General features: G+C 42.1%; 4 protein-coding genes across 4 annotated transcripts; 2 read left to right on the top strand and 2 right to left on the bottom strand.

Annotated features, from left to right (window-relative positions):
* Positions 1 to 3,082: 3,082 nt before the first annotated feature.
* Positions 3,083 to 4,021, top strand: LOC309825694 (olfactory receptor 56A1-like; the record flags this gene model as incomplete). The annotated part of the gene is given in 4 exon segments (XM_082659328.1): positions 3,083 to 3,239; positions 3,242 to 3,582; positions 3,586 to 3,635; positions 3,637 to 4,021. Coding segments are annotated over 4 exon segments (933 nt in total).
* Positions 4,022 to 16,497: 12,476 nt separating this feature from the next.
* LOC309825695 (olfactory receptor 52E5-like) lies at positions 16,498 to 17,437 on the bottom strand (the record flags this gene model as incomplete). Its single annotated transcript, XM_082659329.1, is given in 3 exon segments — positions 16,498 to 17,138; positions 17,141 to 17,275; positions 17,278 to 17,437. Coding segments are annotated over 3 exon segments (936 nt in total).
* Positions 17,438 to 21,555: 4,118 nt separating this feature from the next.
* LOC309825696 (tripartite motif-containing protein 6-like) lies at positions 21,556 to 28,926 on the bottom strand (the record flags this gene model as incomplete). Its single annotated transcript, XM_082659330.1, has 7 exons — positions 28,465 to 28,926; positions 27,873 to 27,968; positions 26,974 to 27,204; positions 24,437 to 24,459; positions 22,646 to 22,746; positions 22,334 to 22,360; positions 21,556 to 22,118 (listed from the first exon to the last, which is right to left on the bottom strand). Exons 1-7 carry the CDS (start codon positions 28,885 to 28,887, stop codon positions 21,556 to 21,558), a joined length of 1,464 nt encoding a protein of 487 aa, XP_082515456.1. The 5' UTR covers positions 28,888 to 28,926.
* Positions 28,927 to 45,713: 16,787 nt separating this feature from the next.
* Positions 45,714 to 47,738, top strand: UBQLN3 (ubiquilin 3; the record flags this gene model as incomplete). Its single annotated transcript, XM_082659323.1, has 1 exon — positions 45,714 to 47,738. Exon 1 carries the CDS (start codon positions 45,768 to 45,770, stop codon positions 47,736 to 47,738), a length of 1,971 nt encoding a protein of 656 aa, XP_082515449.1. The 5' UTR covers positions 45,714 to 45,767.
* Positions 47,739 to 60,948: the final 13,210 nt, after the last annotated feature.

The following is a 60,948-nucleotide window of genomic DNA, read 5'->3' as shown; positions in this document are numbered from 1 at the left end:
GGGAAGGAAGGAAAGAAAGAAAGAAAGAAGATAAAATTATTAAAATAAAAAATAATTATTAAGAAAAAAATTTTTTTAAAAAGAAAAAAGAAAACGGACGGATAGAACCCTAGGACAAATGGTGGAAGCAAAGCTATACAGACAAAATCTCACACAGAAGCATACACATACTCACAAAAAGAGGAAAAGGGGAAAAAATCATAAATCTTGCTCTCAAAGTCCACTCCTTCAATTTGGGATGATTCGGTGTCTATTCAGGTATTCCACAGATGCAGGGTACTGTGGAGCTTTAATCCGCTGTTGATTAATTGTGGAGCTTTAATCAAGTTGATTGTGGAGCTTTAATCCGCTGTTTCTGAGGCTGCTGGGAGAGATTTCCCTTTCTCTTCTTTGTTCTCACAGCTCCCGGGGCTCAGCTTTGGATTTGGCCCCGCCTCTGCGTGTAGGTCGCCGGAGGGCGTCTGTTCTTCGCTCAGACAGGACGGGGTTGAAGGAGCAGCTGCTTCGGGGACTCTGTCTCACTCAGGCCGGGGGGAGGGAGAGGTACGGAATGCGGGGCTAGCCTGCGGCGGCAGAGGCCGCGGGACGTTGCACCAGCCTGAGGCGCACCGTGCGTTCTCCCAGGGAAGTTGTCCCTGGGTCCCGGGACCCTTGCAGTGGCGGGCTGCACAGGCTCCCCGGAAGGGGGGTGTGGATAGTGACCTGTGCTCGCACACAGTCTTCTTGGTGGCGGCAGCAGCAGCCTTAGCGTCTCACGCCCGTCTCTGGGGTCCGCGCTTTTAGCCGCGGCTCGCACTCGTCTCTGGAGCTCCTTTAAGCAGCGCTCTTAATCCCCTCTCCTCGCGCACCAGGAAACAAAGAGGGAAGAAAAAGTCTCTTGCCTCTTCGGCAGGTCCAGACTTTTCCCCGGACTCCCTCCCGGCTAGCCGTGGCGCACTAGCCCCCTGCAGGCTGTGTTCACGCCGCCAACCCCAGTCCTCTCCCTGCGCTCCGACAGAAGCCCGAGCCTCAGCTCCCAGCCCCCGCCCGCCTCGGCGGGTGAGCAGACAAGCCTCTCGGGCTGGTGAGTGCCGGTCGGCACCGATCCTCTGTGCGGGAATCTCCCCGCTTTGCCCCCCGCACCCCTGTTCCTGCGCTCTCCTCCGTGGCTCCGAAGCTTTCCGCCTCCGCCACCCCCAGTCTCCGCCCGCGAAGGGGCTTCCTAGTGTGTGGATACCTTTCCTCCTTCACGGCTCCCTCCCACTGGTGCAGGTCCCGTCCCTATTCTTTTGTCTCTGTTTTTTCTTTTTTCTTTTGCCCTACCCAGGTACGTGGGGAGTTTCTTGCCTTTTGGGAGGTCTGAGGTCTTCTGCCAGCGTTCAGTAGGTGTTCTGTAGGAGTTGTTCCACGTGTAGATGTATTTCTGGTGTAACTGTGGGGAGTAAGGTGATCTCCGCGTCTTACTCTTCCGCCATCTTCCCCTCGTCTCCTGAGATTTTGTATGGATAAAGTTAGTAATAATTTAAACCGAAGGAATTCAAGAAAATTCTTACTAACATATTCGGAGCAATAGAGTGGTTCTGTGTTTGTTTTAGGGCAAGGGCAAAAGATTTATTAAGTCAGAGACCTAGCCCAAGGTTTTCCCACTCACCAAGGGACAGGCTATCGAGGAGCACCTGCAGACAGTGGCATGAATAAGCCTCCAAGTTCCAACATGCATTTTGTGTCATGCCCAGTCCATCCTCTGAAGTCCACCACACAGACCCTCAGTGACCAGTATTTGTAGTAGTTTTAAAAAATATTTATTAAAATATTTTAAATTAAAAAAATTTTATTTTATATTGGAGTATAGTTGATTAACAATGTGATAATTTCAGGTGTACAGCAAAGTGATTCAGTAATGCATATACATGTATCTATTATTTTTCAAATTCTTTTCCCATTCAGGTTGTTACATAATATTGAGCAGAGTTCCCTGTGCTATACAGTAGGTCCTTGTTGGTTATCCATTTAAAATATAGCCACCATTCGTAGTATTGATCAGAGCTTCTCCTTTCCCTTCCTCAGGATTCCCTTCAGCACTGCAACTCTGGTTAATTCTCCACTTTCACTTTCCTTCCTTGAAATTTCCCATCAGTGTAAACACCAAGGTCCAGGAACTAAAAAACCTTTTTCAGCAGGCTTTTGTTAAGTATCTATGAGGTGTTAGAGAATGTTGGTGTGTATAAATGAAAAGTGCATGTTATTTGACCTCAGATATTTGAGTCCGGTGGAGGGAGACAGAAGGGTACAAAATCTATGTGTAAAGGGCTACAAAGAAACTATAATAATAGTAGAAGTTGCATTCTCAATGAACTAACTACTTCATTTATCTTACTTTCCTTCTGAATTCATAATCTTTCCCCATTTCTGTCTTGCTCTTTTCTTTAATGACAAGCTTGAAACGAACCTTTTAGCTACATAGTCAGCCCTCCCTATTTACATTTCCTCACTTAAATCTTCAACTCCTTTCATTCTGGTTTCTGTTGCCACCAGTCCAATGAATTAGTCATGTTCAGATCACTAATGATACCCTTTTAAAAAAGCTTAGTGATGGGGCTTCCTGGGGCTTCCCTGGTGGCGCAGTGGTTGAGAGTCCGCTTGCCGATTCAGGGGACATGGGTTCGTGTCCCGGTCCGGGAAGATCCCACATGCCGCGGAGCGGCTGGGCCCGTAAGCCATGGCCGCTGAGCCTGTGCGTCCAGAGTCTGTGCTCTGCAACGGGAGAGGCCACAGCAGTGAGAGGCCCGTGTACTGCAAAAAAAAAAAAAAAAAAAAAAAAAAAAAGTTTAATGGCCATTCATATTCTCATGTTATTAAACTTCTGCTTAGCTGACAAGTTGGTCCCGTGCTTGTCAAAATTTTCATTGAGAAAGCAACTTCTACATTATGCTATTGTTTTGCTTTTCTTACACTGGTACCATACTGAATTAATTTGTTGAGCATTTTTAATATTGTAAGGTTACTACCTATTGTTATTCTTGAAGTCAATTAGATAAAATTACCTCTTGTATCTGCCCAAGAAAATAGTCAAGAAAAGACTTCTCAGCTCAAGATTCATTGGATGGCATCACCCAGCAACGACTCTACAGCTCCAGTCTCTGAATTCCTCCTCATCTGCTTCCCCAGCTACCAGAGTTGGCAGCACTGGCTGTCCCTGTCCCTCAGCCTCCTCTTCATTCTGGCCATGGGGGCCAGCGCCACCCTCCTGATCACCATCCAGCTGAGGCCTCTCTGCATGAGCCCATGTACTACCTGCTCAGCTTGCCCTCCCTCCTGGGCATGGTGCTCTGCCTCACTGCCATCCCCAAGGTCCTGGCCATCTTCTGGTTTGACCTCAAGTCCATCAGCTTCTCTGCCTGTTTCCTCCAGATGTTCATCATGAATAATTTCCTCGCCATGGAGTCCTGCACACTCATGGTCATGGCCTATGACCGCTATGTGGCCATCTGCCATCCACTGAGATACCCATCCATCATCACTAACCACTCTGTGGCCAAGGCTAGTGTCTTCGTTGTCATACGAAATGCCCTTCTCACTGTACCCATTCCCATTCTCTCTGCCTAGCTCCTCTACTGTGGGAAAAATGTCATTGTGAACTGCATCTGTGCCAACCTGTGTCCAGCTCTCCTGTGACAATTTCACCCTGAACAGAATCTACCAATCTGTAGCTGGTTGGACCTTACTAGGCTCAGATTTCATCCTCATCTTCATCTCCTACATCTTCATCCTAAGAGCTGTGCTCAAGTTCAAGGCTGAGGGGGCTGCAGTCAAGGCTCTGAGCATGTGTGGCTCCCACGCCATCCTCATCCTCTTCTTCAGCACCGTCCTGCTGGTTGTGGTGTTGACAGATGTGGCCAGAAAGAGCATCCCCGTGGACACCCTGATTCTGCTCAATGTTCTTCACCACTTCATATCCCTTGCCTTGAACCCTATTGTATATGGTGTTCAAACCAAAGAGATAAAACAAGGAATTCAGAAATTGCTGCGGAGAGGGATGTGAATATGTAAAATAGATTTCTAATTCTCTCTCCCCTTCCTTCTCAGTGATTTTGCCCAGACGTGAGCTAGAGAAAAGCCTGACCCAGGTTTCTTCCTTTATTCTTACCTATTTCAGGATGGGGTAGGCAAGAGGAAGAAACTCATTTTTCTTGAGTAATTGCTTTGAGCCTGGGCAATTATAGTGAAGTAAATTAATCTTCATAACATTCTTGTAGGTACTATTACTTCTATTTTACATAGCAGAAAAAATATAATTTTAAGAGAACAAACTGCTGGACATCATATATCTGGGAAGTGATAGAGCAGAGATTAAAATCTAGGCTCTACAGCCTGGTGTCTTTCTAGAGAAATGCCCCTTCTTGTGCAATTGAAGCTGGAGACCAGGCCTCTACCCTACTCTCCTTTGCCTGTGTTTTGTCCTTCTGGATGTCCATAGGTGTTTCCTGCTTGTACCTACTATTTTGAGAGCCAGGGGGTTCTCAGAGAAGGCAGAGTCCTATCTGACAAAGCATCTGCAGGACCAAAGGGAAAGAGCACTCATAATAATATAAAGCAATGCCAGCCTCCTACTATGTCCTACGCAGCCTCACAACCTTCAGGGAGTCAAGAGAATGAGGATACAGGTTGAGAGAGGGGTATGGAGGGGGGATATCAATGGGGTAAAAATTGGGAAATCAGGTCAGTGTGTTGACCACTTCTCCACGTGTTTAAGCTGCACGTGCAGTGAACTGAAAGTCAAGTCTTACTTGTTGACTCTTCCCAAGAGCTCTAGTTGAAGGTGGGAAGACATAGCACAGTGTCAGGTTTCTGAGTAACAGTGGGTCCAGTCAGGAGAAAATAAATCCCACTGGCTATTTTAATTTTTTAAAATTTATTTATTTTTTAGTTATTTATTTTTTTTGTGGTACGCGGGCCTCTCACTGTTGTGGCCTCTCCCTTTTGCAGAGCACAGGCTCCGGACGCGCAGGCTCAGCGGCCATGGCTCACGGGCCTAGCCACTCCGCGGCATGTGGGATCTTCCCGGACCGGGCCACTAACCCGTGTCCTCTGCATCGGCAGGCGGACTCTCAACCACTGTGCCACCAGGGAAGCCCCACCACTGGCTATTTTTACAGAATTTAAGGTAAGCACTTGATTAAATAAGTATTGCAGACTTGAAAACCAAAAAAAAAAAAACAAACAAACAAAAAAAAAATGGAGGGGGATGCTGAGGTAACACAGAGATAGTACCTGCAGGAAGAACCTTATACTTGGAATTCCTTGGTGGTCCAGTGGTTAGGACTCCACACTTCCACTGCAGGGGTCACAGGTTTGATCCCTGGTCAGGGAACTATGATCCCATATGCTGCATGATGTGGCCAAAAACAAAAAACACTGGTCATTAAAAAAAAAAAGAACCTTATACTTGGGAAGCATTTGGTCATTAGGAGACAACAGGTTGGTGGTGGGCTCGTTGAACTACTCTCACAACTCTGAGGACGAGTGCTGCCTCTGAATGCTACTAGTGTCACAGGACCTCCGAGGATGTGCCCTTACAGCCTGAACTGAGACCTCTGAGGTAGGACTCTATCCTGCTGGCGGTATCTCTTAGGGAGTTCAGTGAGGCTGATTTGATCCTGGAAGTTCTAAAGCCCAAACAAAACCCAAACCCAAACCCAAACAAAATCCAAAACCCAACCAACCAACCAACCAACCAATCCTGGAGGCTACAACCAATTCCACTGCCAGGAGGAAGAGTCATTGCTGAGGGAAACCGACGAGAGGAAGAGACAGGAGGGACCAAATATCCCCTCCTCTGCTTCAACCCTTCAGTCTTTCTCTGTTGCTCTCTGTAGGTGGAAACTAAGAGGGAGCCGGCTGACCAAGGGTCCTATAGTCTAAGTCCCAGCATCACAAGATGTTTAGCTGGGAGGGTCTAGGGCTGAGAGGCAAGAGTTAATTATTGGCACAGCTCCGATTGCTCGAGTCTGAAAACCTAGTACCACATGAAGGACAGCTATAGCAGAACTCTGCAGTACAGCATGCCTCCCAGTGAGACAGAAACAGAATCAAGTCCTCTGGTGCAGACAAAAAAGGAGACGCGACATAATGCTATAGGGGCAGCTTTCATAGTTAGGAAAGAATTTGGCATTAAGCCGGCAACAGGAATGGAGATCAACTGCCCCACCCTGTGGGGATTAAAGTAACTGCAACTCAATGCTGATGTGGGTTCCAGGGGCAGATTCTTCTAAAGCCACACTCAATAACAGTGGGAAAGAAAAATGACATCCATTTCCCTACAAGAAGGGGCTCTTAATGCCCTCAGACATGCTTCTTATTTACACAAGGCAGAGCCACAGGTATGATTCAGTATTTATCATTTTTTTAAAAAGAAATTCTTTAATAGGAATTCTCTCCATCTCATGGTTGCCGGAAGAATTTTATGCACCACCATCTCCTACTGTCCCTCAGAGGACAGAAGGGCCAACTTCAATACCACTTGCCTAATGATACTAATAATCTCAATGTCCTTATATATTGATAATAATTATAGTAATAATCATGAAATTAAAAGCTCAAATATTTTGAACACTTGCAATATACCAGTGTTTGTGCATGATAACATTTAATTTTCATAAGAGCCTTCTGTGGATGGTTATAAAAATGAGTTTTAAAAAAGATCTAACAGAAAGAATATAATTCATAGGAATATGGTACATATTGTCAAGGAATATTTTCAAACATCTGGTCTACTCTGTTGGTCTGTAGGAGTGCTTTCTCTACCTTTGTTATGCTTTCCCAGCTGCAAACCCAGAAAGAACTCAAATAAGAATCTGTTAGTTGGACAAAATTCGGGTCTTAATTCCTCAGCTAGGCTTCTCTAGATCAATGCAAACAGCTGACATAATTATGAGAAGCTTGACTCAAACTGGGAGCACACGGGGATAGATACTACCAACTTGTTGTAGGGATTTGTAAGGATGTAGGGACCAACACACCAGTTGTCATTCCTCACAGTAACTAGCACAATTTTTGCACATCCAGGGGCTCAGTGAACATCCCCTTATTTACGAGACTGAAGTGATAAGTCAAGAGTTGACAGTGTCTACAGTGCATCTCTAGTTTCATAGAAGCAGGGCACAAACAGATATGCCATGTACATAAGGGTGGCTCTCTGCTCTGGTTCTAAGGAGAAAAGTTAAGAGGACCACAGGTTCTCACAGAATTGTCAAGCCCAGTGCAGGTGGTTCAAGGAATGGGACACAGTCGTCCTAAGGTAGGGTTTGGGGTGAATCTACATGTAGAAAAAGGGGATGGAGGAACAGGATAGTCAAAGAGCCCAGTCTTGAACGGAAGACACAACTCTGCTGTGAAGTTCCCATAGCATTAAAAAAAGTGCTTAGTAGAGATCTCTGAACACTGTCTTGAGTGGATAGAATGAATTAGCATAAACTGAAGGCATTTTAAGTTGGTGGGGTATAAATGTACAAACTTCCAGTTATAAATAAGTATCAAAGATGCAATGTCCAGCATGATGACTCTAGTTAAGGTATATTTGAAAGTTGCTAAGAGAGTAGACCCTAAAAGTTCTCATCACAGGAAAAAAGCATTTTTCTTTTTCTTCTTTTTGGTACCTATATGAGATGTTGGATATTAACGAAACTCTTGTGGTAGTCATTTCACAACATATGTATAACTTAAACTTATAAGTGCTGTAGGTCAATTATATCTCAATAAAACTGAAAGAAAAAATAAAATAAATAAAATGGTGGGATACAGATATTTTCTCAGTTTAACTGAGATCTATGAAGAATCACGGTGCTACAATAGGCTGACTATCATCCAACTGTCCTGGAAGGGGTACACTAAGAACACGAGAAGGGGGGAGAAGTGACCTACTAAGGCCACTTACTTTACTCCCCGGGTTTGCAGGTTAGTCACATTTGCATGAGGAACACAGAGCCTTTTGAGAAAGAAGATCTGAAACCACTGAACACTGCTATTCAGGATCAGAGCAGATTTAAATAAAGATGCAGTGGCAAGAGAGAGCAACAAGTTCCCTGGAATTAAATTATCTGGAGGAAAAAGGGAGTCTATGCTGGTGACCAATGCCCATAACAAAGACCGAAGTATTGCTGAGAGAACAAAACTACGTTTTCCACAGTGGAGTTTGGGGACCTCTTAGTACATAGTCATCTGATACTCTACTGTGCTTTGGGATATATTCTAAGCATACGGGTGTGAAGGATGAGAGCTGTGACCTCAGAGGCAGACTGTGGAACCTCAAGGCTGTGCAGCCAGGGAGTCTAAACAGGATGGCGTTACTGCAAGGCGTAGAGAAACGCTTTGTTGCTGACATGTCAGTATTGCTGCCCTGTGGCTATAAGTAGGGATAGCAATACTTTAGTTCTCAACCTCTGCTTGTTTCTGAAAGGGGACTGACAACTCTGAAAAACTGGAGTTCCAACACTCAGGGGGAGTGGTAGTGAGTAGCTTCAAGAAGAAAATACTGTACTTCCTGCTCATAAGCACGTGGGGAGCTGAATGATTAATTTTAAAAATAAAAGGGATATAATTTATTCTCTGGTTTCCTTTTTTCTTTTTTCTTCTGGTTTCCTTTTTTTCAGTGACATTTAAAAACAATGTCAAATCAATAGCATGAATCAGGTATTCACAAGGGTATATTGTATTATTATATTTAATAAGATGTTATATTAGTAGTATTTTGCTAAGGACTGTATGTAATAACAACATTTATTTATTTCTTCATCTGCGCATCCAAAATTTAGTTATTGAGTGCTTCATGTGTGATGAGCACAGTAGTGATTAGCATAGATGTTACCAAGAGGTAAACTACTTTCAGAGAGATTATGGTCAAAATAGCCCATGAATTATCATTATTCCCAATTTTGCAGGCTAGGCAACTGAGTAAAAAGATAAAATTCTAATGGTCATTCAACTAACAGGGACAAGGATGAAGAGAGATAAATTAGGCATATTTGCTACTAAATCTACTTTTCCTATTGTCTAGGGATTGAGCTACACTTTTTGACTTCAATTAGATAGATTTGTAGTTTTCTGAAGTTTTTCATGTTCCAGATTATAGATATAGATAGTGGACATCAAAACCCGTCATGTATTGAATTAGTAAATACACGTAAAGTTAGTTACTACAATAAAGGTATCACAGGAACTTAGGATAGTATAAGTTTACTTCTCATCCACATCCTGATTTCAGTGCATGCGGGCTTTGCTTCATGTCAACATTTAGGGACCTATGCTTCTATCATATGTGGGTATTCCACATTAGCCTTTGAGACCTCCACAGGTCCTTTTGAATCTGACTGTCACACAGCGAAGGGAGAGAAAGTGCAGGATCTTGTGGGATGTTTCAGGGGCCAATCTGGGAGAGATTTACATCATTTTCTCTATCATTCCATTGACCAGAATCCTCACATAAATCTAGCTGCCTAGAGGAGAGGCCAGGTGACTAAATATTTATTTCTTAAGAGAAATGACAAAAGAGAGACTCTCACATGTAAAACGTTCATAACCTCTTCCCAAGTGAGACTACCCAAACTCTCATCTAGTCACTGTATGCAGCACAGAGTCCAAGATCTACAGGAGTGTGTGGTCATCTCCATCCTGATGTGGTTCCTCTTGGACCAATCATCCTCTTTCTCCCATTACATATTTTGCGTACCGCAAAAGAAAAAAAAAATAATGTTTTTATGTATGTACATAATTAAATTAAAAAGTCAGTGAAATAATTACTTTTATCAGTGTTTTAGACAATGAAACTGAAATATGGGGAGTTTAACTGCTCAATTCATACAGCTGGCAATAGCCCAGCCAGGATACTAAACCTGGCTTCCACACTTAAAATCCAAGCCTCTTTACACTGAAAGTGAGTGTCTGGAGGCTCTTTCCCAAGAGTATATGGCATATTGATCAATCTGTCACTCAGTGGAGAGTAGGAAGAATGAGGCATAATGATCATTATAGCATGTTTATTATTTGGTGAACTAAGCAATCCATTTGGCTAGGAAAAAAAGACTTTGCTGCAAAAGGAAAGTGAAGTGATGATACTAAGCAAGGTAGTATTTTCCCACAACAGGAAAAAAAATCTCAGAAATATCTTCTTGCTGATACTAGTTGGCTGGATAAATGTAGTACAGAACTTCTCAGACTCCTTTTAAGTCAGTAGTGTATCTGGGAAGTCAAGGAGACTGCTCTCACCTCAGCCGTGAGGAAGCAAGACCCATGGACCCATAAATACCCTCCTTGGGCTCAATCTACAGACAAATGAATATTTACTTTTTCCCAAGTATGTGTCTAAGAAAAGACTCAGCCTATTTCTCAAGCAGGACACAGTTCTTAATTCTATTATAAACATCCAAGTAAATGTAATAGATTCAGTGACTTTGTTGAGGAAATTCACCAAGGTCTGTTTGTCCCTAGAATATTGACTCCTCTAGTCTCCCTTCCCAATTATGTCCCAACAACAGTGCCTCCTGACAGACAACAAACTGCATAAACTCAAAGGCTGAGTAGAAAATCATTGCTTGTTTGAATCATATACGGGACTCCTGATGTCACCATGGCAGAATGGCAAGACAGGTCTCAGGAATACATTTAGATGGTCCTGGGCAGGGGACTGGGTCTGGGGAAGGATTCAAATCCCTGCATTCCATCCATTGAACTTCTATCCCTGAGATGCAGCTTACTGACGTTCCACCCAGTGCCTTCTCTTCCTTCCTACCACAGGTGATGGGGAATCACTGGAAAACATGGAAGTGATCTAAAAGTGTCCCTTTGCCTCTCTCTCTTATGAGTCTAAAATAAAAGATGGTGAATTATTTAATAAAACATCTGTAAGAGGCAAACGAGATGTAGATCAGTCTCTAGGGCAGACAGTGTCTCAGAGAGACCAGGAGAACCACAGAAACCTCCAGAGGTTCTCCTACCACTTCTCACCATTCTCACTCCACAAGTTGGATTGTAGCTTGGCAATCAATGTATATATATGATAGAGTCGAGGCTAATTTTTCCGAACAGAATTCTTTTTCCTCGTAAACACAAATAAATTTACATTTTCAGACATATCTACAATTGTGTGAGGCTATAAGACTAAGCCTGTCCAAGGGAATGGCATGCAGCTCTTCCAGGAATGGCTTTTACCACCTCCTTGATGCCCTCTGCACTCTATCCGCCTCCTCTGCTTAGTTGCAGATAATCCACTGGAAGACACGAACCCATGGAAAATGGTGGAACCACACAGTGGAGGAGGCTAGGACACTGAGTGACTGCAAGGAAGAGAGCTTTCCCCTTCCACATTGCATTGGACTGGATGTTATTAAAAAATATAAAATTGTTTTGTGTTAAAACACTGACAAATTGGAATTGATTTTTTGATAGCTGGAAGGTTATTCTAACTAAGGCTGCACACAATGAGAAAATTGACATCCAGTGCTAGAAAGATCACCTAACAAGTTGACCTGTCTACTAAATGGCAATTCTAGGGAAAAGGTTGAAAGAATTCAAAATAGTTATGTGTGTTTGAGATTGTTGATTTCACTTGACAAGTTATTATGAGAAATAAATGAGGTTAGCAGAAAGTTAGCTGGTTTTCAAGCAGAAATGAATCATAATACATAAAGGCCATAAATATAAAGCCTTGAAGAATTTTCCTAGTACTTGGGAAGTCAAAGGTTAAGAGAAAGATTTAGAATGCCTTTAAGTAACAGACTCACAGAAAGCATCCCTGAGAAGAGACTACGTTATGTGGATAGCTGTCCTACTAAAGTCTGATAGCCTTAGGTAGACACAATTATGTAGAAAAGCAGTGGCATGGCGAAAGCAAAAAGACATTAAAAAAAGGAAAAAAAAATAAATTTTACCTAAGAAAATCTTTGTTAAGTTTCGAGAGGGTTCATTGCCAAAGAAACATGAGCTAGGCTTTTAAAAATGCTTTTGATTAAAAATTAAAACAATTTTTAATATTTTACAGACATGAAGCAGTCTCCATATGTAGTATCTGCAAAAGAAGTCACATTCTCCAATGTCTGCTTCATATAAGGCAATGGGGGACATTGAAGAAGGTACAATCCCACATATGCAGAAAAAGGGACATAGAAAACAATGGCCAGGAGAGATTCTCCCAGAGTCATATCCAGGACCTAGTCAGGGAACTTATTCTACTGTCAGGAGATAAAAGTATTGCAAAGTATTGCAAAGTATTGCCCCCAAAGTATTCCAGAATTACCACTGACAAGTTCTTGTTAAATGTATTCCATGTTTCACTTCAACTGGGAATCTTTTTGACTGGTATTCAGTTTCTGCTCCACCATTAAACGTGTGGTAGGAGGAAGATGACTGGTCCAAGAGAAACCACATCAGGACCTGATGGAAATGACCACACACTCCTGGAGATCTTGGACTCTATGCTGCATATAGTGGCTAGATGAGAGTTCTCTTAGCCTCATTTGGGAAGAGGTTACGTATGTTTTACATGTGAGGGTCTCTCATATAATTTCTCTGGAGAAGTAAATATTTAGTCACCTGGTGTCTCCAGCTAGATTTATGTGAAGTTTCTGGCCAATGGAATGACAGAGAAAATGATGTAAATCTCTCCCAGATTGAGTCCCTACAACCTCCTACAAAATCTTGCACATTCTCTCCCTTCACTTGCCTGACAGATTCAGAAGAACCAGTGGCAGTCTGTAAGGGACAAGAACATGAAGAAGCCAACTAATGAAAGAAACATGGGTCTCTAAATGCTGATGTGAAACAAAGCCCACATTCATTGGAATGGTATGTGGATGAGAAGTAAACTTCTATTACATTGTTACTGTGATATCTTTGTGGTAGAAACTAACTTTACTTGCATTGACTAATTCAATATATGTTGGGATGCATAGGGCTCTGCCTTTGTTATTTACAATCTGGAGCCTGAAAAACTTTAGAAAACTACAAAACTATCCAGTTGAAGTCTAACTATGCAGCTCACTCCTCGAAAATGTAATAGGAAAAATAGATTTATGTAGCAAATGTGCCTAATGTCTCACTCTTGACTCTGGTCACTATTAATTAAATGATCATTAGTAATTTATCTTTTTGCTCAATTGCCTAATCTGCAAGATTGGGAATAATGATAATTCATGGGCTATTTTGAACATAATCTCTTTGAAAGTAGTTTACTTCTTGGTAACTACCTATGCTAACCACTACCGTGCTAATCACACATAAAGCACTCGATAACTAATTTTTGGTTGAAAAATGAAGAAGTGAATAAATGTTACTATTATATATAATTTGTCCTTAGTCAAACATTGCTAATGTAATATGTTATAAAATACTGAGATTAAAAAAAATACTGAGATATACTCTATCCTTATGAATACTTGACTCATGTCATGGATTTGATATTGACTCTTCAATGTCAATGGAGAAAAGAAAATCAGAGTATAAACTGTTATATATCTTTTATTTTTAAAATTAATCATTAAAATCCCCACGTGCCTTATGATCATGAAGTACACTATTTTCTTTTTTAAGCTATCCCCTGACCCTCCACTAGCATTGGAGATCCCAGGAGTTTTCTGATTTCAAAGTTGTCAGTTTCCTTTCAGACACCAAGCAGAAGTTAACTGGAATCACTTCAGTATTGCTATTCTGGTTAATAGCCACGAGGAGGCACTGTTGAGTTGCCAACAATGAAGCATTTATTTACTCCTGGCAGTAATGCTCTGCTGTTTAGACTCCCCGACTGCCAGTCTTGATGTCCCACACTAGGCCTCTGAGGTCACAGCTCCCATCATTAACACCCATATGCTTAGAATATATCTGAAGCATATCACATGACTATGTACCAAGAGGCTCCCAAACTCTACTTTATGATATGTGGAATACACAGTTTTATTTCCTCAACAATATTTAGGTCTTTGTTTTGAGCATTGGTCACCAGGATAGATTTCTTTTTCCTCTAGATATTTAATTCCCAGGTAACCTGTTGCTCTCTCTTGCTACTGGGTCTTGATTTAAATTTGCTCTGTTCCTGAATACTGTTCAATGGTTTCAGATCTTTTTTCTCAAAAGAATCTGTGTTGCTCATGCAAATTTCTCATGCAAATTCAACAAACCTGCAAACCAGGGAGTGAGGTGGTAGGTCCCACCCTCCCCTTCTCTTGTTCTTAATACACCTTCTTCCAGTACAGTTGGACCATAGTCAGACTATAATAGCAAAGTGACTCTTAACAGATTTTCTCAGTTAAATTGACAAAACATCTACAGTCTACTAATTTCAAATGCATTAATTAATACTAAATCTAAATAGGACGTTTTTGGGGTTATTTTGGCGGTACGCGGACCTCTCACTGTTGTGGCCTCTCCCGTTGCGGAGCACAGGCTCCGGACGCGCAGGCTCAGCGGCCATGGCTCGCGGGCCCAGCCGCTCCGCGGCACGTGGATCTTCCCGGACCGGGGCACGAACCCATGTCCCCTGCATTGGCAGGCGGACTCTCAACCACTGCGCCAGCAGGGAAGCCCTAGGACGTTTTTTAATACTGTTGGAACTTCATGGCAGAGTTGAATCTGCCTTCTAAGATCTGGCTCTTTGAGTAATCCTGCCCCCCACCCCCACCCTGTCTCCTTTATCTGTATGTAGACTCACCCCAAAGCCTGTCTTAGGCCTATTGTGTCCAGTTCCTTGAAGCACCTGCACTGGGCTTGACAATGCTGTGAGAACGTGTGGTCCTCTTTAGCCTCTCTCCTTAGAACCAGGGCAGGGAGCCGCCCTTCAGTATGTAGCTTGTCTGCTTAGAGTTAGGGCTTGACTTCTATGGAACTAGAAATCCACTGTAGACACTATCTGTCAACTCTACACTTAGGCACTTCAATACCATCAGTAAAGGAATGTTTACTGAGCCCCTTCATGTGCCAAAATTGTGCTAGTTATTGTGAGGAATAACAGCTGGTGTCCCTACATCCTTTACAAATCCCTATAACAAATTGGTAGCATCTATCCCTGTGTATACCCACTTTGAGTCAAGCTTCTGATAATTGTGTTGCCATTTGCAATGATTTAGAGAATCTGTATTTTCTCTATTTTCTGATTTTGTCATCAGGATAATGTTAATTTTCTAAATAATTTTGAAAGCTTTGCAAGTGTTTTAGTATTGCAAAACAGTTAATATAGTATAAGAAACATATGAAAAGTTATCATGGTCTACCATCTTACTTGGAAGAAAATCTGCAATGACTTATTTTGTCATCTTCCTTCATATTTTGATCTGTTTAGTTTTTTTCTAAATCTTGTTTGTGTCAATGTTGTAATTTCTATTTAGAAACTGATCATTCGGTCATTTTTCTTTATAAATTTACACAAAGTATCATTTTTTTCATTTCACTTCCTCTCTTAGTTTACATTACTATTACTTTAGCCCTATTTGTATATTCCTTGCTCATTCTACCTTAAATTTCAGCCAGGGTCCCATTTCCAATTAGAAGCCAACTTCATGTTTTTGCAGCTCCTAGAATACCCAAAGAAATCAATCAATATCCTATCTAGCTTCCATACTCAAATGAGAATGACTTTATATTATGTCAGCAGTCATTCTATTTCATTCTGCCCTGAAGCTCACCCTAACGAGAACCGCAGGGCATGAGGTTTCACTGAGTCCTCAAGCCCAGAGAAAGCCCTCTTAACTCTTCAGGCTTTATAGTTTTCTAAATGAAATGCTCTGACCAAGCTAAGGGCTGAGTCCCTAAAGACCCCCAAGCAATGGGATCATCTGGAGCTGGAGACCTCACTTCATATCAGTGACTGTATAGTAGGATTGGATTTAGTAAGTTAAATCTACAGGCACCAGAAGTAACAACCACACTAGAAATACATGTGTTTATTGGTTGTCAAACCTTTTTATGTTTCAGAAGCTGCAAAGATTTTCACAACAGTCTTTTTTTTTTTGAATTATTTTATTGGTAAGGATACCGAAGCTCAAAGAGGTCTAAGTGACATTCTCATGTACATCTTCCAGTCAAGGCCAGAGCCTGAATTTAAACCTGTATCTCATGACTCATTGTGCATTTCTCTTCCCACTATATCCTGCTTGGTTTTCATGAAATTCATCATTTTTATAGTCATGGACTTCAGCTTCTGACATGTGAATGAAGAGAATCCCCATGAGAAAGAAAAGTATTTAAGGTAGTTACTGGGGCCACTTTTTCAAACTTTTTTCTCACCTTAGGAATCTTGTAGTATCAGTGGGGTTTAAATGTGAGAATTTTTTGTTGTACTTTTCCTGTGGCAAAAAATAGAGTGATTATTTTGGAATCTTTGAGCTCTGCCTTCTAATGTGGTGTACATTATGACTAATAAGGAAAATGTAGTAGAGGATTACACGTAGAGGATTTTAACAAAAATATTCCAGTGTTTACTTCTGTTTTGATCTTATCATTCCACTGAATGATCATGGAAGATCCTCTTGGGGTTAAATATCAATAGCTTTTAGGGTTAAGCATCCTAAGTGCCCGCTCTCTTATCTGTTTTGTCCTGACCCCATAGATTCCAGGGTTAAGGGCAGGGGGAAAAACCACATATAGATTGGCCAGAAGTATGGGGATATAATGAGGGATGTTGTGGCCAAAGCAGTGTGTCATGAAGGAGAAGAGTGCTGGCAGGTAGAAAGCCAACATTAAGCAGACATGGGAGCCAAATGTCCTGAGTGCCTTGAGGCGGGCATCCCAGGACGGGAGGTAGAAGACTGCTCTGAGGATTTGGACATAGGAAAATCCAATCACAGAAAGGTCAATATATCCCATGGAAAAAGCAATCAAGCCATAGAAAGCACTGACCTTAATACTGGCACAAGCCAACTTTGCCAAACCCAGGGGTTCACCATAGGTGTGGGGGATGATCTGGGCATCACAGAAAGGAAGGCTTAGGATAAGGACTCTAAAAGGAGACACACACACCAAAGTCCGGACCATGATGACTATGCCCAGGATGGCTATCACCTTATTGGTGAGTATCATGCTGTATCTCAGGAGGTTGCAGACGGCAATGTATCGGTCTATGGCCACGACTGTCAGCACCGCAGACTCCAGGCCAGTGCATATATGGATTGTGTACATCTTGTGATGCAAGCACCAAACACAATCTCCCTGAGATTGAACCAGAAAACACCCAGCCTCTTGAATATGGTGGCTGTAGACAGGCCAAGGTCAGTGCAGGCCAACATGGCCAGGAAGTAAAACATAGGCTGGTGGAGGCTGCTTCAGTCTGGATCACAAACAGGATGGTGACATTTCCCATGAGGGTTATTAGATACACTGCAAAGAAGGGGGAGCCAATCCAGATGTTCACATTTGCCAACCTTGGAATCCCTATCAGAAGGAAGGAAGAAGGATGGAACTGTATATTGTTGGGGTGCAGCATATCTGTGGGAATTAGTTATAGACACATTTTTTGCAGGAGTTTTCTTGCTTCCAGCGAGAGAACATAACCTCTTTCAGAGCATGTTGCCTAGTTTCTGGAGGAATAGAAAATCTATTCTTTAATTCCATGATACAGCAGAGGAGACCTAGAGAGTGAATATGAGCCAGAGTTAAAAAGACACTCTCACTTCAAAGTATTTGCCTCATCTACACAGAAAACCATGTAGAAAATTTCCAAAAACAGCAATTCTGCACTTCACTTCTTATGGCTTTTTTCCCTTCAGTCTCTAAGGAAGAACCTACATATGGCTATAAAATAACAAATATTTATTAATTATATCTGTTAATCATGATGTAAAGCCTAAGCAAGATGGTGTGTGTGTGTGTGTGTATGTAAAATCACAGGACTTAGATTGAGGTGGAGGGTTTAGGGGAATGATACATTCTTGCAAAATAGTCCTGAAAATTAAGATGGTATGTGGATGAATAAACAACAAGTTCCTACTGTATAGCACAGAGGACTATATTTAATATCCTGTGATAAACCATAATGGAAAAGAATATGAAACAGAATATATATATGTGTAACTGAGTCACTTTGCTGTACAGCAGAAATTAACACAACATTGTAAATCAGCTATATGTCAATAAAATTTTAAGAAAAAGAACAAGGAATTGCTAAGTGAAAAACAAAAAAGGAGATGGTACATGGGAGGGAACCCAGTAAAGGTGGTGGATTGAATAGCTGGTGTTGGGATCTGAGCTAAGGAATGGAATTAAGAAATTTTGACATATTGGGAGACTATTCTATAATTCCAGTGGAACAACAGTCTCTCTCAGAACTATAAAGTCTTATTACTTTTCCCTTCTAGCACCCATCACCAAATATTTCTTAGCTCAGATTTAATGACATACTATCCAGAAAGCCTTCCCCAGTTGGCTTATTTCATGATTATTTATTCTTTTCATTATTTTCCAGAGGTCTGTTTATCTTGCTGTTACGTTAGTTATCATTGGGTATCAGTGGTTCTTTTTTTTTTTTTTTTTTTTGCGGTACGCGGGCCTCTTACTGTTGTGGCCTCTCCTGTTGCGGAGCACAGGCTCCGGATGCGCAGGCTCAGCGACCATGGCTCATGGGCCCAGCCGCTCCGCGGCATGTGGGGTCTTCCCGGACCGGGGCACGAACCTGTGTCCCCTGCATCAGTAGGCGGACTCTCAACCACTGTGCCACCAGGGAAGCCCATCAGTGGTTCTTAAAGTGTAGTCCCCGGGCCATGGGTATCAGCATTATCTGGTAATTTATTATAAATGCTAATTATTGGACACTACCCCAGACTCACTATATCAGAATCTTTGGGGCTGGGACATAGTAATATGCTATTGAACCCTCCAGGTGATTCTGATGCTCATTCTAGCTTAAAAAAAACACTGCTAAATTTTTACCACTAGGGTACAATCTCTTTGAGGTCAAAATCAGTCAGATTTATCTCCATGGTATACTTTATATAGTGATAGGCAGTGATCAGCAATAATTAGCAAATGAAAGTTAAAAGTTTACTGGAAACAATCTTTCCAGTTATTGTATACAAGGTCCTAGATAAATACAAACTGGGTTATAGAATAGCGTGTAGAAGGATTTTGGAGGAGATCTCTGAGGAATTATACTTGTAAAAAACTAGTAATGTATGATTGGGTCAAAGGAAAAGCTGACTCACCGTGAGGCTGCATCTGGGGCCTGCATGATACTATGGGAAGCTCCTGTGCTGGAATGGCCCTTCTGTGTTATCCCATAATGAGGCAAGGAAGCCAGTTATTTGTACTCCCATGGTATCCTGTCATTGGCGGAGGATTACCCTGTGTGATAGGACAAAACTTTGGATAAGGTAGTTCCTTGGGTCTGAGGACAATTCCAGGGAGGGGTGCAGATGTGAGCTCCCAGTATCTGATATTCCCAGCAGCTGGGAGATAGGTACACAGGTCCTGAAAAGCAGATCTGGGAGGTGTGTCATAGGGTATACTACAGATGGCATTGTGCTTCTACTCTCTCGGCGGTATCTTCTCCTTCAGTCTTGGGAAACTTACTTTCTTCTTACTCATTTGTCTGCATTTAAACCTCACACCTTACTTTGTCTTCTTTCTCTACCCGCAAATGTTTTCTTGTGTCAGAGGCAAAGTTTTAATTTGCTCCTAGATATGGCTTGGAATAAAATTCATGTTTACTCTTAGTTAAACAAAAAATTCTTCTTAGATATAATCCCCACTCCCAAGGCACACACACACATGCAGTCATGCACACACACACACACATTTTGATATACTGCAGAAAGGCTTAACAAATTTTGGTTCGTTCCAAGCAACTTGCCTTAGAATGCATGCTGTTTTTCCTTTTTCTGGACTTGAGACTGAATCCCATGCAGTCCTCACGACTCCATCTTTCCTGTCATCTGGAGACCAGAAATAACTAAAAATTTTTGCATGTGGCATGCAAACTGGAGAATAAGAAATCCCTCATTTATTAACATCCTTTTGATCTTCATAAAATGTTCTTGTCTCTCAGCTTACGCGGGCCTCTCACTGTTGTGGCCTCTCCCGCTGCGGAGCACAGGCTCCGGACGCGCAGACTCAGCAGCCATGGCTCACGGGCCCAGCCGCTCCGCGGCATGTGGGATCTTCCCGGACTGGGGCAGGAACCCGTGTCCCCTGCATTGGCAGGCAGACTCTCAACCACTGCGCCACCAGGGAAGCCCCTACATTATATTTTGAACTAAGTCTTCAAAATATGGTGTGTATTTTATGTGTACGGCACATCTCAATTCAGACTAGGCATGTCTGAATTGTTCAACAGCCACCGGAGCCTCTTGGCTATCATAGTGGACAGCCAGATCTTGATATTCAACTCCTTGATATTCATTCCATCCTTACAGCCCCCTCATCATAATTTCTTTTACAGTTAGCTCAAAAAGCATATAGCATCCCTCTCCCAAAGACAAAGTGCTCATGCACAAGCTGTTCATGTTTGACCATAAAGAAAAGGAGGTATGGAGAAGCTAGAAGAAATCATTCTCTTCCTAAAAGTGCTGCATATTGATTATTTTCTTTTTACATTTTCCTCCCATTCTGACAGAAGAATCTGTATTGGACTGAACATTTTCCTCTTCTCTCCTGTTTTTACTTCAGTGTGTTTAGATTTTTTTTTTTCAATCACTACCTTAGATTTTTTTTTTTTTTACTACCTTAGATTTTTAAGATCCATGAAGTTTGTAGTAAAAACTGAAGTTAGAATCTTTTTTTAAAATTGAATTTAAAGCCACCCAAATTAACATTATAATGGCTTTTAGCACTCAATCCTATATGTACTTACATTAAAAAAACAGCAATTTCTTTGCCCATGTATTGCATTTTATAAAACCTGACGACGTTACAAGAATGTAAAATTACAGGTCAATTTCTTTCATAAACAGAGATAAAAACAAAACCTAAACAACGTATGAGCAAAAACAAATCCAGTATTGCATATGAAGAATAACAGTGGTTTATTCCAGAAATCTGTGTTAGATTTAAAAATGGAAATAAATCAATGTATTCCAAGAACAGAATAAAAATGACGTGTGATTAAAAAAAAAAAATGACGTGTGATTATCTTAATAATTACAGTGACAATATATGTTCAAATTCAACTTTCCACTCAGTACAAAAACTGACATCAAATTAATAGAAGAGAATTTCCTAAATTTGATTCTATACATCAACAAAGAAGAATCTCCACCAAATGCCACGCTTAATGGTAAAATGTTGAGGGAACAGTTCTGAGCTTTCTGAGATGCTCTTCCCAGGTTATAATCTTCAAATTTGGCTCGAATAAAATTTTCCAATTCTTTCTTTTAAGAAAAAAAAAGGGGAAAAATGTTGACAGCTACCCCTCACCCATCTCAAGATCTGTAATTAATCTGTCAAGGATGTTCACTGTCACCGCTGGGTTACTGAGCTCTAGCACTGAGTAAATGTTCAACAGGAAAGGAGTGAGAACACAGGAAAATCGGAGGTAAGAAAGGAGAAACTGAGATGCAGAAGAGCCTTGGAGTAGAGGGTACGGCTCAGATGGTGGGAACAGCAGAAAGTTCAAGAGCTTGGGCGGCGCAGGGTCATCGGGACTACACAGTTGCAAGGATTAAAATATGGACATAGGGTGGTAGGAAAGTAATACTTAGAGAAGGTGTAGATGGGGAAGCCGTGGTTGGTGACATTGTAAAAGGAGACCGTGCCGGCCTCGTAGTCTAAGAACACCCCAATTCGGCGAGGGGGCACCATCATGGAGAGGAGCAAGGAGGTGGACGATTCCTCGTAGGCTCTGTATTCGTGCTTATGATGTAACCCAATCACCCAGTATCCACTTTGAGGCTGGTATCGGGAGTAAACATTCCGATTGTTCGCAAACTGGTTGAAAGAGAACGTAGGTCCCGTTGAATCACTGCACACCCCCAGGATCCAGTCAGTCTTCTTGGCCACGTCTACCTCCCAGTAATGCTTTCCTGAGGAGAAGTGCCGAGAGCCCAGGACACCACAGCCATAATGCTCTTCCAGATGAGACCCAGACAGCTGAGTGCCCACAAATCTCACCTGCCTCCGGTTCTTAGACAGGACGAGATTTAAATTAGCCGTGTGTGGATTCAGAGTCACATCCTCTGTGGGAGAAAGGTACAGCATCAGCAGATGAGAATGGGTATGTGGGTCTTATGACTCTGAGAAGAGGAAGCGAGGATATGGGTGGGAGGAATTGGAGCTAGGTGGTGGGGGGCTGGGTGGAAACAGCAACACCTCATACCTGAGAGTGTGTGTGTGGGTATGTTTGGCAAGGATAAGAACATGTCAGCTCAAAGAGGCCACAGTTTCTACTTACCCCAGTAGCTCTGGACATCTGTCAGCTCTGTAATGATAAAGAGTCAATCACATTATATAGAACCATCAGTCTCAGGTCTGCTGTCTCTCCCTTACCTGGCTGAGAGGTGTGGAAGGGAATTCTATAAGGATGTGAACCGGCCATTTCATTCCCCCTTCAGTATGACCTGCATCTTCTTCAGCACATTGTGTCCCTCCCTCTTTGATCTCTTTCTCTGACACTATTCCCAAATACCAACCCTACCCTTCATTCTTTTTATTTCCTCTACTACCATGATCCCTCATCCAAACGCTGTTCCCTGAAACTCCTCACCTCTAAACACTCGCAGCATCTTTTTCAGATCTGGGGCTCGAAACATACTCTTCAGCTTGGTGGGGAGAGCTTCTGGCTTCTTCAGGGTCCAGAGCTCACTCCTAGAGAGAACAGACATTATGAATCTTCAACACTGCTAACTTTGGGTGTCTCTAACACCTGTCTCCTTCATCTCCCAGGCCCACTGGTGAACTTCAGCACTCTTCCTTGAAGAAAATCAGCATCATTCTGCAAAGACCTCTGCCATAGGAGCCAGAAGAACTGGACTAAAAACTAGCTTCTCACCATCTGTGTACACACTGGTAAGATTTTTATTCTTTTTTTATTGGCTGTGTAGTATCTCTCTCTCTCTTTCATATATATATATATATATATATATATATATATATATATCACATCTTCTTTATCTATTCGTCTGTTGGGGGGCACTTAGGTCGCTTCCACATCTTGGCTATCATAAATAGTGCTGCGATGAATACTGGGGTGAATATATCTTTTGTACAGAACAGGGAATATAGCCAATATTTTATAATAACTTTAAATGGAGTATAATCTATAAAAGTATTGAATCACTATGTTGTACATCTGAAACTAATATACTCTTGCAAATCAACTATATATACATCAATTTAAAAAAAAGTTGATAGGATTTATCCCGCAAAGCCTCATTTTTGTTCCTTTGTTTGGTTTGTTGTTGTTTTGTAAAATACAATAATTTTCCCTTCTTTCTCTGCATCCTAGAGACTGTATAATATTAAATAAAATAATGGCTGGGAAATCCTTTGCTACCTCTAAAAAAGATACAAAATACTTAAAATGTCAGCACCCTCTTAGAGGGCCTACAGGTATCTGTGTTGACAGGCAGGACATCAGGACCTGCTGCTAGGGCTTTCAGAGTATCAGGTGAAGGGCTCCCTTAGAAGAGTCTGTGATTTAGGTCTCAAGGTCTTGCAGAGGCCTAGGGAGAAAGACCTTCAGAACAGCCTCTTAGGATTCTTGGTCTCTGGGAACATTACGCCAGTTGGAGAAAGGAAACGTCCTCACCTCCAAACTGAGAATAAAGACTTCCGAAGGGACAACAGGCTCCATAGGTCATGTGTTCGTGAGGCGCTTCAAGGTACCAGGTATGTGGGCTACTTTAGGGGTCACCTTGATGAAAGAAATTCTAGAGTAGGTGACAGAGAAGAGAACATGTTTTTGTTTCAGGGCCAAAGCCACTCTTTTCAAGACCTCGGGTCTATATTTTTACTGGAATTGAGAAAAATGGAAGACTGAGGAGAACTAGGTAGCAAGGCATGGCCTGTTCCAAAGCCAAGGGGGAAAGGGAAATTTAAGCAGCTGTCCCAAGAGCTGATTTCTGGACCTTGGAAAAAAAAGCAAATGGGAAATTTCCCTCTGATAAAGTATGTGGGCAAAGAAAATCCCTGCGTATTTTGAGGTAGCTATGAGCTACTAGAATCAGGACTGGAAGCAGGTACAGAGGTTTGTGGAAAAGGAGTTCTATCACGAGGTACATGGGGAGTCAGTGATATGGTAATCCTTGATTCTTAAGAACACTACTGTCCCAATTTGTGACCTTCTGCCACTCAAATTCTCCTACCATTGAAACCAAGTCATTCCCTTTACTTTGGGGGACCCCAAATTCTCACGAAAAGCCACTCAGGACACCACAGTCCTAAATCTTCCCTGCTTTGTGATTTTTTTTTCCCTTTCCCACTGACCACAAGATAACTCTATGGGTACAGGAGTCTTTTGTCAACCCAAGGGAACCACGTCATGTTCTACACATACCTTTTCGCGACATCACTCACATCCTAGGAAAGAAAGAGACAGGTTAAGTCAAGGGTAATAGGACTTGTCCTCTACTACAGCCTCATCCATGTCCCTCATCCCATTCTCACCACCCCATGATGACAGAGGTAGAGATGATCCAATATGGAGGCCACAAAGTAAAGATAAGAGCTGAAAGCAGACTCTCCCTGAGACCCTATGTAGGGATGTTAGGAAATGATTCAATTCATTCATTAGTACCTTTATTTTTACAACAGAGTGTGTGTGTGTGTGTGTGTGTGTGTGTGTGTGTGTGTGTGTGTGTGGTGGTATATATGTACCTCATCTTTTATTTGCCAGGCACTGTGCCTGCTTCTAGATGCTCTCACATGACTAAGTCCTGATTTCTGTCCTTGAGATGCTCACATTCTGGTTGCTGAGGACACAAGGGCCATAAAATGTGGTTGTTTCTCAAATTCCACCTCCCCTAACCCTCTATGCTACCTTTTCTGACTTTGTGTATTTTTCTTGATTTCAACACACACATGTGTTGATGATTCCTAAATCTGTACTTCTGCTTACATCTCTTTTATATACCCCTCACATAAGCCACGGGCACCACAAATTCAAGATATCTGAAAGAAAACTTACCTGTCCTGCAACCATGAGGTCTCGTCTGTTTTCTTCCATCTTCCTCAATGATCCCCGCATCCAGTCACCAAATGTAGACAAAGTACTGTCCTAAAAACTACCTGACATCCCATCTGAGACCAAGCCAGTGCATTTCACACCCTTACTGCTCTTTATCATCATCACTGCCACTGCCTGCCTCATTTGAGTAGAATTGTCTCATGGCCTCCGAATTGGTCTTCCTAACTTCTGCTCTATACACCTCAATGCAGCAGAAGGAAAGGCCAATGGTTTGATCTATGTAACATAGGAATAACTATTTTCATGGTATTGGAGCTATTTTTGGTTGTATTTGACAAAAACACAACTCAAACTGGCTTGCATATGTAAAGTGGTAGAGGTGGATCCAGGATTGTATCAATCTTAAGGCATACTTGTAATAAGGAACTCAAATGATCAAATCAGGGTGATACTTCATGCCTCTTCCTCTTAGCTTTACTCTCAGGGTTCACATTTTGAAACTTGAAAGCTGCAGGCTTGCATCCAGCTGTCAAATCTTAATGGGTAACCATGTCAAACAAACATGGAAAAGAGAAGGAGGAAGTGTCTGTGATGGGCAAGTTCTGGAAAAATTGACTGTGAGATAACACTCTAGTTAAAATGACCATTGGGCAGTCATACTAACTAGTGGGTAGAAGAGTCTAGACAGGTGCCTGGACTAGCTATTATATAAATTGATGATCCATTTGCACTTACGAAGCAATTTTTCCAGTTTGAAGAGACTTGTAAAGGGGCTAGAACAAGTGGGGGAAGGAGCAAGCATTAAGGCAACCCAACATCAAAGATGAAGAAAAAAGCAAGAAGAATAAACTGAAGCTGTGAAACCAGAAGCAGTGAATGAGGAAAATCTCCAACAGGTGGAAAATAACTACCCCATGACCCCAATACTAGGGCCCAAGTATAAGTAAAGAAATTATTATTCCACCAGGAAAGGGAGCAAGAGGAAAGCAAGAAAGCAAACAGAAAATAAGGAAGAACCTGAAGGTTCCAGAATGTCACAAGGTACATCCTGCTTCAACTTAATAGTCACACTATTCACTCTATGAAGCCAACAGCTGCTCAGATTTCAACCTCAGTTCAAATCTCTCCATCAAATCTCTTTGGATTTGACAGCTTGCACCCACCCAATCCACATACACACACAGACCAGAGCTCATTGTCTGTGCCTCAAAAATCCTGTTCAAACTTCTATTACAACATGTTCAATGATTCTGCCCTAGAGAAGAAAGTGAAGCAAAGAAAGGCTGGTAATTACATAAAAATTCTCTAAATACTTGAGTTTGGTATGTGTTTGCCTGTGACTAAGCTGAGTGAAAAGCACCTGACCAATCCCAACACGGCATCAGAGACAACAGGTACCTAATGGCCAGTGATTCTCAACAGGGGGAGGGAGGATAAGTTCTCCCCAGGGTCATTTGGCAATGTCTGGAGGGGTTTTTGTTGTCACAGCTAGTTGGATGCTACTAGCATCTAGAGGGTAGAGGCCAGGGATGCTGCTGAACATCCTACAATGCACAGGGCAGCCCCTCACAGCAAAGAATCTTCTAGCCCAAAAGGTCAATAGTACCAAGATTGAGAAATGCTGCAGTAAAACATCACTCGATCTTTTACATTGTATCAAATGAACTTTTGGACTATCCTTTATACATAAGAAATAAAAATGAGACATTCCTTTAGCATTTGTACTTTTAATTATCCTATGCTTTATCCATGAACTTTGAACTGTTTAATAGGGAAGAGGCACTACAGGGTCAAAGGAAATTTTTTTCTTTCTCCCACCAAGATAAGGAGTCCCACATCAGAAGGGAAGGAAAGTTAGTCTCTCTTTGCCTTGACCGTCAGACCTTGGGCTCCTTTGCGATTCCTACCTGCAGCAGCTCCGTTGTTGACCCCTGACACCGGCGCTCCAGGTCTGAGATGAGCTCTCTCAGGGACTGGCTCTGCTGCATCAGCTCACCCTCAGCTTCTGCGATGATGTTCAGCCCCTTCCTCTCCTCCTCCTCCAGCTTCTTCAGCTGCCGCTGCTCCTCTCTGTCCAGGATGCTCCTCAACTGATCAAACTGCTTCTGGATCCTGTGTCTCTCAGGTTCCATCTGATTCTTCAGGAACGTGGAAGAGAAAGAGGTTGCTAGTCTGTTGAGCTGAGGGTCTCCTGTATAAGAGGTTGGGGAGGCAGGCTCTATACTGCTTTCCTGGCAGGTCTCACTGGGGGAGAATGAGCAAATGGGGGAGTAAGTCCTGCAGAACCTGCTCTCTTCTCCTATTCTCCCTTCAGCTCTTCTCAGACCATTGGCCCCAGGCTGTCTTATCTAGGCTTCTGAGATAGAGACTTTGATTCCTAGGTGGGATTTAGATTCCAAGCAGCCTCTCTGGCCTCTCAGGACTCACCATCAGCCTCCCCTTCCAGTTTTCGATATTGAGAGTGGCCTGTGCATGACCTATTTTTCCAAATTTCAGAGCTCGAAACTATAGAACAAGGTCCAGAATCAGGAATTAAGGGCTGCCAATGGCCATGGTTCCTCTCCCATGATTGTCTTCAAAAACCTAGATTCCCTTTGATATGTTCATTTTCTAACTCCCCCTTCTCTCTCCCTGGCTCTGCACCAAGAACAATACCCTTGTTTGGAAGGGTTGCAGTGAAGGACAGGCAAAGGGAAGCTCTTCTAGCTAAATCAGGGAACAGACAGAACTAGGTCCCCTTTGCACTCGGCTCCCACATCCTGCCCTGATTCCCATCCCAGGACACCTTCAGAAGAATCTCTCTTACCTTCCAGGATGCCTTCTTCTCTCTGATAACAGCTGTTAGTTTCTCAGCTTCCTGCTGCTCTTGCCTCAGCTTCTTCAGAGACTCCTGGAACTTCTCCTGGAAGAAACACATCAAGTCAAGCAGGATCAAGTGTCAAATTGTTTCAGTGTGGAGACATGGAATGAATGGGGGAGAGATTATTATGCTGACCTCAGGAGATGCCTGTCCCGGAATGAAAAACTGAGAAGGTCAAAGTTATCTTTTATAAACAGGGGATAGAAACCACTGGGAATAGGCTGATTCTCTTTTCTCCAGGGGAAAGAACCTGACCATGAACCACTTTAAGTCCTTTACTCTCACTGCCAACATATCCCCTGAACTCAACCTGCCCTGCCCGCTACTGGCCCTGAGCAGCATCCTCCACTCATGCAGAACCAATCATGAGCAGCGAGAAAGAGCTACAGTCTCTGGTCTTGGCCAGAGGGGCTTTTTCTAGGTTCATCCTCTACATAAATAGGTGGACTACAAAGAAATTAGATTAGAGCATAAAGAAAAGTTAATAATCTACCAAGGAGTCTGTTCCCACCTGCCTTCCCTCCATCTGGGCTCCCACCTGGTACTCCTGGGCCACCTCTTCCATGAGGAACGTGTGGTGACCACGGTGCTCCTGGGACCTCTCGCACAGCCAGCAAATGAGCTTCCCATCCTCCTTACAGAAGAGCTGGAGTTTCTCTCCATGGTGTGCACAAAGAACCACCTTCAGCTGCTTCCCCAAGCCCAACACCACCTCCCTGAGCCTGTCCGCTATGTTGGCCAGGTGCCGATTGGGTCGCAGGTTCCCAGGCTGGTAGCTGGTCTGGCACACAGGACAGCTGCTCTCTTCTTCTTGGCCAATACCCAACTCCTTGCTATCCCCCGTGATGCAGGCTTGGCAGAAGCTGTGTCCACAGTCTATGCTCAGGGGTTCTGTCAGGAGCTCCAGGCAGATGGGGCAGGTCACTTCGTCCTGGATGTCCACCAGGACTGCTGAAGTCATTGTAGCCACTCTCCTGGCTCCTGCCTGCCCAGCCCTGACTTCTAAGGTGTTTCTTGTGTATAGAATCCTAGGTAGATGGCCAAAAAAAAGGGTTCAGGGTAAGAAATGAGGCAGACAAAGGCAGGCTGACTGTTCTGGATAAACAGGTCAAGCACCTGGGGTAACAAGAGCTTCTCATTCTAACTTCAAGCATGTTCTTTGCCCCTGCTCACATTAGACAGCAATTTGCACTCTCATTAGAGCAATGATCACGGTTTCCTTTTACTCCTACTGGATGAAGGGACAATGATGTGCTGGAGAGAAGTGGCCTTGGGTAGGGCACTGTCTGTTTAACCTTTTCTCAGCCCACCAAAACACATCCTCAATGTTCAAAGCACCAGACATGCTGCTGCCTCAGGATTTTTGCACTTGCTGTTCCTGCTGCAAGGAAGCCCCTTCACCTTGGTATCTGCATGGCTCTCTGACTTCATTCAACTCTCTCTTTACATGTTTTATCCGAAGAGTTTGCTCTGTCAAGCCTAGCTAAGGCGTGGCCACCCACACCATCACTCTCAATAGACTTACCTGCTTGATTTTCTTTCTCACCACCTAATATGGATCTTTAATTGTTTGAATATTCCCACTGGAATATAAGCTCCATGAGATCAGAGACTGCTTTTGTTCATTATTGAACTAGCTCAGTGTCCAACACACAGGTCCTCAACTTTTGATGAAGAAAACTCTAGAACCTCCTCATCCCTCCATAGATGTTTAGACCTTTCTCATGAGCTCCTTCACCTCTCTTTCACATGGTGCTGGCATTGCTCTCTAGGATCTAATCTCCAAGATCAAAAGTATCATTTATTGTGACGACACGTCTACCTTCTAACAGCTCTTTACAGAGCCCTTTCATCTCTCATGGTCACCTTCCCCAAAAAACCCAAAGAAACAAAAATGACCACAATAAGGTGATGTTATATCTTTACAATTAACACTTGTATAACCAGTTGTGATTTAGATATCATATTCCCCTGTTTTCTTTATCTCTCATAGGAAAACTCTGAATTAATAAGAGTATTTTTAGCCTCTTAATAAAGAAATAGAGACGTAAGTGACTTTATAAAATCACACATCTTATAAAATCATAGATGTGTTCTAATAAGAACCTGCTGTATAAAAAATAAATAAAATAAAATTCAAAAATTAAAAAAAAATTTTGCTTCGAGGTAGGGTCAATATACCCATTTTATAGGTAAAGAAACCTGGACATGGAGGTTGAATCAGCTCTACTGTGAACTGAGAGTGAAAGGGGTGGCCCAAAGAAAACCAAGAGACTTGTGAGAAGAGAAGGGACAGTGGGCAGGTGAAACAATGGATGTTTGCTATGTCTACTAGTTGTCCCTCAGCTACCGCCCCTGATTCATTCTGTCTGGTATTATGGTTAGGTGTTTTCATGTGTATCTACCCTCGGATTGAGAGCCCCTGAGAACTATGTATCTGGACTATTTGTTATCATTGTATCTCCTGGAGGACCCAGGACAATCCTCCGAATATAGTATATGCTCAATAAATGTTTCTTGACATTATTGTTTCATTAAACTAGTTTAAACCAGAAAAAAAAAAATGTAGAGTTGGCAAAACCTATCATGTCCAGAGTCCTAGTTCAAAGCTCTGTCCTCAAACCTCATAACTTTAATCAAAGACGGTGGTGAAGGTGGTCAAAGTCAGGCACAGACCTGGTGCTTTGGGAGAAGAGATTTCACCAGGCCTGTCCAAAACTCTGTGCCTGTGTGTGGGGGACAGAGGGGACAGGTGGGAGAGTCGACGCCACATATGTTCTAGCGAGAGTTCACAGAAAAACGACCTGAGGCAGAGGTATGCTGGTGGAATGGTCGGGACAAAGAGGTCTTACAGCATTTGGGGAAAGTATTTCAGAATCGCTAATAGGAGAAAAGTATAAAAATGGAGGAAAAAGAGGAATGAAGTATCAATACATGTTATAACAAGATTGAGCCTTGAAAACATTATACTAAGTGAGTGAAGTCAGATACAAAAGATTACACACTGTATAACTCCATTTACAGGAAATATCTAGAGTAGGCAAACCTATAGACATGGAAAGTAGATGAGTGGCTGTCAAGAGTTGGTGGGAGAGGGAATGGGAAATAACTGCTAATGAGTCTGGGGTCTCTTTTGGGGGTGATGAAAATATTCTGGAATAAGATAGTGGTGCTAGTTGAAAAACTTTGTGATTTTTCCAAAACAATGAATTGTATACTTTTAAAGTATGAATTTTATGGTCTGTGAACTATATCTCAATTTAAAAAAAATTGTATGAGAGGAAAATAAGAGGGAGAAGCTATCTTGTGACTTCTGGTTCAGAGCTGTCCCAACCCCACAGCTTTTACACAAGGCATGCTGTGGGAGAGGATCTAAGAGTCAAGCACAGTGCTATAGTTGGTATGGGGAGATAACGGTGAATGAAATATATACTCTACGAGGAGGTGTACCATTCAGACTTCGAGCAAGAAACACATCCATTTTTGAACACATAGCAAAGACAATCATCATTAATGCAAGCAAGTATATATGCATGCAGGTATTTGTTTCAAGGAACAGTGGAAGGTAGAAAATAATCAGAGACCATCTTCTGATCGCTTTTTATGTGAGGTAATGGCTGAACTCTTTACAGGTAGTATATTGATGTAATCCAATCCCACAATAACTCTATAAGATACATTTAATAACACCTATTTTACAAATGTGAAAAGTGAACTTCTGAAAAAGGTATTCAATTACCAAAGGTCTCAGAATGAATAAGTGACAAAGTAAAGGTTATAATCTAGTTTTATGCAAATCCAAACCTCAGGTTGTTGTCTGGTCCTTAAAGGAAGAGAATGTTTCCTTTATGCCCCCCCACCCCAACCTGCAAGGGTGCTCAGGTCACAAAGTGGCTCAGCTTCTTTCTACCCACCTCCTGACTGGTGCTTGTCTCATTTTTTGGGCTGCATTGATTCAGCATAATAGTCTCCTTCTTCCTGGCATCTGAAGGCATCCTACAGCTCTTCCTAAGCTATGTGTAGGCTCCTTCTCCAGCCCTGTTCTGCTTCATTCCTGGTGGCACATCCCCAGGACTCAGGCTGCTTCCCTTGCCCTGGCAGGGTGAGGTGAGAAGAGAAGGCACTGACACTGGAGTAACACAGACACAGGTCTGAATCCTGAATTTATCTGTCTCTAGTTCTGGAACACTGGGGTAATTCCTGATCTGAGATGTGGTTTAATGTTTTGTGTATTGCTGATAACAAGTCCTCCCTTATAGCACGCTTGTGATAAATTATCTGAGCCAATGTGTAGAAAAGTCTCAATAAAAACTAGTTGTCACTACATTTATACTGTCATTGCTCTTCAATCCTTCAGTGCTCTGCCCTCTTACCATGAGGAAAAGAGCCTCTTCAGTATTTTTACCAGAAATAGGGATAGAGCAGAGTCTGGTGGATGAATAGCTCTATATAAATATCTGTATAAGAATGAATGCATCACTTTCTCACCCCCTTTCATATCTTCTTCCTTGTTTTGGACCTAGGAGAAAAATCCACCACCTCAATTCATAACAAGATTTAATAAGATGGCATTTAAGGACAATGTGAGAATGCTGGACCTTACCCAGTAGTTTCTGTGTGCCTGGCATAAATAAGGGTCAGTTAAGAAAGCTAGTAGCTTCTCTGACAAGACAACTAAAGATGCTGGAACTAACCCTAACTTTATTTTTTGTCTGGGCTGAATTAATATGTATGTCCCCACTGAAAAACATCTTATTCTCATTCTTGAAAGTTTTCAGTCATTAAATTATATTACTGTTGTCTTAAATCACATAATTTTTTTCTGAATTTTATTTTATTTGCTTTTTATACAGCAGGTTCTTAATAGTTATCTATTTTATACATATTAGTGTATATATGTCAATCTTAAATCACATAATTTTTTAAAGACATTTAAGATTACTTATTTATTTATTTTTACTATTCCAGCATTGAATTACTCATTGGAAGCCATATGCTCCGTTTGCCTAGCTGGAGTCTGGTTTGGGCCACCAAAGAAGAGCCAGCTGACAAATGCACTGCCTAGTTGGAGGCACACTACCCCTGACCCCAGCTGTGACCCTTGTGTACAGGATAGGCCACAGGGTGACTGAGAGCAGATATAATTCCACAGTGTTTCTTTGTCTGGCCCCCCCTGCAAAGGCAGATGTACACTGATGTACAGCTTGGTCAGTGTGGGCATAATTAAAGAACACAAGGTCTGTCAGCTAGGCAGCAGTAGGGAAGGGATGGGGTTAAACGAAGGTGTGCTTTGTTTCGCAGAAACTAACCACTAAGTTGCATAAAGTTCCAAACACCAGATGTTTCAAAAAGGTTACAGTGCATTCCAATCAACAAGCTATCGCAGTATAAGCAAACAACCAAGCACTTGCTTGCTTGCAGTTTTTGGCAAGCTAGAGAAACCCGTACTACATGGAAGATCATGCCTGCCCCTGCATGAACACTCATGTATCCCAGACATAAAACTTCCCTGATCCAGCTGTTCAGAAAGACAGTACTTTGAGAGCTATCTCCCTGTCTCCTTACTGGTCACAAGTAAGAAATGCTTCTACTTTAATCAAAAGTACTTGGTGTGTCCATTGGCTAAGCACCCCAAGTGACTGGACCATTGAGTCTAGTAACAGGTCCTGTAACTGTCACCGATTTTCCCCTCCTGAGTGCGTGGTAGGATAAAAAATATCAAATTGCCTCTCAGTAACAAGAAGCCCTTACAGGAGAAAGGGCCTGAGAAAGTGTCCCAGACTAAGAAAACAGTCTGTGAGATACAGCATAGATGAGCAGGGTGAGTATAGGGCATTGCTGGGGATCGAGTGAGCTGAAAACATGACCTCAATGAATATTACCAACCAAGAAAATGGATGTACTGATATATACAACAAAATAAATCTCAAAAGCACTATGCAAAGTAAAAGAAGCTAGACAGCAAGGGTAAGTTGCTGTATGATTCCATTTATACGAAATACTAAAAAAGACAAAACATTACTATTTGAGATCAGATTTGGTAAGAAAAATCTTTGAAATCAGATTTCAAAGATTTGGTAAGAAAAAATAATCTAAAACATTTCATTAATGGATTTTTTCTAAATATATTTTGGAAGCATGGAGTTAAATATATTAAAATCAATTTCATCTGTTTCTTCTAACATTTTAATAAGGCCAATAGAAAAATTCAAATTATGTATGTGGCTCTATTATATTTCTCTATTACTTTTCCATCTAATGCTCTACTTGAGATATTCAAGGCAGAGAAGGAATCTTGAACAGAAAAGATTATGTAAGAGTTGATGTCTCTTGTTAAAGAGTATAAAGTTAAGGCTGGGAAAGGGAGCGAGGGGAACAGAGTCGGCTAACATTCAGTTAGAAAGGGTTTGCGTAGCCCTGCCCACATGCCAGCAGGCGCTTGACCACTGCTACTCCTGATCGCAGCCCAGAGGACACAAGAAAAGCCAACAGAGTCCCTGACTAAGGACACATCTCAAGAGCAGTGTGGGTGGCAGAAAGATAAGTCTGGCTGTGTGAGGAGCGCAGATACCAGACCTTAAGGGGAAGAACCTTGAAGATCAAATTAGCAAATGAAAGAGGCCAAATTCATGACTAGGACCAGTTAAATCAGAAGCAGATGCCAGAAAAAGGCCGTGCGGTCTGCTAACTAGCCTCACTGGCATCCAGTGGAGCTCTTTATGCAGAATCTCTAGGCCTCACCGAGACCAATTCAGTATCTGCGCTTTAATAAGATCTCAGGTAATCTGTATGCACATTAAGGCCTCAGAAGCATTGCCTTAAACACAGGAGCCTTCTTCCCAGGTAAATGCAATTTAGGGTGCAAAATAGAAAAGGGGGAGGGTGGGTGGGGGAGGCCAAAGAATGGACTGATATGTAGATCTGAAGCATCTTTTAGAATGAAAGCTCACACAATTCGATATTAAAAGGGCTTTCAGAATAACACTAGTCCAGGCTGGGGCTCAGAATGAAAGTTAGAAATAAGATGGGTGGGACTGCCCCCGAACTGGGAGTTCTAGTGAAAACAGGGTAAAAATCTAAACACGTGGCAACTGCATGCATAAATGAGTTGAGATTGTGCTGAGGAAATAATTTTCTTTTGCCCTTTTGCAGGAAGCACTCGATAAATGTCTGAATTGGAACATACTTTAAATTTTTTTTAAAACTTCAAAAAATCACTACCTCATGCATTCAAAATTTATGATGATTCAATAACTTTTCAAATTCTTAAAATATTGTCCTGCACAGGTTTTCTACTCCCTGAGTGTTAGATAATCCATTAACTGAGTGTCTTTTTTTAGGTTAGATAATAAAATTCTAATCATTTTTTTCTGCATTTGTGATATTCCACTTGTAATTCCTAATCGTTTAAACCCTGCTGTATTTTAACTTGTTGAGATGTCAGAAGGAGTCATAGTCTCCTTTATCATAGTGCATTTGTACATATTTTATTCCCTACTCTATTCTTTCAAAAATTGTTTTGATTTTGCATTTTTTAAGGTAGGCATTGAGTTTGTCCATAATAATGACTTAATAATTTTGAGTATTTACTATTTTTTCAGGCACTCTCCTGTGTGTTTAAACTTCTGCCTCACTTAAGCCTCACCAAAACTCTATAATATAAATATTACTCTGTCCATTTTATAGGTGGAAGAGACAAGCTCAAAGAGCTCAAACAAAAGGTGGGGGGTACACAGCCAGCGTCTAAGTGTCAGAGGCAGCGTTTGAACCCAGGCACTCTGTTTGCAGCACCCATGCTCCTAACCACACATTTCTGTCTTCATTGATTGATAGATTAAATGTTGTTGCTAATCTCGCTGAGTTCATTCGCAGTGAGGATGAAAAGATAAATTATCTGTATCATGAGCTCCTAAAGGGAAGGGACCCCATTTCTTTTACCGCCCTGTCACTTCAAGTGACAGTAAGTGGCCCAGCCACAGATGGCATACATCTCCAGGTGACCGGCACACGGAGGCTCCAGATGTGAGGCTCCATGTGGTCAAAGCTCCTCTGAGCAAACCAAGGAGTTTTACATAGATTCTGAGCAACTGAGAGCGCTCACTCGTTTGGTCTTTCTTCTTGAACAACCGCGCACGGCCCTGCTACCTAAGGGGAAATGCACAGCTCTCGGGCCAGCCCGGCCTTTGCACAGACTGAATGCGGAAGGCTCGTCTCCCAGCTCCCTCTGGGAGGAGTCAGGGCCTCCCGGGGCGGGGTGGGGTGGGGGTGGGGGGCGGTAGGATAAACGGTGCTCACTTCCTGGAGCAGAAAGGCTGGAGATGGGGGGAAGGGCTGCTGACCTCTGGATCCACACCAGCCGCAGGGTCTGCCATCATTCCCTATCAAAACTTTCAGAGCTGCCTCCCCTACATCCTTCAGCTTCCAGAATCAGGGCTTCATTATCACTATCTTTACACAGGCTACTCCCAGCTCCAAAGGTGCCTCTTCTGTACTCTCTTCCTGAACTTGAGTCAACTCAAAACTGCAGAGGTCTCCCTCGCCCTGCCTCCACCCGCGAACCTCCCAACCAACCTGTAGGGCGCGTCAACCTCTGAGTACTAGTGGGGACAGCGGTGGCTGGCCAGAAAACGGATTTGCTCACCAACCTGGAATCTGTATCTTGGATCAGAGCCGAGGATTTACAGCTGCCGCAGCCTCCACCAAAGCAGAAAGGCGTAAGGGGAAAGGGGCGGGGCGAGGGGGGAGGAGATGCTGCTGATTTGTCCAGCGCGGCATTAGGTCCTGCACTCCAGGGCCCCGTCCAGGGTCAAGAGAGCTGTTCCGCTTACCTGATGAGCTGAAAATTCTGAGGCCTTGGAGAACACCTGAAGGCCAGGGGTGGCACTTGTAAATTGTCTTCACTTTAGCTTTCCGACCTCATGTCAGTGTTAATAACACTGAGAATACACCTGTACCCCATATTAAAATACCAATTAAAATGTCTGAATAAAAATTATCTAAAGTTATATGAGTAAGGAAAAATAACCACTGGCATTATAATGGCATGTCTTGCAAAAAGATCATTAAAAGTTATCAATTTAAAATTATGAATATAATTTAAAATTACATTACAGGTATAAGCTTATATCTGTGATTTTAATCTGTATAACTGAGAGACTGTAAATGTTTGTTCTTAGGTCCTTATGAATACATGCAAAGCTTATAAAGCCCTGGGAAGCTTAACTATAGAGTTTCAATAGCACGGCACCTCTGAGAAGAAAAGGAAGGCTAAACTTCCTGCCCCAAGGAAATTGACCTGGTCTGGGAAGGTGAGCTGTGGGAGGAGGGCCTGGACCTCCAAGGGTGTCCAGATGAAAGTCAGGACAGAGGGCTGGGTGACTAACGTAATATTTTCAGGGTTCATCTATGTCGTATCTTGTATGAGTACTTTGTTCCTTTGATGGTTGATAATACTCCATTGCATGGATTTTCCACATTTTGTTTATCCATTCATCAGTTTTTTAGACATTTGGATTGTTTTTACTTTTTGGCTATTGTGAATAATGTGGCTATGAATTTTCTTGTACAAGTTTTTTTCTAAACTTAGGCTTTTTTATTTCTCTTGGGTGTATACCTAAGCATAGAATTGCTGGATCTTGTATTTACTTTTCTGAGGATCTTCCAGGCTATTTTCCAAAGTGATTGTACTGTTTTGCATTCCCACCAACAGTATAAGAAGGGGTCCAATGTCTCCACATCTTTGCCAATACTTGTTATTATATGTTTTTTTTCTATTATAGTCATCTTACTGGGTGTGAAATGATAGCTCATCGTTATTTTAATTTGCATTTGCCTAAGGTGTTTGCCTAAGGTGTTTAATTTGCATTTGCTTAATGGTGTTTATCATCTTTTCATACACTTTACTATCCATTTGCATATCTTTTTTGAGAAAGGTCTATTTGGATCCTTTATCCATTTTTTAATTGCGTTATTTGTCTTTTTCTGAGATCTTTCTATATTCTAGATACAAGTCCTTTATGAATTCTGTGATTTGTAAATATCTTCTCCCATTCTAAGGGTTGTCTGTTCATTTTCTTGATTGCATCCTTTGAGGAACAAGTTTTTAATTGTGATGAAATCCAATCTTTTTATCACTTCTACTTTTGATGTCATATCTATGAAGGCCTTGCCTGGTCCAAAGTCATAAGGATTTACTCCTATATTTTTTTTTTAAAGTTTTATAATTTAGCTCTTACACTTAGATCTAGGATCTATTTTAAGTTCATTTCTACTGTGTGAGATAGAGGGTCAATTTTATTCTTTTGCATGTGGATATCCTGTTGTCTCAGGACCATATTCTTTCCCCATTGAATTGTCTTGACATTGTCAGGAAACCATCATTAAGGAGTTTTGTGTATGTGTGTGTGTGTGTGTGTGTGTGTGTATGTGTGTGTGTGAGACAGAGAGAGAGAGAGAGAGAGAGAGAGAGAGAGAGAGAGAGAGAGAGAGATGGTAGGGGTCAGATGAGGAATGACATGTTTTGAATGTCTAAATGTTAAGTGAGAAAAGGTCACCTGGCAGCCCTGAGCAAGTTGAAGAGGTCTGGAGCTGACAAAAAATGCCTAAATCCAGGACGAGTAAATGGCTAGTTATTGCTTTTAGTATGGAGGAAAAGTTGCTTAACTAGATGCTACTGAGTATAGATAGAAGAGAATAAATTTGTTAATAATTGGTTTTCTCTTCATGAAATTGGTGACAATGTGTAGGTGGGGATTAAGGATAAGTAACTCTAGATGTACACCCAGGTCTCTTACTCTCACATCTCAGTGAAGGACATTAAGCAGAAAAAGTATGTAAGTTAGGAGATGAAGAATACAAATAAGGAGAGAAATGAGCTGAGCAAACCAACTTTACTCCAATAAAAATTAATAAAATAATCTTAAAAAAATAAAAATAAACAGAAAAAAAAATAAAAGAAATGTGAGCTGATATTCAAGGGAGCACATGAAGAAACTTATTTCTAGGGAATGTTCCTTGAAGGAACAGAGCAAAAAGCCAAGGCAAAAGCTCAAGGGAGCCTTGATATTAGAGAAGACCAGTATCTAGGTCTGGGAAGGAAAAGATTCAAAAGAAGTTTGGTATCTAGCACAAGAATTACCTCAAAATTCATTTCATCAAAAGGTTTTTTAAACATGAGGATGAATAAATCAAAGAGTTGGTAATCAATTCCATTCAATACAACTTGCATTTCTTTTCTGATTTGTATTTCTCTTAAGAGACCAGCGACTCCAAAATTCCAAGTCAAAAGTTACACTGCGGTTTTTAGAATATCTTTTTATCTTCAAGTTCTCCTAACAAGTTTTCCTTGATCTTTCTTATTTCCTTCACCCCACCGCACACTTTTGAACCCCTACTTTATTCAAGCCCAATCCACGCTCCCTCACCCCTTAAATGTGTCTTCATTTGCTTTTACAGATTCGGTTTTTGCACTTAAAATTCAGCTTATCACAGAGAAGTTTGTGAAAAATGGAACATGGTCTTTACAAAGAAACTCTGAGAAACTCAACTGGCAGATCAGGTACTGAATAGCTGTTGTTGTGTAATGTATCTGCTCATCTACTTTCCATCAATCAATAGCTATTCCATGACGTTCGATTTTATTCTTTTACAGGCAGTGGAAGATGCAGTAATTTGTATTTTGGGTAGATCTGTTGGGTGACCAGGTAGTTGGAGGCTTGGAAGTGCACAATGCTGAAATCAGGGAGATCCATTCAATGACTATTGAAACAGTCCAGATGAAACTATATAAACTAAGGCAGTAGAGTGAGAATATGAAGGAACTGATGAAACAAGTTGCTAAGACGGAATGATTAGGCTGTGACAGCAGCATATTGGAGGAAGGAAGGAGGAATCTAAGATGGATTTTTTTTCTTTTTTTAAATTTTTTATTGAAATATAGTTGATTTACAATGTTGTGTTAGTTTCAGGTGTACAGTAAACCAATTCAACCATATGTATATATATATATATATGTATTATATATAATACATATATATATTCTTTTTTTATATTCTCTTCCATTATACATTATTACAAGATCTTGAGTATAGTTCCCTGTGCTATACAGTAAATTCTTGTTGGTTATCTACTTTATATAGAGTAGTGTGTATATTTTAATCCCAAACTTCTAAGATTGATTTTTGCATTAAGCTATTGGAAAGATGGTGAGGTTCTTCACCAAGGTGGGGAATTATGGAGATAAAGCAATTTGCTGAGGGAAAAAAAAAATGCACATTTGTTGTTGTTGTTTTTTAAACCAAGTTAACACTTTCTGGATATCATTCGTATGAGATTAATAAATTCTGGATCCCAAGTAAGCTGTAGCCACTATATTTTACTCTAAATTTGTGAGTCAACACACTATGCGAGGGTTAAAGCCACGGGATACAATTATAGCCCTAAGGAGTATATATGGAATGATAGGAAACAAGAGGCTGGAGAATAACACTCTGAACTCTTTAAGGCCAGGGATCATTTCTGTATTCATATGTGTATATCTAGAGTGTAGAACAATACACAGAATGTACTAATTATTTAGAATTGGCTTGTGGAAGGAAGAAAGTACATGACTTCCTTTTCAGGGATCAGATCACCAAAAGAAAGTAATATAGACTCCTCTTTATCTCCAGCAAGTCTCTCTGGCTGTAGACCCTGGAGTTCTTATTTTTGTATCTTCTCATGACCCCCAGTTGGTTCACTAGAATAATCTGCCTGGACCCTGATCTTGTTTTTATGACGGCAATACTAAGCCTTTCTGAAAGGGGGCAGTGTTTTATGACTTCTGGACTGAAACTGTTTTTCTTTTCTCCCATAGGAGGGGAAAAGTGTCCCAGAAAAGAATATATGGATGGGGGTGGGGTGGGGAGTGTCAGTCACTTTGTCTTGTGAACTGTGGTATGAGCCCTTATGGGAATCATAGTGTAGGGAAGATGGGATATTGAGCAGTTAGCAGATATGGGTCATTGATCTGGGTATTAAGGATTCGTGATCAGCAGGAATGGGCAAGTGTCTACGGTAAGAGAGTTTGGCAAGTTCTCAAAGTCAGTGGGGGATGTGGAGTAAAAAGAGTCTCAGGATTGGTGATTCTCTTCCTGTGTCCTCACATTACTTTTATTACTGAAAACTTGGTTATTGTGCTACAGAAATTGCAGTCTGAGCCATATTCTGCCTGTCAATCTCATCACTGGGAGTGTTTTGACTCACTTGCCTCTTCAAATTCTGAATCCATTCTGGGAGTTGTAGCATTATGACCCATGCTTTCCATCACTGTAGAAGGAAGAACCCAAGTCTTGCCCTCAGGCCATGTAATACCCATACCCTAGATCATGGAATTTCTAGAGTTTTTCCATACTTAGTCACTCAAAAGCCTCTCCTGTGGGGTTAATGTCAGGTTAGATTGTCCTTCTCTGACTTCTTTTAGCTCTTTCTATACTCACCTTCATGTCCTCTATGAAGCCTTGGCTTTAGTTGAGGAGGCAGAGTCTGTTCCTTTGAACTGTAGGAAAGACTCAAGACAAATTGAACTCTAGGTACTGAGAGTTGTACTGCACTTCAGCAAGATGTTCTGCACTTATTATATCCAAAGACTTCAAGAAGTAAAACTAGGGCAGACTGGCATCTGATATAATAGTGTGTTATTATAATATATCAATTATCTCCTGAGTCAGACCTACAAGATAGTGGAGAAAGGGGTATCTCTTTTTAGGTAGGAAAGAGGCTGGGATCAGGAGCTACCTTCACTCTTAGGCAGTCAACCACATTCTCTCTTGTAGTCCCCCAATATCTCCAGTAAAAACCAGGAAACATACTTGGAACAAGCACAGGGTAATGGCAATTTCAGGTCTGCACTTCATTGAACAAGCCCAGAGACACTGCTTTTTGCTGTGCAAATGTCCGGTTTGGTAGGTAGCTGGAAAGCCCATTTCTGTGAACAAACTCTCTACCATTTTTCTTTCTTCATGTTTGTGTAGTACATTTAATTTCACCAAAGACTTTCAAGCCATTATTCAATTTTCATGATAACCCAGGAAAATAAAATGGGCAGAGATTATCATCTTCTTTAAGAGATGATAGCTGAAGCATGAGCTCTAAGAAAAATAAAACAGAAGTCTAAATATGAGACATCTACCATTCTAAATGAATTGGATTTACTTTAACATATTTTATTCATTAATTAATCTTTCCAACATTGGACTTCTAGTCCCATTCCCAGGGGTATAAATGAGGGCTAATTGGGACATGGCAGGAAACTGTACTTACCATCATTAGCCATAGGGAAATATAAATCAAAACCACAGTAAGATACCATGTCACACCCACTAAGAGGGCTAGAATTTAAAAAAAATATTAATAACAACAAATGTTATAGAGTATATGAAGAAATTGGGAGTTTCATACATGCAAGTAGAAATGTAATTTGGTATAGTCACTTTGGAAAACAGCCTGGCATGTTCCTCAGACAGATAAACGTAGTTACCATATGACTCAGCATTTCTACTCCTAGGTATAAACCCAAGAGAAATTAAAACATAATTCTACAAATACTTGCACATGAACGTTCATAGGAGCATTATTTATAACAGCTGCAAAGTAGAAATAATTCAAATGTCCTTCTACTTATGAATGGATAAACAAAATGTGGTATATCCTTACCGTGGCATATTATTCAGCCATCAAAAGGAATGAAGTACTGATACATGCAGCAACATGCATGAACCTTGAAAACATGCAAAATGAAAGAAATCAGTCACAAAAGATCACACATTGTATGATTCCATTTATTTCAAATGTCCAGAACTGGTAAATCTATAAAGAGAGAAAGTAGATTAGTGGTTGCCTAGGGCTGGGGGTGGGATGAGAGAAAAATGTTAATGACTGCTAAGGGGATACATTTTGTTGGGGGCAGGGGAGTAATGGTAATGTTCTAAAATGAATTGTTGTGATAGTAGCACAGATCTATGAATATAATACCAAAAATATTGAATCATGCACTTGAAATAGGTGAATTGTATGGTATATAAATTGTATTTCAATAAAGTGCTAATTTAAATTTTAAAAAAGGGAGAAAAGAAACTGGACTTACTTCCTGCAGCAGAAAGAAATGTGGGCTGCTGGCCTCTCAATCTCTTATCTCATGGCTGAATTCCTTTATCCAAGGGATTAATCCCTTTATCCAAGGCTTCAGGACTCCCCCTCCCATCTCATTCAGCTTTCTGGCTCAGGGTCTGCTGGACAATGGCCTTTGCACAGCCACTTCATGGCCCGAGATCAGCTTTTCTATGTTTCTCCCCAAGCTTGGATTACACTTTATACCTGCAAAATTCCCTACATGTCTCTACCCAACCCCAGCCAACTGCTGAAGTCTGGTGGGTGAGGTGAAACCTCTGAAGGGAAGATGAAGGCTGCCTGGCTTCACTCACCTATACTTGCACGTGCAGAAAAGGACAGAAATTAAGGAAAGCTTCTGGGGGTGGGGAAGTGTCTTGAAGCAACAGGAGGAGCCAGAAACACCTCCTATAGAGCCAATTCAAATACATTCAGTCATTCCAAGTCTAGAGCTCTGCAGCACCAATCAGAAAGTGGGAAGAGGAAGAAATGTGTGTCCTAAGCAAGAAAGAACTGTGTCAGGATTTTAAAGAACAGCAGGTACAACAGGCTTTAATAATACCAGAGGCCAGGCTTCCCTGGTGGCGCAGTGGTTGAGAGTCCGCCTGCCAGTGCAGGAGACATGGGTTCGAGCTCTGGTCCGGGAAGATCCCACATGCCACGGAGCAAATAAACCTGTGCACCACAACTACTGAGCCTGCGCTCTAGAGTTTGGGAGCCACAACTACTGAAGCCCACTCTCCTAGAGCCCGTGCTCCACAACAAAAGAATCCACCACAATGCGAAGCCTGCACACCACAATGAAGAGTAGCCCGCACTCACCGCAACTGAAGAAAGCCCGCGTGCAGTAACGAAGACCCAATGCAGCCAAACATTAAGTTTTTAAAAAAGCATGTTGTAATCATCTCATCTTAAGAAAAAACAACAAAGCCTTTATTTCCGCATTTCCATGCAGCCATCTGTCTTTTCTCATTTACAGTACTCTTATTGGATTCACTTTCTCTCCTATGCATTTACTTTTTTTTTTTTTTTTTTTTTTTTTTTGTGGTACGCGGGCCTCTCACAGTTGTGGCCTCTCCCGTTGAGGAGCACAGGCTCCGGACGCGCAGGCTCAGCGGCCATGGCTCACGGGGCCAGCCGCTCCACGGCACGTGAGATCTTCCCGGACCGGGGCACGAACCCGTGTCCCCTGCATCGGCAGGCGGACTCTCAACCACTGCGCCACCAGGGAAGCCCCCTATGCATTTACTTTTAACCCACACCAATTAGGTTTTCTGTCCTCACCACTTTTCCAAATTGGCCTCATCATGGCCCTCAATCTAACCTGTCTCTCTTGTTCAAATCCAGTGATCAGTTCTCCGTCCTCATCCTACTGACCTACCAGGATCACTTGACACAGTTGGTACTCTCTCCTTTTTTTGAAACTCTTCTCCTTCTTCATTTGGCTTCTTTCTCTCTCTAACTTCTTTTTCTGACTTAATGTTTTATTTCTTCTCAATTTCCTTTGCTGAATTCATCTAATCCTCCAGACTTCTAAATATTGTACTATCCATGACTCAGTTTTTTCTTACCTCTATCCTTTTACTATGCTCACTAATTGCACAGTTCTAAATACTCTGTTGATGCTGATGAACTCTAGACTCACAATGTTGAACTACCTTCCTACACTTTTATTTGGATGTGAAATAGACATCTTAAATATATGTAAAACTGAACTCAATTTTCCATTTAACAACCTTATTTCCTGGTCATTTTTTTACCTCAACAAATAGCCAATCCATTCTTTGAATTTTTCTGGGGGATAATAATAATGGGAAAAAAAATAAAAAGTTTATTTCATCCTGAACCTCCCTTTCATACTCTAGATCCTACCCATTAGAAAGTCAATATGTTGAAATATAAATAAAGAATTCATGGCTAATGTTGGATCGGAGAGGAAACAGGAACATATGATGCCAGGAAGTGGCTCAACTGGCAGGTAGCTGAATTTGAGTTTTCATGGGCACACAAGGGATTAAGGAGCTTTTCTTAATTGTCCAATCCCAGTCTGAGTCTCCACATACCACAAAACAGCTGTGTGAAAGCAAAACTCTTGGCTTGAGAAGGAAGTGTCAGCCCAGGCCCCTCACTATGAAGAAGGCAATTGAGACAAAGGAAATAGAAGAGTTGAAGGGTTGGGGGAGATGAAGCCCCCAGGGATTCAGAACACCTTGGAGAAGTCTCAAAAGTCCATTGTATGAGGCTGTGATGTCGGTGCTGAGGTCACAGAGGAGACCTGATGGAGTGAGTTCTGGCTTAGGAGGCTTCCGTGGTGGCTGTTCAGCAAGATGAGGGCAGTTTTGAGCCTTGTATAAGAGGAAGGACGGGGCCACAGCTGATTGGTATGTTTCCCCAAACTGGGCCCTTCATGCTGCCCTTGCCCCTTCACTCATCAACTGTAGACCTCTTTCCCAGGGCCTCAGGTTTCCCTCCCATGACCCCCGACATCTCTCAAACCCAAAATCCTCCCAAAGCATCCTATCCCAGGGACCTCATAACCCTTTCCATGTGGACCCTGCAGTCCCCCCACCCTGAGATCCCAGATCCTCTTCCTGTTCACCTTTCCTACTTTCACCACTGCCCAAAAGGCTGATCTCGGTCTCCCATCCCCATCCCCCTAGCTGTGTTCCCACAGACCTGGGCCTCCTGCTGCCCACCATGGCCAAGAGTGGAGAGGCCCTGCCGCAGGGCAGCCCGGTGCTGGTCCAGGATCCTCACCTCATCAAGGTGACAGTGAAGACGCCCAAGGACAAGGAGGATTTCTCAGTTACAGACACTTGCACCATCCAGCAGCTGAAGGAAGAGATATCCCAGCGCTTTAAGGCCCACCCTGATCAGCTGATCCTAATATTTGCTGGCAAAATCCTCAAGGACCCTGACTCACTGGCACAGTGTGGGGTCCGAGATGGCCTCACTGTCCACCTGGTCATCAAGATGCAGCGCCGTACTGTGGGCACTGAGTGCCCAGCTGCTTCGGTCCCTATCCCAGCCCCAAGCCTTGGATCACTCCCTCAGCCAAGCTCCATTTACCCAGCAGACAGGCTACCCACCTTTAGCTTAGGTGTCCTCACAGGCCTCAATGGGCTAGGCCTGACCTCCGGTAGTTTCCCCGACCCGCCAAGCTCACTGATGTGGCAGGATATGTCTGTGCCTGAGTTTGTGGCTCAGATCATTGATGACTCCTTCATCCAGGGTCTGCTGTCCAACACAGGCCTGGTGCGCCAGCTGGTTCTTGACAACCCCCATATGCAGCAGCTGATCCAGCACAACCCTGAGATTGGGCACATTCTCAACAACCCTGAAATCATGCGGCAGACAATGGAGTTTCTGTGCAAACCTGCCATGATGCAAGAGATGATGCGTAGCCAGGACCGGGCACTCAGAAACCTGGAGAGCATCCCTGGTGGCTACAATGTGCTCCGTACCATGTATACAGATATCATGCACCCAATGCTTAATGCAGTGCAGGAGCAGTTTGGTGGCAATCCCTTTGCTACCACCACTACTGCTAATGCTACCACCAGTAGCTGCCAACCTTCAAGGATGGAGAACTGTGACCCTCTCCCCAACCCCTGGGCTTCCACGTGTGCAGGCTCAGCTGGTAGGAGAGGCAGGAGGCCTGGGGACCAGGATGTATCCGAACTTAGAAACAGTGTTTGCAGTATTCTAGGTAATATGAGGCTCTATGACTATCTCCAGCAATTACATGAGAGGCCCCTGTCCCTGAGAACCTATCTGCAGGGGATTGCATCTACCCTCAGCCCAAGCCAAGAACCACCATCACCACCAGGAAGCCAAGTTCCCCCAACTTCACCCTCATCCCAGGAACTTGAGTCAGGCCGGCCTCTCCCCAGGGAGTCAGTAGCAATCAAGGGGAAGCCCTCCTGCCCCGCATTCTTGAGATATCCCACAGAGAGCAGTGCTAGAAAAGCTGGAAGCCGAGATGGTGCAGGGAATGGCTCCACTGCCCACAGCACCAACATGCCTGATCTTGTCTCCAGGCTGGAGTGTGCTGCCAACAAGGCCCCATTTGTTCCTTCCCCACCTTCACCCACGGCAGTTACCGCTGGAACCCCTGAGCGTGTCTGGCTGCCGCCACCAGCTTACCCAAAATCTCTGAGGCCAGCCAGAATGAATGAGGCCCCACAGTTGCAGGACGAAATGCGCTGGCAGCTGCCACTGCTGCTGCACCTTCAGGCAGCCATGTCAAACCCTCGTGCCATGCATGCCTTGCTGCAGATTGAGCAGGGTCTGCAGATCCTGGCTACTGAAGCCCCTCGCCTCCTCCTTTTGTTCATGCCTTGCCTAGCAGGGCTGGGAAGTACAGCAGGAAGTACAGAGCCTCGAGAGGGTGCCCTTATGCCTGCGGATCCTCCCCTAGCCCCAGGTCCTGAAGTTCCCTCAGCACAAGGCTCTGTGGAGCTGGGCCTCCATTCCATGCCCTTCCTCCAGATGTTGCAAGCCCTAGCTGGCGCCAATCCCCTGCAGCTGCAGCCCGAGACTCACTTCCGGGTGCAGCTAGAGCAATTGCGGGCCATGGGCTTTCTGAATCCTGAAGCCAATCTGCAGGCCCTCATTGCCACCGGAGGTGATGTAGATGCTGCTGTGAAGAAGCTGAGGCAGCTGTAGGAGCCCTAGTTGTTCAGACCGTATCTTTTCCTCTGTGCTTTTCCCCCCATATCCCCTACCTTAACACCCCCATTCTTGAATGCAGCTGCACTATGATGCTCTTTACTGTGGAGACAATGTTGTTCCAGAGTCATTGGGAAAAATGAGAGCCAGGACAGGGTAGGGGTGCTGCGAGTGACCCAGCCATCCCTGCCACTGTACCATCGTGGGACCCCAGTCTGAGCTCTGCTAATGCCTATCTTGAGATGCAATTACATCCAATCTTCCATGTCATCTGCTGCCTGAGTCTGATTTTTTTGTGGTCTATGAGAAAAGCGGGGGGTGTATAGGAGAAGAGGTGGTGGTAAGAGCTGTCTCTGCATGGATGGGAGGGCTTGGATGGGAAACCAAAAGGTTTCAAGTTAGAAGATTCAGAGGCACGGGGAACAGAGGAGGGTGAGATGAAGACTGCAGCTTTCCTGGTGTCCTTCCAGAGGTCCCCCCAGATTTGGTGTCCTGTAGGAGCTGCCACCATGCACTCTGTGTTCTTTGGGGCTCTCTACCATCAGCCAGACTGAAAAGTGGGCACGGCTTCTTATTTTTACTGCCTCTGAGCATTATCCTACAGGTGGCTCTCACTTTTGGGATTTCATTCTGATCTGAGTGGATAGCAATAGAGCAAGAATCAGGCTGAGTTCTAAGATTCCCTGATCTCACCAGGTTTACAAAGTTACTGTCCCTGGTAGCCAGATTTATAGTTGATTCCACTGCCACGGACCCAGCTTGTTCTGGATTTTGTCTTTCTTGCAATATCTAGCTCAGAAACTGAGGACCTACCCTGTGCTCAGCATTCTGCTAGGGATTAGGAATTCAATGTGAGTAAAAGAGGCACAGTCCTGCCCTCATGAGTGTATGATGGTAGCTGGAACTGTTCAAACAGTACTAATTATATATAATCACAAACTATGATAAGTGCTATAAAAGATGGGGAACTGTGAAATAGCGTAACAGAGGCTTGGTCTAGTCTGGGGAGAGAGGGAAGGGTTCTGTGAGCAGGTTCTCCAATCTAAAATCTGAAAAGTGGTAAGAATGAAGTAGGGAAAGATTCGAGAGGGGAGGGAAAAGTATTTCAGCAGAAGAACCATTATGTACAAAGGTGCTGAGGCAGGGTGTGCATAGCACACAGGAGGTGCTCTCAGCATCTCAGACTAAATTCTCATTTGCAATCAGGGATGCTTCTCAATACCCATGTGCTTCTGGGGCAAAAGTGTTACAATTCATGAATCAAGTGAGTGAACCATGCCTTCCAGCAAATAAATGTGCCAGTGAGCTCACACAGGTAAACACGCTATGGAGTGATACACTAACAGAAAATGTATATTCACCCTTTTTTTTTTTTTTTTTGTGGTACGCGGGCCTCTCACTGTTGTGGCCTCTCCCGTTGTGGAGCACAGGCTCCGGACGCGCAGGCTCAGCGGCCATGGCTCACGGGCCCAGCTGTTCTGCAGCATGTGGGATCTTCCCGGACCGGGGCACAAACCTGCGTCCCCTGCATCAACAGGCAGACTCTCAACCACTGCGCCACCAGGGAAGACCCATATTCACCCTTTAATACACCTTCACATGGGCACACTTTTGTGCACGTGTATGAGCATACACACAAAACACAGTCTGTTAGAGTTTTATCACCAATGGGGGTATAAAGAAACAAGCAAAAATCTAATGCTGTATTCTTGTCAAGGAAAGAAAAGGGTCTTTGAAAGAGGATACCACTATAGTAAAAGTAGCCATGGTGTGTGTTTAAAAGTCAGAGACTCAGTGTTGGGGGTCCTTTTAGGGAGAAACAGGTTCTGCCTGGAATCTATAATACTTGGACCAACCTGTCTTTACCTTTTAGCTACCAGCACATGGCTTAGAGATGAAATGAGCTTTGGGGGCAACTTTCTCCCATTGTTTTATGGGGTTTTTTTTGTTTGTTTGTTTGTTTGTTTTGCGGTATGCAGGCCTCTCACTGTTGTGGCCTCTCCCGTTGCGGAGCACACGCTCTGGACACGCAGGCTCAGCGGCCATGGCTCACGGGCCCAGCCGCTCCACGGCATGTGGGATCTTCCCGGACCAGGGCACGAACCCGTGTCCCCTGCATCGGCAGGCGGACTCTCAACCACTGCGCCACCAGGGAAGCCCTGTTTTATGTTTTAATCTCTAGGTGGAGCACAAGGCTTCAAACCTCCTTTTTACCCCCTCTTCACTCCCCATCAGTGAGGGAGTTCTTGTCCAGAGCAAGTGAACTGTTGTTTACGTTGGGGCTAGGGGAAAGGCCGACGAAAGTCTTGCCTCTTCATTTCCTGCAACTAAGAAGGCTCTGGGACTGCTTCTGACCACTGAAGTTGTCTACTGTAATCTCTAATTTCAACTCTTGGAAGGCCAGGTAGGTCTGAGAAAAAATTCAGGGAAAGAAATGTTGCTTTTATTTACCTTTCATATGGGCTACGAAAAGCCTGAGTATTCATGTGACGTAAATTCCAGCTCACCAGGGCAGACAGTAGGTGGGAATCTGGGTCTAAAAGTCCTGGGTAGAGAGGAGAGTGCTCATTTATTGGATTGTTTTCTGGTCCTCTCCTATGGAGAGCCCTCAACTGTTGATTGTGTGTTTGGAATCTTGGCTCTAGCCTCATTGGAGACTGAACTCAACAGCTCCATGTTCAGCTCTGTGGTGGTGTCCAAAGGAAGGAGGTTCCTGGGGTCGGGAAGGTCACTGTCCTCCACCTAGCAGCTGATGTAGGACCTGGCACATGGGAAACATTCAATAAATGATTGAATAAATGAATGTTGAATGATGAATGAAGAAACAAGTGACCAAATGAGAAAGTGGTCGAGGAGGCTAGGTAGATATGAATCAAATAAACAATCTCAGAGGACCAGGGCTTCTGCCTGGGAAAATAAAGACTGTTGGAGTTTGGGGAGGAGATGCCTTCAGGCTGATGTTACTGAAATGGCAGGCCTCCAGAGACGTCCCATTTACATTCCCCGCTCTGACTCTCACACGACATCAGCAGTGGTCTCAGTCACATATCTGGGCCTTGAAAGGGCCCCACACTAGGGGGTTGTGTGGATGGAAGAGAAGCAGAGTCATAATTTTGGTCATATTGGGCCTAGTATGACCTTGCTCTTCCCAAAGAAAATGTACCCTTTCCTCAGACCAAGAGATTTTTTAGAAAGTCAGAGAGCAGTGAAGCTTGAAAAGCTGATTTGCGTCACAAATAGCCAGCCAGGTAGTTGGATAGCAATTTAAGAGAAAGGTGTTATCCAAAGACCAGAAAGTGCTTTTATGCATCTGTGTTCTTTATGTTTTAAAGATGTTCCCCTAATATCTCTGTCATAAATACATGGGTACATTTTTTTCTAGATATTTTAGGGTTTCACTACTTACACTTAATTTTAAATAACAGTTAACATTATTGAGGCTTTCCTCTAGCCAGGCCCTGTTCCAAGCTCTTTACATCTGAATCCACGCAATTGTCCTTTAATGCAAGTATTATTATTCTTAACTTCAGATGAGGAAAACTGAGGCATAAAGAGAGAGGAAGTACTTTGCTTAAAGTTTTACAGCTCCTGCATAATAGAGCCAGGATTTGAAATTAGTGTATTTCCAGAGTCTACACTCTTAACTGCTGCACTAAATCAATGCTTTAATTCTTACCTCTAGAAAGTGAAGAGGGGTACTATTTGTGGTATTTCATTAGAATTTTTGCACCCCTGACTCCTGCAAGTATCTACACTGGATAGAAATATTTTCTTTACCGTATCCTGCATATGTGTACATGTGTATGTATTTTTGGTGTTTTTTGATTTAATCTACTACTTCAATTTTAACTTTGAAATATTTTGTTGGTTTTTTTTTGCGGTACGCGGGCCTCACTGCTGTGGCCTTTTCCGTTGCTGAGCACAGGCTCCGGACGCGCAGGCTCAGCGGCCATGGCTCACGGGCCCAGCCGCTCCGCGGCATGTGGGATCCTCCCGGATCGGGGCACGAGCCCGCGTCCCCTGCATCGGCAGGCGGACTCTCAACCACTGCGCCACCGGGGAAGCCCAGGGCTTTTATCTAAAACAAATTAAATTTGGATTCTCTAATTGTTGATGATCTGCTGTGGTATTTCCATTATTAACACTAAAGTCACCTGTTGGAAATAGTGAGTTATTATTTTTTCCTTCAATTTATAACGTCAGCATCTTTAGGTACTGTTAGCACTACCTACTGAGGTACCTCTGCCTCTGGTCACTCTGTTAATTCTTTACGATGGAATTTTATACCTCTAGGCTATAACTCAGGTTTTTACAGTTTGGTCAGTTTCCCTACTAAAATATTAAAATCCTATATTCACATTTTCTTTTGCATGTTTGTATTTTATTAAAAAAACACACACGAATATAAAAGACCCTGGTTCCTGGGAAAAGCCTATGAGAACTGAGGAATAAACATCAGAATGTGGTGTGCACGTCACAGTCATGTGCTAGTGCCCTGTATATACTAGAAATGCGGGGAAATAAATCCAGAAAAAGGTTCTTACTTCAATAGCCATGGTGGTCTATAGCTAGGGTCAGCAAAAAGAAGGGTTCAATCACTATTCTAACCACTAAGTGCCTCTGAAAAAGGCAGCCCCCTGGGTAGCCACTTTTCTGAAATATGGTTATTTGGCTCTTTTCCTGCTTCGTGTTCATTGGCTGGAGCTCCAGGACCAATGGTGGTAAGGCAAAGCTTTCTCCACCCCCACGTCTCTGCCATCACATTCTAGTACCTCCTCTGAGAGCCCTCAGTTGTTGCATCAGCGATGTACTTCTTTCTTTGTTATTCTCTATTGCATCAACCTTTCATTTCTTTCACAGCAGTTACATAAAGTTGTAATTATTTATTGTTGCATTTAAAATTTCTTTATTTGCCTTCCCTCTTAAAATAGAAGCATCATAGAGGCAAAGAATATATGCAGTGGTAGATCCTCGGTAACTAGTACTCACTAAAATATAGGGGCTTTCCATTAAATAAATGAATGAATGAATAAATAAATTATTTTCATTAACTAACTAAATAAAGCAGAATAGATGTTTTCTATCATTAAAACTCAATGCCCAGTGATAGAACAGTAACATATCAAGGAAAGTGCTCCTCTAGGGATTTGAGTTTAATTTTTTCTATAAATGACTCTGACCTGATGATCTGGCCACTTTAGTTTAGTCTACATAGATAATATATGTATTTCTGCCTCACTTTTCTGTAGCAGTTCCAGTCTTGGCCAGTCAGTATAAGAGGTAGATATGTTCTTCACCTATTTGATGTCTCATAGCATTAATAATCCAAACTCTGAAATTTAGGGTTCGCTATAAAAGACTGAGACTCAATGATAGGAATAATACATAATAACTACCTTCATGATTATTGTTGTCATGGTTGCTTTTAAGTCACTGTTTGGTAGCCTGTAGCATTTTCTTCTAATTTTCTCCGTTTTTCTCCAGGAGCCGCATGTAGATGCTGTACAAGCCACAAGATGGCAGGAGTGGTTTATGGAACCGCTGACTCAGCTGGGGCCATCCAGAGGGCACTTTGAGGGAAGAACTTGTAGACCCCATACAAGGAGGGTTGGAGGTGAGAAACCAAGGTCTCTTTCCCCACTTCTTTTTCCTGAGGGGAGATGCTAAAAGTAAGTCCCTTTTCTTTCCATTGTTGACAACAAAGACAAAAGGTCATTACTCTTAAAAAAAAACATTGGCTTCTTTGGAGTCTTAGTCTGTATTCACGTTAACCCAAGAATGCACACAAGCTAACAATGCTCTTAGTGTAGGATGATAGAAACAGCCCCCCACAGCTCCTGGCTCCAAAAACAAGACTGTATGTTTGAGTATTTTCATACATGTGTATGTAAGTGTGTTGAAAAAAGGGCAGAGGGATTATAAATAGGGATTCTCTCTAAGGAAGGTACGAAGGTAATGGTGAGGGGTTTTTCACTTTATATTTAACATGTATGAAGTATATCTATTATGTTATATTTGTATCATGGAATTATTTAAAGTATTCATAGAAATTTTAAAAGACTCAATTATTTACTGGTTACATGATCTTAAAAGATTTTCTCAAATTATCATATTTTATTTTTTTATTAGTAAAAATAAGATGTAAAAAATATGTTTCATAGAGTTTTATTGAGGAATAATGAATGTAAATCTCCTAATACTGCTGCATGTGGCTCACAGTGGCTGCTAAAATACCACTGCTAATGGATTTCTACTAACTATTAATTATCATTTTGTGCCTATCACCCCACATGCATGCACGTACGTATCATCTTCTATCATGTTGGCTCATGCAGTGCTAGATAACAAGCACGTACTTAGCTTATATTTGTGAATGAATGAATACCTACCTTTAAAAACTTCATCCTCCCTAAATGTCTAATCCTAGATCCTGGTCATATAGCCATATATATTTTGATATCCCAAGCACTCTAGCACAGATTCTACTTCAAAGGCACTTAACAAATGTTGGTAAATGAACATCTGTCTAATCTGGTTCACATGACTGACCCATGATGTAGGCTTCTTACAGGTCTATACTAGATTTGTGAGGGCCACAAGGAAGGCAAAAGTTTCTGAGTAGATGCTTCTAACATCCTCAGAGAAGAGTTCCCCTGAATCCTCATGAGAATGTGCAAATTCAACATTCTACTCCCAAGAACACTTTGGCCTACAGAGGAAAGCCACCACTAGCTCTGTAAGTTTGGTTCTTCCTGTTTCTAAGCATAACACCGTAAGTCACTCAGTCTCTGGGAACCTCAAAAATCTTGTGATAAATAGGACTAAAACTTCCGCCAGGTCCTGTTTTTCTTGTAAGAATAGAATGCAAATCTTTCCATTAGAATATCTTACATACTATCGAGCATTGTGCTTGTAAGCAAAGTTTTGCAACGTCTTTGCTTTCTGTGGCAGGTCAGACCAGGTCTCTACTCATCCTGAATATCCAATAATCCCATTTTCACAAAATGTCTAGTAATAACAATCATAGTAATAATAACTAAAACATCTATAATATTAACTATGGGCCAGGAACGATTAGGTACATTACATGTGTTAATGCATTTCATCATTAAAACCATCCAACACACCAAACAGACCAAAGCACAGAAAGATGAAGTGATTTGCCAGAGTACACAGCCAGTAAGTGGAAACAGACATTCTAAACCAGACCGTTTGATTCCAAAAGTACTGCACTAGTTTATGTATAGAGAAGCATGAAACAGTGAGTTTTTAGAAATCCAGAGAGGTAATAACTGGACGACCCATGCTGAGCCATAATTAAGTGGTTGAAGGTGCAACAAATCTGAGTGAGCTGGCGGCTCCATAGAAGCAAAGAGTCAAGTGAAGCTGGGGTTACTTGTGAGGTGTAATTGTAAGAGGGGTAGTTTTGCCTTGGTAGAAGTAAAACTTCGAAGAATGTCTGAGTCCTTACTAACTGCTGAGTAAGGACCGGGAAATGCTTCATCTTGGTCAAGATTTGGTTGTGAGGCATGAGATAATGAGAATAGATACAGGGGGAATGCTTAAGGAAGAAGATACATTTGAATGCATACATTGTGCGAGTGTCTCTGTTGTGACAAGTCAGCACATCAGAAACATCACTTTTCTTCTTAACTTCAAAAACCTCTGTTAAAAATGGCTTTATTCCAGTTAACAAAGAAATGACTAAAGCCCAGTGGTTAAAGGGCTTTGCAAGTTCACGTGTCTGTGTTCTGTTCTCTTCCATCTGAACCACATTGAGATATTAGAGACTGTTTTCTGCCCCTTTCCTAGAGGCTTTCTTCTAGTTCATTCACTGTAGGGGGGTGGGCTGTATTTGCAAAGCTTGGGAGGGGAGTGGTTAGAGACCATAAGGTCTGTGGCTAAGAGATAAGACTCCAAGTCCTAGAAGGGGCTAAAAGTTTGGGCCTGTGTCTCTGGGCTCAGATAACTGCCCCACCTTAACCCTCCCAACCCTGCATGCACAGGAACTCCTGCTTGGGCCTGGATAGGGGTTAGTCATTGGTGAAGAATTATTTTCCTGAATTTTTGGGGGACCCAGAGGAACACCCTGATTTCCCGTCTTCTTTTAACATCTGACCCACAGAAAGACCTTCCCTTGACTCTTTTCTGATCTTCATTTCAATTTTCTGGCCCTTTCTCCTTTGTCTTCTATAATCCTTTCACTCATTTTCCTTTCCCTTTATTCCACTGACCTTTCACTGCCCACCTGAGGCTTGCTCTGTCCTCTTCACTCACTGTTTATCTTGCCCACTTGGGCTCATCTCTAAGGCACCTAATCTTTAGCACAAGCACAAAAGCTGGACAAGCAATGCATGCCCCTTAGGAGCTCTTGTGTTATCAACTGGCCCACAACATGATTCTCCACGGGTGGTTGATTGATTCTAAGCCCCCCTCTAACTATCTCCTAGCAGTGCTTCAACTTGTATGTTTCCCAGAGCAGGTGATGGTTCTGGGCCTCCCCTCTCCAGCCTCCATTCATGTCTCTGTGGCCACAATCAGACTCCTCAGATCCCCCAGAGAGGCAGGCAGAGGTCCTCTATGAATGGTTAGGGACATAAACTTTGTCCTGTCTTAAAGCCAGCATATATATATATATATATATATGTATATATATATGTATTTACATCTTTATTGGAGTATAATTGCTTTACAGTGGTGTGTTGGTTTCTGCTTTATAACAAAGTGAATCAGTTATACATATACATATGTCCCCATATCTCCTCCCTCTTGCGTCTCCCTCCCTCCCACCCTCTCTATCCCACCCCTCCAGGCGGTCACAAAGCACCGAGCTGATCTCCCTGTGCTATGCGGCTGCTTCCCACTAGCTATCTACCTTACATTTGGTAGTGTATATATATCCATGCCTCTCTCTCGCTTTGTCACAGCTTACCCTTCCCCCTCCCCATATCCTCAAGTCCAGTCTCTACTAGGTCTGTGTCTCTATTCCTGTCTTACCCCAAGTTTCTTCATGACATTTTTTTCCTTAAATTCCGTATATATGGGTTAGCATACAGTATTTGTCTTTCTCTTTCTGACTTACTTCACTCTGTATGACAGACTCTAGGTCCACCCACCTCATTACAAATAGCTCAATTTCGTTTCTTTTTATGGCTGAGTAATATTCCATTGTATATATGTGCCACATCTTCTTTATCCATTCATCCGATGATGGGCACTTAGGTTGTTTCCATCTCCGGGCTATTGTAAATAGAGCTGCAATGAACATTTTGGTACATGACTCTTTTTGAATTATGGTTTTCTCAGGGTATATGCCCAGTAGTGGGATTGCTGGGTCATATGGCAAGCCAGCATATATTGAGCACCTATGTTTTGCTAGAGAATGTTGATTTAAGTGGAGGTGATGCCTGGACCATAGCCCCTGCCCTCCAAGGTTATTGGTAAAGAATTTTTTAAAACGCCGTATAATGTAAACGTATCAGTTTGTACTAAATAAAATCAGGTGTGTTTTATTGCAATGTTAAGTCTCACCAGGGCCTCAGTGCACCTGGAATTGTGTGACGCTAGTAGTCAGAGTCACACCCAGAGCCCTCTCAGGGCAACAAGATGACATGTGTATCTCACTAATGTGTTAATTTATGAATATGCTTTATGGAAGGACTGATTTAGGGTAGTAAAAGCATATCTACATCTTAGAGGAAAAGATGGTTGCTGACTGGCTGTTATTCTACTCTATCTAAATGCACCTCTTCACAGTATTTTCTAGCACATGTTTACCTCAGGGGAGGAGGGATAAGTAACTTCAACGACTCATTGCCAGGCTGGAACTAGCAACACCCAGCTTTCAAATGCTCTGTTTATGGGCAAAGAATTTGACAATTATTTAACAACTCTGATTTACAAATGAAAAGTGATAGTTTTCAACATTTCATAATTTAAACATGGTAATGAAGATGTAATTTTTCTTTCCTTTCCTTTTATATTTGCCTGAAATCTGAAAAAAAAATATTTTTACCACTACATTTCACAAACATCTTACTAAACCTCTTAAAATCTCCGTTCCCTGGGTCTTGTCCTCTTCCCCTTATTTCATGGTGGTTTGTAGGCATGGGCATGGGTGTGTGTGAGTCTGTGCATGGGCGAGTGCATATGTGTAGGTGCGGGTGTCCCCAGAAACACTCTCTAGCCATGTGATCTTCTCCAGGCCTCACCTCAGTCTTCAGTTTCCAGTTTCTCCATCTGCGAAACAAGGTTACTGGATCTTCTCTCTCTGTCTCTGTCTCTCCCTCTTAATTAGCATACTGTAAAATGGACTTGTTCAGGATGCAGAGCATTTCCAACATCCTAAAATAACTTCTTCTCACTGTGTTTTATAGTTACACATTCCATGCCTAACCCCTGACCATCACATTTGTCTTTTCAAAAACATCATATAACAAAAATTGTATGATGTGTAATTTTTTAAGATTAACTTCTCTCACTTAGCATAATGGCTTTGAAATTCATCTAAGATGTGTGTTTTTCAATAGTTTATTCCCTTTTCATTGTTGAGTAGTATTTCTCATATGGATGTTCCGTTACATGGATATTAACTATTTTTCTACCGTTTCTTAATAATTTTCAATTGGCTGGTGTTAACCTCCACTTATGTTCCACTTTGACCACCCTTTCCATGTCCATTCCTAAGCCATTTCCATCAGCCAGAAATCTCCCACATCCAAATCTTAAATGCCAGATCCTCCTATCTTTTTACCTCTCTTTCTCACGTACCTTGTAGCAATCACGTGAGTCTTGTTGTCTTTATATTATATGTATAATTTTCCTCCTTTCTTTATTTTCTGTCCATATTGTGGATACTCCTTCATGAGACCTCTTCCCCAACCACTCCTGTTATCTGACTTCTTACTGATTCCCCTTATAGCATTCACTAGCCTTGACTTCTCTGATAGCCCACCCAAGCCTCTTGGCATGATTATCAAACGTTATCACTGTTGAACAGCTGGATCCAAAGGTATTGTTGACAGATGGGGCAAGGGAACAAAACTAGCAAAATGAATTGTAATAAGGATAAACATAGGTACTGCATTTAAAATTAAGATTCAACTCCATAACTGTAAGTGGGAAATACAGGTATTTTTTAAGGTGGCTTAAAAGCTTAGGTGTAGAACCTGGATGCTCACACGAGTTCAGGGTGTAACAATAATAGAATAAAGTCAGTTATGTGGACCTATCTTACTGTTGCTACTCAATGCCCTGAGAGCTTCAAACTTTTATCTAATCGATCCTCCTACAAATTCTTCGAGTTACTTTTCATTAAAACTCCTAATATACAGATGAAAAGACTGAGACTTAGGTGGGTTTCTTACGTAGGTTAAGTATTTTATCCAAAATCATACATTGTGGAACTTAATAAGATATATTCATAAAAAAAGAGTTTGTGATGCAAGTGAGGTGTTTTGGTCAGATGAACATAAGTAGAATATTCTGTCCATCTGTCACACGTTAAAAGGAACCTTGCGTACCTGCTGAAGACTTGAGTGAGGGGTACATAGCTCAAGCTGTCATATCTGAAAGATGTATGAGGGTGAGTGACCCTAAGAAGAAGGAGAAGGAGGCTGGCAAGGCTATGTTTATGAGAGTATATGTAAGACCCACATTATGCTTGTCTGTGTGAAGGGGCTGTATTTATGAATAGTGTGTGTGTAAAAGTGTGCAGGTTTGTTCCTAAGTCCTCTGGTGTGCCTAGAGAGATCAACTTCCTCTGGCTCACAGGTGTCTATTCCTCTATTATATCTGTATGCCTGGGTATATCTACTTCCCTGAATCTCAGTGGTAAGTTTGTATCATACTGAATATCTAATAAATACCTGAGGGATCATTTAAAATTTATCCATTCACCAAAATTCATTAAGTGTCTAAACTGCACCGGGTCCTACAATAGGTACTGGAGAAACAAAGGTAAATAAAATATCCCTAATTATCCCTTTAGGGCTGTGTAGCCTAGTTAGGGAGAAAGAAATGCAAATACAGAATTGAAATATGTCAAAATAAATTATAAGAAATACAGCATATTTATCAGAAGCTTCTGGGATCATAGAAAAGATGGTCAGCTCTCACTGCCAGGGGCAGATAAGAAAGAGCTAACTGATAAGAAGTGACTTTAAAAGAGAAAATGTACCAGGAATTCTCTTTCCATATTTCCTCATCATGTTGTCATGGTGAAACAGATGAATACAACAAATAAATTTTAAAAGGTAATATATATGCTGGTTAGATGTTTTAGCCTAAATCTGTCCTTGAGTACTGAAAATGCATCCATTAATCTGTTATTAAATATGAATAGAGGTAGGAATCTATTCATACAAAAGTACTGGAGAGAGGAAAACAAGAGTGACAAAGACCTAATCGTAGATAGAAACTGAGAAGGGATTAGAAGAACGGAAGTTTAAGGTAAAGAAAATGAGTGGGTAGATAACATATCTTTATAAAAGTGGCATTTTGAGGAATAAATAGTAATCCTTATTCTGAGTTCCTTTATATAAAATAACTAAAATCTATTGTGGGAAGTTATAAGGAAGTACATTTTTAGATCAATATAGGAAAGACATTTCAACTATCAGAGTTGTACACTAGTGGAACAGGCTATCTCACAGATTGCCCACTATGATAAATATCTGAGAAAAAGCAGCAGATTTATTTACTATAATTTTAAATATCCAGGCAAAATGCAGAGGACTGTACAAAGCTCTAAATTTTCTATGAACTCTGAGATTCTCAAATCCTTCACTACTTAACTTACTTGCAAAACTTTTATACATTAGCATATGTCATACTCCTATCAGAAATCTCTGTACATTACTGGGAATTTCCCTTTGGACTTTGTTCTTTCTGCTTCTTTGAGAAATAGATTTTGTTTTTGATTTACCTGATAAAATCACATCCATTTTCAAAGGTTTACCTCAAATAAATAAGCATAATATGTTCTCTACTCTTTTATTTTTTTAAAATTATTTATATATTTATTTATTTTTATTGGAGTATAATTACTTTACAATGTTGTGTTAGTTTCTGCTGTACAATGAAGTGAACCAGCTATATGCATACATATATCCCCTCCCACTTGGATCTGCCTCCCACCTCCTTCCCCCAACCTCAATCCCACCCATCTAGGTCATCACAGAGCACGGAGCTGAGCTCCCTGTGCTAT

Source organism: Grampus griseus (genome assembly GCF_964374135.1).
Source record: "Grampus griseus genome assembly, chromosome: 8".
Taxonomy (NCBI): Eukaryota; Metazoa; Chordata; class Mammalia; order Artiodactyla; family Delphinidae; genus Grampus; species Grampus griseus.
This window is presented reverse-complemented; position numbering and strand designations above follow the sequence as displayed.